At 42.1% G+C, this 72089-nt stretch overlaps 1 protein-coding gene across 2 annotated transcripts; it reads right to left on the minus strand.

The window, feature by feature from the left end:
* Window positions 1-4730: 4730 nt before the first annotated feature.
* On the minus strand, window positions 4731-47651 carry LOC140596057 (doublesex- and mab-3-related transcription factor C2-like). Of its 2 annotated transcripts, XM_072743301.1 has the most exons (7): window positions 46159-47651; window positions 44984-45059; window positions 13529-13747; window positions 13269-13426; window positions 12462-12598; window positions 11151-11295; window positions 4731-10162 (listed from the first exon to the last, which is right to left on the minus strand). In XM_072743301.1, exons 3-7 carry the CDS (start codon window positions 13741-13743, stop codon window positions 10050-10052), a joined length of 768 nt encoding a protein of 255 aa, XP_072599402.1. In that variant the 5' UTR covers window positions 13744-13747; window positions 44984-45059; window positions 46159-47651; the 3' UTR covers window positions 4731-10049. The 2 variants fall into 2 exon arrangements, with proteins under 2 accessions (XP_072599402.1, XP_072599403.1); XM_072743302.1 differs by lacking the exons at window positions 44984-45059; window positions 46159-47651 and adding an exon at window positions 15401-15967 and having other exon boundaries at window positions 9619-10162.
* Between the last annotated feature and the right edge of the window lie 24438 nt (window positions 47652-72089).

The raw sequence follows: 72089 nt of genomic DNA on the forward strand, positions 1-72089 counted from the left end.
GCCTTTGCCAGTGTCCTTCACCAAGACCATTACCCTTGGCGGGCTCTGGACTTTTTTATTTTGCCATCCAAGCCTCATGAGGCTGTAAAAAGCACTGTTCAGCATTCAGCTTTTTATTCTCAATTTGTTAAACACCTAATATCTAATATCAGTCTCATAGCTTTCTGCTTAGATGTTCTCTAGGACCTTGGCTTGGTAACTTTTCACCACCTGGATAGCTATTTGAGCCATCTAGAGTCATGGTGGGTACCAGTTTTCTATACTGTCTCAGTGGGAGGGATATTCTGAATTGCCTAATCCACCATTGCTGGAGGAAGAAGCACAATTCATTATTTTGATTTTGTTTTGTTTGCTTGATTCCCCACCTCCAAAAGCTGAAGATTAAAGCAAACAAACTCCTGGGTTAGTAGCACATTATTGCCTTTGATCTTCCAAGTTCTCTATTTTATTCATTCAACGATTCCCTTTTACTCATACTATCATTCTCCTCTGGTTGATGTGTAACGGTCTCAGAAGTTACCTGTTCAGTTTTCTTTGTATGTGTTCTTGAAAAATGTGCATTGTTGTTTGGAATGTATATATTTTTAATCAACAAAATGTTGTGTTACAAGATGAACCCAAGGAGGTCCACACCAAGATGCATAGTAATTAAAATGGCAAAACGTAATGAGAATGAAAACCTTTCTAAAGCAGCAAGAGAAAACAGTTACAAACAAGGGGAAACTCCGTAGGGATATCAGCCGATCTTTCAGCAGAAACTTTGCAGGCCACGAGAGAGTGGCATGATACACTCAAAGGGCTGAAAGGACAAAACCTACAATGAAGAATGCTCTGCTCGGCAAAGATAGCATTCAGAATTGAGGAGGAGATGAAGAGTTTGCCGGACAAAAGATAAAGGAGTTCACCATCACTAGACCAGCCTTACAAAAAATGTTAAAGGGACTTCTTCAAGTGGAAAGAGAAAGCTATCACCAGCAGTAAGAAAATTATGAAAAATAAAGATAAAAGCAAGCATATAGCAAAGGTAGTAGATTAAACACTCAGAAAGCCAGTATGGAAGTTAAAACACAAAAGTTGCAAAAATCAATTATATCTACCAAAATTAGTCAAGGGATACACAACATACAAAGATACAAAATAATAATATTTCCCAGTGTCAGGACTGGCCTTCACATTTGAGGCACGGGATCCTGGTGTTAAAGAGGATAAAATAACCAGGGGTCAGTACTGGACCTCTGCCTGTACATTGGTCCATAAGCGATGCCATGACTACTTCTCAAAATGATTATAAATAAGATCAGGAGAGCTAGGTACCCAGCCCAAGGTTACAAGGATAGTGAAGGGCTAAAGCCATGGTTTAAAACCTGATCAGCTGACTCCTTTTCCAGTGGCCCTTGTCCTGGTGAGTTTACCAGTATAGGACACCTCTGCTGGGGTCAGAACTGTATTGGCTGAGTCTGAGGAGGAGTCAGTATTTGGAAGCCAAAGGCTCCATTTTCCTGCTGTAAAAGGCCAAAAGAGCAACCTCTCCCCAGATAAGGACTAAGGCGTGTCTGTGCTTTCTAGATACACCTTTAGAATCCATCTTTCTTAAGGGTTGGTTGGAGGTCTCCCTACCTCCAACCGGGTCAGTGAGGGGGCAGGGTCAGGAGGGGTTGGGATGCTGAAGCCTGAGAAGCCTTTCCTAAAGAGCCCCTCTCCATAGCCCTCTGGGGATACCGAGGACCTCCCAGTATAGAGACTCTTTGCCCTTCAGCTCTGAGGGGAAGTCGTCCACAAAGATCGCCATTTCCTCTGCCAAGCTTCTTAGTTCCCAGGGTTCTCCATGCTCCAAACAAGACAGTGATACTTTTATTGTTCAGGAAACTGAGATTACCTTAACAGCAGCTGGATAAAAGGATAGGGTCTCAGAGACATAGAATTCCACTTTCTTTGTTTTCCAGGTGTGGAAACAGAGGCCTGGAAGGGAAGAGACTTGCCCAAGTTAAGGAACAGGGGAAGCATCTCTTCCTAACATGGGGGAACAAAGGTAATTGCAGCAAGACACTGCATGGTCCCTCACTGTGGGACCAGGGCTGGCAAAGGGAGCACATCTCCCCTCTGAGCGGTAAGACGTGCAAAGTGGAGAGGAGGGTGGGTCCAAAGTGTTCATCACAGCAAGGAGAACCTCAGGTGGGTGATGGAAGCCGGAATCCAATGCAAAAGGCCTAGAAACAATGGCCAGCCCAGTAGCAATGAACACAAGTACTGCCCAGACTATGATATCCCAATATCATTTCCCACTGAAAGTAGCCAAGGAAATTTGGGGAGATGATCGATTCCAGGCCCGGGAGAAGAAAAGCACAAGATGAGCCTGGAACACTTTGTTATACCAGTAGGAATAAAGCCACCCAAAACTATCAGGACCATGTCAAAAGGATATATCCACCTAGTCAAAGACGAGCATTGATAAAGATAATAACTCTAATGACCCGAAACACATCTATGTAATAGGCACACCATTACAAAAATAATTGTACCCCAATGAGGAATGCTAGGGAATAAACCCATAATTTTGATAACTGATAAATAACGTAGAAGAGTGGGCATTTGCTTTATCAAACTCTCCTTCAGGATGATCAAAAGATAAAATGATTGTAGAATATGAGAACTACACAACTTCTAAAGAATTTCACAGGTCTAGTCAATGATCACCAACAATTGCAAATATCATAAGAAGAGTGACAACCACGCATCATGGGCCTCTGATGGAGAAATCAATACCATCCAATCATGGCAACTGGAAGGAGGCACACAAGTTCAGTCGGCCTAATGACAGAATTTGTTGATCTGGGAAACTGAGTCGGCAGGCTCTGCTTCATCTGTAAACTGTTTCCCTTCTTTTGCTGAGGGCCCTGATAGGCCAGGAGCACAGAGACAGGGAACTTACCAGACAGTTGGCTGCCTTCTTCACTTACCCCAACAGCTGTCAGATTCCACCAGGCTGCCCTCACCAGGCTCCCTCATCGCTATGCCTTCCATGTTACAGCCCCATCTAGACCCCTTCACCTTGATCATGTGGCTGCATCATCACCATTCAGGACCCAGGGTCCCATGACCACCTGTCCACCCCCTTATCCCAGACCGACAGATCCCTAGATCTATACTTGCATTAGCTCAACCACACCTGGAGGAAAGAGAACACAGTCTGGTTCCACAACCACCTCGACATTTTCTGCTGACACTTAAATTTACTCTGTCACACTCCCATGATCCTCAGTTTTGGTATCCGGTAATTCACAGAAGCAATCCTTAGAAGGAAATTCACAGATGAGGCCATACACACAGCCAGAAAGTATGGAAGTACATTCACCCCCAACTGGTAATGAGGGAAATACCAAACAAAACAATGAGAAACCATCTTCACATGACATAAAATTTGAAAGGTAGAAGGAAAATGAAACTGAAAGGAATTTGAGATGCAAGAAGAATGAAGAAAACAATAAATATTATAGTAACTCCAAATAGATATGACTATGTAAAACTATAACCATAATGTCGTTGGAGGCTTTAAGTATTAATTGAAAGGATGCTGTAAGATGCCATGAAATTAGGGAGGGAAATAAATCAAGACAAAATGTTCTAAGATCTTGTATGGTCCAAGAGGGTGATAAAAGTATGAAGGTCAGACTTTCATAAGTTGAGGAGGCATGTTGTAATTTTTAGGGGGACCACTTTTTAGAGAGAGTGTTCACAATAACAGACAAATAGGCAAGAAAAGTGAAATGTCAAATCAAAACAATAATCAATCCGAAAGAAAGCAAGGATAGGACAGCGACGGGTGGAAACAGGAAGAGCTGGAATAAATGGAAAATAGAAAAATGAGACAGTTAATACACGAAATGTAAAAGGCAGTCAAAAAAGAAAACACAATCAGACTGGACAATAAAAAGGAAATCAAATTGTGTGTACCTCACAGGAGACACACTTTACAACCTAAGCATACGCAGAAAGTTTGCAATTAAAAGGATGCAAAACAATAGACATACCACATGGGTTTAGCTCTACTGATATTGAGCCAAAAGGACTTTAAGGCAAAATGCATTATTATAGAAAAAAAAGGAGACAGTTTGAAATGACATAATTTACCAGGAAGTTAGATAATTGAAGCTGGTACACAATGAAAAGCATAGTCAAAACTATACAATGTACAAATTGACAGAACTTCAAAGAGAAGTCCACAAATCTGCAATCATTGTGGTTGGTTTATCGACACCTCTCTCAGTAACTGATGTAAGAGACAAAAAAAAAAAAAATCAGTGAGAGTATAGAGAACTTAAACAACATGATTAGCAAATGTGAAATGCTGGGCCTTTGTAAAACACCACCCCCACAAAATGCAGGATGCACATCCAGTTCAAACACATACACCCCCCCACCCCCCACCCCCACACACTTAACGTATAGAAAAACTGATCAGCTATTGGGCCACAATCAGACTCCACAAATGTCACAGGAATTGAATCATACAGAGGATGGCCTCTGACCACAATAGGATTATGGTTAAAAGTAATAATGAAAAATGCCTGTTCAGGTCCTTCGTCCATTTTTTATTTGGATCATTTGCTTTTCTACTATTGAGTTGTAGTAGTTCCTTCCGTTTTTTTGATGTTAACTCCTTATCAGATATGTGATTGTGCAAATATTTTCTCACATTCTGTAGGTTGCCTTTTCATTCTGTTCATCATTCATTTTGTTGTGCAGAAGCTCTTTATCATTTTTTATTGTAGAAACTCACTCATTTGTTATATTCATTGTAGAGAATTCTATTAATAGAACATTCAAAAATTGTCGTTATGTATATATAGGATAACTACTCTGACTTATACTATTGTGGACATTCGGGAGATGTAAAAACGAATGAGGTACAGATTTTGTCCCCATGGAGTTTTTAGTGTGTCTACGGAATATGAAACAATTAGAAAGCAATGATTTTCTGTATATTAAAATACCAAATGATTTATATCCATGCATCCTAACTGTCCGTTATTCCTTTGCTTTTGTCTTTTCAATTCGTTTATTTCCTAAGTTTTAAGTACATCTTAGTAACATATATCCACAAACTATACAAATCAAAATGTGTACCTGAATCCACAAAGTGATACACCCATGTATCCACAAACACATTTAGAAGTAGAACTTCGTAGAGCCCCCTGCCTGAGGAGCCATTATTCCAACTTCCACTACCATATACTGACTTTGACAGTCTTAACGATTATGAATTATAGAGTACATATTGTTTCTGTCTTGGCTTTTTCACTCTAATTACGTTTGGGAGAAGAAGCTTTTTATTTTGATGTAGTCCCACTTGTTCATTGTTGCTTTTGTTGCTTGGGCTTTGGGCGTCACATCCATAAAATCATAGCCAAGGCCAATATCAAGGAGGCTTTTCCCTGTGTTCTCTTCCAGGAGTTTTATGGCTTCAGGTCTTATATTTAAGTTTTTATTCCATTTTGAGTTAATTTTTGTAGACGGGGCAAAATAGGGGTCCAATTTCATTCTTTTCCATGTGAAACTCCCCTTTTCCCAGCACCATTTGTTGGGGAGACTGCCTTTTCTTCTTGAGCGTTCTTGACTCTTGTCAAGAGATATATTTGACAAGATATTCTTAGCTGATATATTAGCTGACTATATATGCATGGATTTATATCCAGGCTCCCATATCTGTCCCCTTGGTCTAGGTGTCTGTGTTTAGGCCAGTGCCATATTGTTTTGATTACTATAGTTTTGTAATCTATTTTGAAATAAGGAACTGTGGTATCTCCTGCTTTGTTCTCCTCATTGAAGATTGCTTTGGCTGTTGGTTGCTATGCCACAACCCTTATGAAAGGGAGCGTGACAATAATGAGCAAGATTACATGTATTTTCACCCTTTATTCAGCAATGGTGCATCTAGGGATCAAAGATATATTGATAAATATTGCTAAAGATTATGTCACAATTTTATTCATTGTGGCTGTATTCGTAATAGCCAGAATAGAAACAACCAAAGTTTGCATCAATAGAAGACTAGCTGACTAAATTATGGTACCTTCACACAATGGCATACTCTATAACTGTTGAAAGGAATGGGAGATGTCTCTACATTGCACTATGGAGTGGTCTCATGGATACTGGGTGTTTTTTTTTTTTCAGATTTACTGAGGTATAATTTATACAAAAAAAAAAAAAAAAAAAAACCCCTGCACATAGTAATGTATATGATTTCACGAGTTTGGTCCATCACCTCTAGGAGTCTTTCTGTGTCCCTTCATTATTTTGTTTTGTTTTGTTTTGTTTCTGCTTTCTTGTGATAAGAAAACTTAACATGAGATTTACCCTCTTAACATATTCTTAAGTGGACAATACCTCTTAAAAAAAGCATCGAATACAGTCAAACTTATGGAAACAGACAATAGAATGGTGGTTGCCAGGAGAGGAGGGAAGGGGAATATGGAGAGTTGTTTAATGGATATAAAATTACGGTTATTCAAAATGAGTATGTTCTAGAGATCTGCTGTCTAACATGGTGCCTATACATAACAATGAAGGCTATGTTTTTAAGTGAAAAAAGGCAAAGTGGAGGGGAGAGGGTTGGGAGGACAGAGTAACTGGGTGATGAACATTAAGGAGGGCACATGATGTAATGAGCACTGGGTATTAGATAAGACTGAGGAATCACCGACCTCTACCTCTGAAACCAATAATATATTATATGTTAATTAATTGAATTTAAATAAAATTTTTAAAAGGGCAAAGTGAAAGAGTTTATATAGATGATGCAGCACTTATCTAAGGAGGAGACAGTATATTGAATGTCTCTCTCTCTCTGATGAGAGATACAAATCTGATGGCCGGGAAGTACCAGTTGCTCCATTCCTTCAGACTTCAAAGAATCTGTTGAATATGCTGCTGCATGGGTTTTGCTTATCCTGGTGTCCCCACTTCCCACTTCTACCCAGTGTTGGCTGTCTCTGAAAACACATGTTCACCCACAAATACTTCTGACAATTCATTGTGCTCAATATTTGTTCCAGATCATTCCATTTTTTTCATTAATAATTAATACTTTCCCTACATGTTAAGCTCTTCTTGGCCAGAAACCAGAGGTGTCAGGCCTTGATGGCCCTGCAGGGTTCACGTGACCTACTATTGAAGAGGTGCCTTTCTGGGCAAGGACTGAAAGTGGCAGAATACTGGAGGGGACTCATACTGGAACATAAGAGCCAACTTAATTTTTCAGGAGTTCTGCAAGCCAGCTGTTGAACACAGCTGTTTTAAAGACTAAATTATATAAAGTAGCAATTACAAGACATGCATTATACTGGAAACAAAAAAAAAATACACAAAAAACTCATCAATTTTTAATTATTTTTCCTACACTTTCCTGTTACCTATGTTCTTCAGTTTATGCCCATTTGTTGTACCTGCCCATGTATTGTACCTGGAAATGCATCCCTTCCCAACTCTGCACTAATTGACCTGGCGTCAGTAGCTTGAAATTGGCAAATGCTACAACAAAGGGCATTTCCCCCCAAGCCACCCCCTCCCCCAGAGAGCCTGCTGTTAAACACTTACAGGCATACCCCTGGTTGAAACTGATCCACTGTGCAGATACTCTCATGTGGTGGATATCCTCAGATCCAAACAATGCCGTTGTAGAACACATGAGAGTCGAGGCCTAACTCACACTATTTATTCTACAAAGTGATGTTTTGAATCTGTGAACTGGAGGAGTACATGAAAAAATAGATGGATATTTCCTCATTTATGACAAAGTCCTAAGATGCCCATAATTTGCCACCGTGAAGAGGCTTTTTAAAAAGGCATAGAGCAGTGTACCCACACAAGTGCGCTTGTGTGCATGCATTTATGGGGTGTGGGGAAGTGGGGTGGCAGGGGGGCTGAAGCATCAGTATCAGGCCTAAAAGGTTCTGCATAGAAGGACAGGCGGGACTCAGAAAAAATGAAAGGGTACAGGACAAAGGGGCTCACTCCTTCTCCCAGTCTCCATCACTTTATTTCTCTTTTCCTCCCTCTTCTCATGCCACATCCTTTAACCCCAAATAGAATTTCCCTTTTACCAATTCAGCTGTGAGACTGTGGCGCACCTAGGATGCAGTTGCACAACAGGGCTTTAGTCCTTTTCCATGTGACACAGCTTCCTTCCTCTGTGATTATGTGGGCTTGTTTATCTAATATCTGGGAGAGGAGGGGTTTCAGGGTCACTGATTTAAGTAGCAAATCAGGGAAGGGAGGAAAGCATGAGATGGATGTCAGTCTTCCCCTATGTGCCAAGTGGCTTTGCATGTTTATCTGGCATTAGATAAGGCTGATTAGAAGCCTTACTTCTCAAGGCCTGAAAGCATAAGTTGTCATCACCATCAGTCATCTTGGGTAAATATGAGGGAGGCAAGGAAGGAGGGAGAAAACACGATGGGAAATAGCCACGGGGCATATCCAATTGAGCTTTCTGCCTTTGGGGCAGGGTCGCCAGTTCTTCCTTTGTTTGGAACATCAGCAGAGGACTGAGAAACAAGTGGAGGTAAGATCGGATCCACTACTACATGTTGTTACCTTGAGTACAAAACAAAGAGACTATTTTTGAGACTCTTCTGACTGGATGTCTGCCTCTTCAAACTTTGAACCTTTCATTCAATGGTTTAGATATATAGAATAGATAGATAGATAGATAGATAGATAGATAGATAGATAGATAACTTTTTAGAAGGTAAATTATTAGCTAATTCAGGGCCTGGTAAAGAGAAGGGAGTCCTCTCCCACCCATCTTTGGCTAAAAATTTCCCCCAAAACACTTGTGCAAGTGGGGGGTAATAATGCCTAGCTCAGAGACCTGCTGTCAGGCTATATGTCTTCAGCATACAGGGGGCACAAAATCAAGAAATGATATTGATTCTTCCTCATATTTCATGGGTCCTTCAAAAATAGGCTCTGGGTCTAATTCACCTCCCCTCTTTGATTCTTCTGGCCCTGGTTGGCTTCAGTGTCCCCCACTGTAAAATACACATTGGACTAGAATCAGCCTGGCATTCGCTTGGTCATAGTTGGCCTGAATGGATGTTTTCCTTGGCCCATGTAGAGGTCTTAAAGAGGAAACCAGAGCCAACATTTTAAAATTGAGATATTTTACGTAGATATCTGGAATTCCATTTTCTCTTGAAAAATCAGGAGATGTGGCAATGCAGAGTCTACATTCCTGCATGGCAACAATCGGCTAGAGCCAGGTGCCACCTGGCCCCTTAGGTAGAGCATGCACTGTCAGTTGACCAGAGCCTATCTGGGCTGTTCCACTCATTTATAAGACCTGCTTGACCCTGCAGACAACTCAATTTGGGGCCCTATGGACAGCTGGAAACAGTCTGTGCCAGGCAGAGGGTAGGCACTTACTTGCTCAATGAGTAAAACCCTTAACGCCTTTTTCTTTTCCCCACTACCATTTTCTTCTCTAGTCGTGTTACGAAATCCCAGTTATTGAGTAGGGGACTCTCACTTTGGAAAGCAAATTGAACAAGTCCATCAGAGTCAGGATGGTCTACGTTATACTGTGGTAACAAACAACACCTATATCTCACTGCCTTACAACAACAAGGGTTTACTATTTGTTCACACACATAAACCTAGACACAAAATGAAAACGTCCTTGTATTTTGACAAGCATGGATACGTACATGGGTGCACGGCTATGTTTGTGATCACAAGTCAAATGAAAACTCTGGCATATGAACAAATGACCTTTCACAGAACCCTATTGAGAGAATGATCAGCTTCAGTTGCACAACCTTGTTTTTCTAAGAGACATAAAAAGGCCCCAGAATCCAAGGCAGTAAGGGATGGCGGTACAAGAATATCCACCCTCAGCCAAAAATTGCCCCCTATAATAAAAAGGGCCTGAAAAAGCCTGTAAAAGAACCTGCAGGTTAAAAAAAATACATGTTAAGCATACTGGACATTAAACACTTTGCAAATGCATAAATAAGCAGTACTCTAGTGAGGCCTTCTCTTCTGGGCTTCTAGCTCAAGAGGGAGATGCACCCCAGATGTCCAATAGGCAGAGAAATAGTGGTGGCTGGCCTGGGTCTCAGAGAGGGGCTAGGAGGCTGGAGTCTTGTATCTCCAGCAGGAGCTGCAGATAGAAAGGAAGGCATCAGAGCCAGGTCAGATCCATTTCCTCTCCTGGCTCCCCCCTCTTTTTTGTTCCACCCAATCTAGGCTTTGTCACCTGGACTTACAGACTACAGCACAGAACTCTTCCTCCCCGATTTGCTCATCTCGGGTCTTGCCTCCTCCAGTCCCTCCATCAGAGCCACCACATTTCTTTTTGTCGAGCCCAGGATCTTTGAATATACTCCTCCCTAGCTCACACATTCCCTGCCTCCTCACCACGCACAGTTTCTGGTCTAGCCCCTAAGCCTGGCATTCCAGACCTCTGTGATTGGCAGCCTCTCCGGCTTTGCCCCCTTCTGTTCCAGCAGTTCCTCCTTCACTCAGGTTGCTGCTTCACTCGTGCACCATACCCCATCCAACATTTTGGTCTAGGAATGCCCAGCCTTCCGTCTCAGCCTTCTCAGGCATCTACCTCTCCTCAGACTTCCTCTGTTCCTTCCTCTCCAGGCTCATCAATGAAATTTAGCCACAAAACACAAGGGAAGTGTAAAGGCATCCAGGCTCCACATGGAGACTGGAATCAGAGAGCAGATCACCCTCCAGCCTAGGCTCTCATCACCTATGCATATCCTGCCCACCACAGCAGAACTGTAGGTGTGTGGATAGAAAGCTCTGGGCTGGGAGTGAGGAGACCTGGGTGTTCCACTTGATAGGCTGCATGCCCCAGGGCAAGTTCCTGCCACTCACGGGGTCTCGGTTTCCTTGTTTCTTGATGCTAGGGTGCTAGGGGCATTTGCTGTTGAGCACGGAGCTCGATAAACTGATGATTGAGTGAGCAACCATCAACTGCCATCTCCAGCATCAGACTGAGGAGCTTGGGGTGCCTGGGCCCAAGGAGGTTCAACCCACCAACTCCGACCTCCCAGTTAGGCCCTGCTTACCACAATGCCCTCCCATTTCCCAACCATCCCCACCACTCCACGTTCTCCTTTCAAGGACCGGGCTACCTGCTGCCACGCAGGGCTGTAGCAGGAAGATGGAGCCAGAAGACTCCTGGGTAGAGTCTCTCAGAATCAGCAGAGCCTCGGCTGCTTCCAGCTTCCGCTGCCACTCTGAGGCAGAAACCAAGTCCTGGTCAGAGGCTTCAGGAGCCTGCCAGGGAAAGGGTGTGAGAGAATGGGAACCGAAAACCCACGCCTCCCCACCTCATGTGGCAAGTGCCCCTTCAGTCCCGGGTTCTGCTCAAGGCCCCACCCCCACCCCAAGGCCATCTGCTCTTCCCATGCACTAAGCTTGGCCCCTGCCAGGGTTGTGGACCCTGCTATTTTCCCAGAATCTGTGGCTGCAGTAGGACAGGCCAAGGATGGCACAGAGCTGGAGGACCAGGGCTGAGCATCTAGAAACAAGAAGAGAGGCCAGAGGATTAAACCCTCTGGCAGGCAGACATATACTACCAGTAGAGAGAGACAGGGCCAGGACTTTGCAATATCTGGATGTGGGAGTCTGAATGCCTGCTGGCTATTAGTCGTTGTGGCTCGCACAAGTCCTTTCCTCTGTTTGGTCTGTTTTCCTTTCCTTTCTATGTCCTTCTTCTGTATCTCTCCTGGAACACTAATTCCTGCCAGCATTTCCAAAACTCCCAGGGCCACAGTGACGATTATGGGAAATCACAGGTGTCTGTGTTTTAATCTGCAAGGCACCTGGAGGGATGTGATCGCTGTCCCTTGTGCAGGGACTGGTTCTCACCTCCATATTCCCCAATCCCCATGGACCTTGAAGGACCAGCTTGGCTCATCTAATGGCCAGGAAGCTTTCTCTAATGACCTCTGGACTCCCCACCCCGGCCCTTGTGACCCTCACCATCGTGGCCCTCCTTTTAGCAGGACCTTCTATCCCATCAGTGTGTTTCATGTGGAATAATAGCCTCCATTAGTTGAAGTCCTGCTATGGTGGCACGCCTTGGCTTAGTCCTCTTGTCCGTGCTATAGGTGTAGGATATTGTCCCTATCAGTACACTGCTAGGGAAATGGAGGCGGGGAAATGTAATGTCACTTGTCATAAGTCTCACGAATAGGCAATGGCAAGGCTGGGAGAGCCCTGCCCGTGCCCGCTAGTCCGATATGCTGCCATCTCCACACGCCCCTCCTCCCCCTCCCCCCCGCCCCTTCTTGTCCTGCTCCTCTCCTCCCCCTCCTTCTCCTCCTCATTGGCTGTCTCCTCCACTCCTTCCTTCTCTCTCCCACAACATCAAGCACAAAGGCTGGGCACCCAATAACATAATATACAACTAGCTCCATGTCCCTTCTCACTTTACTCACAGGCTGCGCAGGGCAGGGATCCTGTGGGTCTTCCTCGAAACAGAAATTGTTAGTTGCATCCTCAAGGCTGCTGGAGTCCCAGATGGAGACAAAGGTTTTGGGGCCTGACCAGCCAGCAGAGCTCCTTGGGTGCTTGCCTGCAGGAGCAGAGAGCACAGGGTGGAGTCAGGCACCAGGCCGGCCACGGAGAGGACATATGTATGGGTATGTTCTGGGATGAGGATAGAAGCCCAGAATGTCAGGGCTGAGAAGACCTGGAAGACCAGCCAGTTCCCACTCTTTATTTTCCACCTGGGGAACTGAGGCCCAGAAATAGTATTTTCCCAAGGTCACACGGCAAGCTGCAGTAGGGTTAGGGAGGGAACCCCTGTCTTCAGGACACAGAGAAGAGTCTGGGCAGTGGGTGAGATGGGAACCTCCCCCACAGGCCCCAGACTCTCCTTACCTCCCTGGGGGCTGCAAAGCGGTGGGCCTCAAGCTGGGACATGAGGTTCTCCTTCCCAGCTGTGGGAAGCTGGGGACACTTTAGGTGAGCCTTTCCCCCTGACCCCACCCCACTCTTCCTCACCCCCAGTCTGAGGTCTCATCTCATTTAGATGGACCATTTAGACCACCCCACCCCCCATTCTCTCCTTTGCACCCACACTTGGTAACTAATATTGATGAAGTTTTATAGGTGGGGCAGCTAAAGGACCGAGGAGTAACTTGCCAAGGTGACATCAAAATTGGGTAGTAGGACTGGTGACAGAACTGCTCAATGATCCCTAACTCCAAACTCAGATGTTCTCCCTGGCCAGAGACACTCACTGATGACTCCTGCTTGAATGGTCAACTTTGTGACATGGCCGTGAGCTTTGGGAGGGGAGGCCCCACTCCTTGTCAGTCCTTGAGCCAGATGCCTCTTTAGGTGTGCCCCCTGCTCCTTGTTCAAGGCACTCTCAGCAGGCAAGACACTGCGGTGCTCCCTAAAGTGGGGAATTGCAGGCCTACAGTCAGTCACATTTAGAGGGGGCCCACGCAACCCCCCCCCCCGCACACACACACCCTTTGTCAGACACTATACTCACGAGAAAAAGGCACACTTGTGACAATCGCAGGCCTGGAAGGGGCAGAAGTGCTCCTGGTCCTTGATTTGCTCAGTGAAGCCGTGGTTGTAGCAGCGGACACAGCGACTTACAGCTCTTTTGGGGCCAAGTTCAATCCCCCATGGGGCTCCGGTCTCAAGACCAGTGGGGGAGCCCGAGGGGCAGCAGGGCACAGCAGGCATCTCATTGGGATCCATGGTTCTAGGGCCAGGAGCAGAGGTCAGGATGGCCACATGATCCCCCTACCCTCAACGTACTTCCTCTGCCCTTTGAAAACCCCACCTGACGTGCCTGGATTCTCCTTCACCCAGCTCACCGCTGAAATCAGATCCCATCCACCCTTCTTGCTCACAGAGCCTCCTTCCCAGGAAGCCCCACTCATACATAGTCTCATTCCAAGAAACTCTTGGCATGGTTCCTGTAAACTTTCAATCCAATCATTATTCTCGTTGCTTTCCTTCACTCTACATAGACCCCATGTTCAGGCATACTCATGCACTCTTGTGCCCCCTTCAACAATTATTGCCCTCCCCTTCTCGTGTATCATCCTGTACTCAGCCATACTGCACTATTTTTCCTGGTCTCCACCTCCGCAATTGTCTTCCTGACCTCCTGCATTCATTCACTCCCTACTCATGATTCTAGCCCTAGCCCCCCTTTCCCTCCCTCCCCCCTGAATTCTATTATTAGTCTCATGTATGTCCTACATTCAACTTTCCTCTCACACCTCATTCGGACTCTCTTCTTGCACCCTACCATAATCTTAATTATTTTCTCACACACACCCCCTTTAAGCTGACACCCGCTTTGCGCACCACGAAATTATATTATGATGCTGGATCCCAAGCCCCTCTTTCAATAATTATTTTTATTCATCCCTTCCAGTATTTAGTGACCAGATCCTCCTTGAGCCCCCTATCGAATGTCAGACCCCGATCTAGTCAACAGCCAACTCCTCACTGCACTAATTGCTTTCTTCCGCCAACACACCCTCTTTGCTTTCATGCAAACCCACGTATTCCCTGAACAACCTCTCAGCAATCTTTCACACTCCTCTTTCCTCTTCACACTTCAATGGTCCACCTCCCGGTCCCTCACACATGGGGTGCACCACCGCATCTCAGGCAACCCAATCATTCGCTGCCACTACCACATCAGAATCAAAGGCAGGGACATGAGCTCCACCTCAGGTTCCAGAGGCCAGGGGTCAGGGGGCTGAGGCAAGGGTTTCCTCCCACAGGCATTTGGTGGTTGTTGGTTGGTGAGGGGGGCGGCGGGGGTGGGGCAGAGTGCGAGGTATATCAGGAGCTGGCAGAGGTACCCCACTGAGGTGGAGAAGAAGAGACACAGTTGGTCATCCCAAGCAGGAGGGAGGGAGGAATAGAGGAAAGGACGGCGGGGTGAAAGAAGGTGTGTGGAGAACGAGGGTCGAGGGTCGAGGGTCCGATTCCTAATGCCAGCCTCTGGTTACCTCAGCTTCCCATAGATCAGAATCCAACAGCAGGGACAAGAGGTGGGAAGGAGGACCCAGCTGTCTCTCGCTCTCACTCTCTCTCTCTATCTCTTTCCCGCCCTTCCCACAAAGGCCAATGAGCTTCCAGCGCTGCCTTCCACCTCCGAAGCTGAGGCCAGCGACCAATGAGCTTTGAGTTCCATCGAAGCTCACCCAACAAAGTCCCGCCCCCTCTCCTCTTGCCTTGGTGTGGCGGCTTTACCAAACCAGACTCTAACTCGTGAAGTGAAGTGAAACTTTGTGCTTCCCAGACACAGGCTGGCAGGCTTTTCTCTCTTTGGATATGAAATATTACATATGCGTGCATATTTAACTCATGTCCTTGGTATTCTGTAACTTACCTTTACAAAATTCACCGTGTGTTTTTAAGATTCATCCATATTCCCCTGTCAGGGATTGTCAATGGGCGGCGGGGTCCCGGGTGGTGTGGGGGGATTCTGTACCCCCAGGGTACATTTGGCGGTGCCTGAGTCATTTTGTTCCATCTTTGCGTGTCTCCGTGTCTGAGCTCCCTCTTCTGTTCCACAGATAAATTTGTCTATAACTGTGCCAGTACTACACCATCTTAATTTTTACCTCTTGTTATGACATCCTGATCTATGGTTGGGCAACTCCCCACATCTTATTCGTAATCTTCAAGCATCTCTTCCTTATTCTTCCCTTCCAGTATAAACGTCAGAATCAGCATGCCACTTTCCTTGAAAGCTCATTTGTAACGGTTTGGGGTTGCATTTTCTTTAAATCTGTGGATGAGCTAGGGGAGAATGGACTATCTTCAGGACACCCAGCCCTCCTAGTCACCAACCTGGCATGTCTCTCCATTTAGGTAGGTTTTCCTTAACGTTTTCAGTTTAGTGTTTAGTTTTATCTTTTGTACATTCAGATCTTGTACATACTTTCTTGCATTTATCCCAAGATATTCTAGAGTGTTGTTGCTTCTTGTACTTGATACCTGTTTAAAATGGCATTTTCTGATTGTATCTGACTTATAGGAATCCATTTGACTGTTTAAAAACTATATTGACCTTAAAGTCAGCCACCCTGCTAAACTCTGTGATATCTAATAATTTGTCTTTAGACATTCTGCTGTTTTTCACAAATCTGTGAGTTACAGAAGCAGAGTAATCAATGTATAGGTTTCTCAAGCCTCTACCGGCTGGCTCGGGCCTCCACACAAGGTTGAAGAGACATGACGAAATTGGACCTGAGTTTTCCCTAGTATTAAATAGAACGCTGCCAACATTTCCATAATAAAATATGTTTGCTGTTTCACTGTTTTTTTCTCCCTCCCTTCCTCTCTCCTTTCTTTCTTCTCCTTTCTTCTTCCTTTCTCTCTTTCCTTTCTCCTTCTTTCCTTTCTTTCTCTTTTCTTTTTTCTTTCCCTTTATACAATTAAGGAGCTTCCCTTATATTTCCAGCTTAACGAGTTTGTTTCAAAAATCATGACTAGATTTTGAATTTTACATTTTTGTCTCTATTGAAATGATCAAGGATCTATTTGTCTAGTCTGTTAATACAGTGTCTGTTATTTGTAGATGCTTTTTTTCAAAATCTTTAATGAAACTTCTAATCACAAAATGATAAAAATCATAAGCATGTATCTTAATGAGTTTTCAAAAATTAAACATACACATTCCGTTAGCACCTAGAGCAAGCAACAGAATATGTTGGCAACACATAAATCTCTCTCTTGCCCCCTTCCATCTATAGTTGTTTTTTGTTGTTGTTGTCGTTGTTGTTCTTAATGTGAATCCAGCTTTGCTCTCTTAGGACAAATGTAGCTTTGTTATGGTGGATCATCTTTTGTAGATGCTGGTGGGTTCAGTTTGCTAAAATTTTGCTTAGGATTTTTGTGTTTCCTGCTCATTAGCAAGATCAACTTGAAGTTTGTCTTTCTCATACTATCCTTGCTGCTTCCAACGTCAAGGTTTCTAGTCTCATAGACTGAGTTGGGGGATAGGTTCTCTTTTCTATCCTCTGGAAGTTTTTCGGGATTCTCTGTCTTGAGACTTTATTAAAATATTACCAGTAAATAGCTGTGGGGCCAGTTTTATTCATTTTTTTTCTTAAGTTGTACTGTGGATAATTTCAAGTGTATACAAATAGGGTTTGTACAGAAACTTACAGTCTCCAGGTTCATTACAGTAGTGCTGTTGGTCCTGGACCATTAGTTTGCATCAGAATCCAAATAAGCCAAAGAGCTTGTGAAAACAGATTGCTGAGCTCTACATCTACAGTTTCAGACTAAAAAATCAGAGGTGGGACCCAGAGTTTGCTTTTCTGACAAGTTCCCTGGTGATGCAGATGCTGCTGGAGGGGGAGCCACCCTTTGAGCACACTGTACAAGAGAGAATAGTGAGGGCGCCTCCAAGTATCCATCCCTGGGCTGCAACGATTAACAACTCATAGCCAATTTCATTTCACATATATCTTCTCCCCTCAGTCTCCTCCAGATAATTTTCAAGGAGATACCATAAGCCATCTTATTTTTTTGTGGAACACTTCATCACGTAACTCTAAAATATGAGCGATCCATTTTCCTCAACTATCTATTTGAAAAGAGATTCAAAGCACACAAAGTGGAAGAGTGAACATTCTTTTACCTAGATTTCATACTATCCCATTGCTTTATCTCTCCTTTTTTCTTCTTTTTGCCTAACCACCCAGGTTCCAAACACCCTTGTCTAACCATATTACTATTGTCACATTGAAGAAACTTAAGTGGCATGATAACATTATTAAGTCCATACACACTCCATATTCAAATTTCCCCCACTTGTCCCAATGATGTCCTTTTGAGGGTCAGCAGTTCAATCAAGTATCATACATTGCATTCAGTTGTCATGTCTCTAGTATCTTCTAGTCCCAAACAGTCCCTCAACTTAAATCTTCCATGTCAATGACATTTTCCAAGAGCCTAGGCCTGTTTGCTTCCAACGTGTCCGCAATATGGCCTTGCCTGACATTCTCCTCTCATTTAGATGATTTTGGTTTAACATTTTTGGCAAGGATATTAAATAGGTGATGGCTAGTTACATTACATCACATCTGGAAGCTCCCAAGGTCAGTTTGTCTAGCTGTCAGTGCTGCTATTGGCACTACTCAGTTTGATCACTTATTTATGGTATCATTGGGCAGCTCCGTCCATTGTAAAGATACCTTTGTCCCTCTGTGACTTACAAGCAGTCCATAGCGTGACATTTTGATACCGTGTGGGAATTCTGTTTCCTCCCCACAGAATTTCACCTCTTGGCCTTAGTTTTTGTTGCTGGCTCTTGTCTGATTTGATTCTTACTTTGGTGGTTGGAAAATGATGACTTTCTGTTGCTATCATTCCTTTCTACTTTTTCATTGGCAGACATTTTGCTGTAAAGATGAGCATCCCAGCCCCCAGCCCCCCACCTTGTTGCTGTTGCTGCTGTTGTGTTTGCAACAGCAGAGAATGATGAAAAGTTATTCATTTGTTGTGCTCAAAGAAATATAAAGAGAACAAAGTGGACAATATCAAGAGAAATGTAAACAAATTTAAGATGAATTTGATAAGAAGTTCTCTAACAGTCCAAACATAATGACAAAATCTAGTGCCTGAAATTAGCAACAATAACAGCAACAACGTTTTTAACAATTGTTTTTTTAAATTTCCATTTCCCTGATGAAGTATGATGCTGAGCATTACTCTCTTAATTTCCATCCATTTTATTGGTTTTTATCATGTTTTGGTTATTAGTATTGACATTCCATTGCAAAATAATAATATTATCCACATGGGGTCATTATGGGGGAAAAAAGAGAAAAGAATGGGGTCATTTTAAGTACATGTCTTGGCAGAACATAAAGACTCCGAACTCTGGGAAACGAACTAGGGGTGGTAGAAGGGGAGGAGGGCGGGGGCTGGGGGTGAATGGGTGACGGGCACTGAGGGGGGCACTTGATGGGATGAGCACTGGGTGTTATTCTGTATGTTGGTAAATTGAACACCAATAAAAAATAAATTTATTTTAAAAATTTTAAAAAATAAAATTTGAAGAAAAAAAGTACACGTCTTGGTTTATCCTCTTCATTTCCTTATCTTGCTCAAGTTGGATAAAGCCAAAGCTAGAGGTCACATTGATGGAAAGTTAGTGCCCAGGAATCTTTAAGTTTCATGGTACAGTTGATTTCATATAAGCAATGCCTTGGGAAAGTGGAGAAGGAAACAATCGGCTTTGCCTGGGGAGGCAGAAGAAACGCTATGGTGCTTGGAATACAGTATCTCCTCACCATCAAATGAGGGCATGTTCAAAAAGAAGGACTCTGAAGATAAACTGCTTATAATTGAACCTCAGCTCCCCACTTCACCAGATGTTTGACTTTGCACAAGTTACTCGCCTCTCTGTGTCTTGGTTTTCCCATCTGAAAAATCAGGCTAAGAGCAGCCCAAATCTGGAAACAACCCCAATGACCATGAAAGAATGGATAAACAGACCATGATATATACACACCACACTGTGGAGAGTATTGCTCAGTCATCAACAAGGATGAAGTTTTGAGACATACAATATGGATGAACCTCAAAAACATTGTGCTCCGTAAGTAACCATAAGCAAAAGGTCACACATTGTATGATGCTCTTTATATGCAACATCCAGAGTAGTTAAAGCTATAGAGATCAAAAGAATATTGATAGTCCCCAGGAGGAAGGGGTATGAGGAGGGACCAGTTCACTGGTACAAGGCTTTCTGTTGGGTTGGTGAAAATGTTTTGAGGAAACAAGACAGAAATGGGCATGCACAACATTGCAAATGTACAAAAAGCCACTGAGTTGTATGTTTCTAGATGGCTGATTTTATGTTATGTGAATTTCACCTCAATAAAAATACTCACTGGATATGTTAGATTTGACATAGCTGAGTAGTAAAGTAGTGAAATGGAAACTAGATCTCATTCAATTACCCAGGCTGTAACAGACAGACACAGTATGCAATATTACCATAAATCTATTGGAATGGCCAACATCCAAAGCACTGATAAAACCAAACACTGTAGGATGTGAAGCAACAGGAACTCTCACCTATTGATGGTGGGGATGAAAAATGCTACAGCCACTTTGGAAGACAGTTTGGCAGTTTCTTACAAAACCTACCATGTGACCCAGCAGTTATGTTTTTGGTGTATTCTCAAATGTGATAAAAACTTATGTCGATGCAAAAACCTACCCGTGGATGTTAGTTTCAGCTTAATTCACATTTTCCAACATTTGGAAGCAATTTAGATGTCCTTAAGTAAATGAATGGATAAACTGTGATATATCCATACAATGAAATATTATTCAGCACTAAAAAGAAATGAACTATTAAGTTGTGAAAAAACATGGAAGAACCTTAACCTATATTACTAAGTGAAAAAAAAAAAAGCCAGTTGGAAAAATGCTATATACTGTGATTCCAACTACACTACATTCTGGAAAAGAAGAAACTATGGGGACGGTAAAAAAATCAGTGGTTGCCCAGGGTTCGGGGGGAAAGGAGGGGATGAATAGGCAGGACATTGAGTATTTTTAGAGCAGTGAAAGTATTTTGTATGACACTACACTGGTGGATACATGTCATTATATATTCATCCAAACCCATTAAATGTACAACATCAAGAGTGACCTCTAACGTAAACTATGAATTTGGAGTAATAATGATGTATCAACATAGGTTCATCAATTGTGACAAATGTACCACTCTGGTGGGGGATGTTGACAGCTGGGGAGGCTATGCATGTGTAGGGTCAGAGGGTATATGAGAACTCTCTGTACTTTCTGCTCAGTTTTGCAAAAATTGAACCTAAAATTGCTCTGAAAAATAAAGTCTATTTAAAAAAAATTGTTAAGATGACCTGGGTTATAAATTTAATCACTATAAAATGGCTTAGATCTTTTGTGCATGCACAGGTGCGTGTGTGCACACGCACACGCGTGCACACACATGCAAACATTTTAGATGGACACATGCCAAGAAATATAAATAAAATAACACTATTTCAGTCACAGAACGTATGTTAGAAAACAGTGACACCATATATTATATTTTACAAAACGCAGAAGATCTTCAGCTATGTCTCTATATAATACCTTACCAACAATGTGAAAGAGGAATTGATTCCAAATCTGAAAGAAGTTTCAAATACCTTATTTTTATCATTACACAAGTTGTGAGACATGAGACCTTGACCAATTGATACTTTAGGTACATTTTGTCTCCAAGGACTTTCCAATTTGCAAAGCCATGATTCGTAGCTTAAAAAAAAATTGAACTCGTGGCACAGATAAACAGATACTGTGGAATCTATTCTATCACTTACAAAAGCATTTGAGCTAATTACAGGAGGTATTACAAAAAATAGTTTGTGTCAAGGACAACAATCTAGCTGTTATGCTGAAAATTGAATTTCATTGTTGTTTTAAACCACGAGTCCAGAGATGCCTGTGTGGCTCAGAGGTTGAGCATCTGCCTTTGGCTCAGGGCATGATCCTGGGGTCCCGGGATCGAGTCCTGCATTGGGCTCCCTGCATGGAGCCTGCTTCTCCCTCTGCCTGTGTCTCTGCCTCTCTCTGTGTCTCTCATGAATAAATAAATAAAATCTTTTAAAAAATAAAATAAAAATAAACCAAGAGTCCAATATTTCCCTTACTCTTCTTTCCACTGTGTGATACATAATGAGAGCATGGGTAGTTAGGTTTCTAAAGTAGATCCTATGTCGACTATCGTGGATAGGGCTATTAATGTCCTTCAGTAAATATGTGCAAATGTAGTGAATCATTGTAGGTTAATTTTGTCGGTCTCACTAGAGGTTTCTAAGTTTTATGGATCTTTTCAAGGAACCAGATTTTTGTTTCACTGATTTTCTCTATTGTCTTCTGTTTTATATTTCATTGATTATTGGGCTTTATCTTTAACATTGCCTTCCTTCTGCTCACTTAGGGTTTATTTTGCTCTTCGTCTTCTTCTAGTTTCCCGAAGCTGAGAACTTAGACTATTGATTTGATGGTTTCCTTTTACTTAATGGAAGCCCTTAATGATATGAGTTTGCCTTTCAGCAATGCTTTAGCTTCATCCCACAAATTTTGGTATGTTTTATAAGCATTTCCATGCAGTTCGATTCATTTCTTGATGTGCTGGAACATTTTCCCTTTAGTCCATAGATTGGGTGGCCTCCTTACCAATGAGTGCCATTAAAAGTCCTAAAATCATTTCAGCAGAGATGGGGCAGATCTCCTCCTTACTGCCTGGTGAAGGTATAATTTAATTATACCTCCCGAACTTCCACGTGATTGATTTCCACTAACATAGGAGGGGCAGAATGGCTCCTGTTTCTTCCAGTCAAATGTGGAATTCTAGGCTTCCCATTAGACCTTGCTGGTTTGCATGGGGGCGAGTCCATGGGTTGTTCTGTGGTAGTTGGCTGAAGTGGAACAGTTATTGTCAAAGGGTTTTCCTCCTGTCTTGCTAAGCTGTCACTTTTTTTGACCCTTGTGCTAGAGACGGCAGCCTTTTGTTGCCGCTGTTTTGTTGTTGTTGTTGTTGTTGTTGTTGTTGTCCTTGTTTTCATTGTCATGGTTGTCATCATCACTGGTTTGCTTGTGCCTTTTGTCATTTCTGGGTAGCTGGCTTCCTCAGCTCAAAGTCTGGGATATATGACACGGACAGAAAACCAGGGGAACTCACCATTTTGTCCTTCCTTTGGTTCCGAGACCCCTAGTTGTTCTGCCTACCCCTCTCCACTTTGCAGAGTCCTGTGTTTATTTTATATATGGTACCTAGGGTTTTAGGTTGTAGTTAGTGGGAAGAATAGGGAAATGTACTTCTACTCTATCTTCCCAGAAGCTTCAGAAATCTCTGTATGAATTTAATTATAAGTCCTGATTTTTAGCATGTGTTTGAATTTAAAATTAAATTTAAATTCAATTTTAATCCAACTTAAAATAATTGAATTTTATTTTATTTTTTTAAATAATTGAATTTTAAATGAAAATTAAAATTAAATACAGATTTTGAATTCAATATATTTGTCCTTGACTAGAAACTCTAATTGGAAGAAATAAGCACATCTATTTAATACGCTATTTGAAAAGTATACCCCCAATGCATGTGCTTTGAAGAAACAGAAATTTATATTCAAAAGATGCCCGGATAAATCAGGAATAATTAAAACAATTCTATCATAAGTAAAACCCAAATTTTAGGTTGAAATAATAGTTTGAAAAAAAAAGAAATAATAGTATTTTGGGGGGGAATTTCTCAGTCTGTAACTTTGGATGTTTTCCCCAATTTCTTTTATTTTTATTTTTAAAAAGTTTCCCCCAATTTCTAAGGTATATCTACTTCATTGAAGTTAATATTCAGAAACATACTTCAGCTTCAATAACCAAATATGAGCTTTCCTATAAAAGCTGTTAAAATGACAACTGAGAAATTCAGTAGATGTGTCAAATTTGTCACTTGGTAAATGTATTCATTTTCGGCGAGTTGATTTTGTTGTCACCCAACATCACAAAGCATAACAGGGGGCTCCTGGCCACTGTCCATCTGTGCAAGCACACGGAGGGAGGAACTCATTGTTGGCCAAATGAGGCAAATGGATTCTGAATCTCTTAATTTGGGTCACCATAATAGATTTTGCGGGTTTGTGGCATTTTGGAGGTTTGTCAATAGTAATTAGAGCTAATATTTTGGGGGCATTCGCTATTTGCCAGGTAGTGTGCTAAATGTTCTATAAACATTGTCACATTTAGTACTCACCCCCGTGATTATTCCAAGTTTTGAAAACTGGAAATCTGAGACTAGGAGAAACTAAGTAATTTGCCCAACTAAGAAGTGGTAGAACCTAGTTTCAAATTAAAAATCATCTATCTTAATTGTCACTTGTGGGCTCCTTGACAACTTTACAGACATATTTATCCAAGGTTCCAGAGTTCCTTGAGTAATCAGGCCCTGAACAAACAGGTTGTATGTTAGCAGGCATCTCTTGCAGTTCAAAGGGTTTCACATAAATAGACATTGTATGTAAACTCAGATTTTATAAAGGCTACTGTGGGACTCTTGGGTCAACGGCCAAGTGATATTTGTTGAGTATGCAGAGATTGATTCAAAAGGAGAAAGATGGAGCTATATTTCCATTCTGTGGTGTGAAGAGTAGTCTTTTGGGTCTCTTCTATGTTTTGCTCAGAAGTCTATCAATAACCAGCAGGGTGGTGGGCTGCATCAATATAAAAATAAGCCATTTCAGTGTAAAGTACTAACTTGGTGCTTTGGAATTATGAAAACTGAGACTGGCTGTTCAAATGGATCTCTCTTTCTAACTCTTCATATGGGAGATCTCTGCAGTTCTTCATCTGCCCTCTTATTCACTTGAGGCTCTCAGCTTCCTGAAGGGATTAGGGGTGAAATTAGTTGTGACCAGAGATATTAGTCCAGGCTTGCTGCCAAATATCCTGGTGAAGACCTGGTTATATTTAAGCCATGGAGGCCAAAACTAACTGCCACTGAACTGAATTAAGATATAATTTGGTGACTGGGGTGCCTGAGTGGCTCAGTCAGTTAAGCATCCCGCTCTTGATTTTGGCTCAGGTCATGATCTCAGGGCCATGGGATTGAGTCCTGCCTCAGGCTTCATGGTCAGCAGGAAGTCTGCTTCTCTTCCTCTCCTACTGCCCCTCCCCCTGTGTGCTCACATGGTCTATCTGTCTCTAAATCAATAAATCAACAAATCAATAAATAAAATCTTTTTTTTTTAAAAAGATACAATTTGATGACCACATGCAGACTTGGCAATCATTACGCTTCAAATATTCCAGTTAAATTCATTTCTTTTCAAGAGTGACACCTTTGAGATCAAAGATAGTACCTTATATATCTTTGCTCCCACAGCTCCTATTGTGGTCCCTTTCACGTGGTCAGTGACCAACAAAAGTCATTTCTCAAGAGACATGTAAGTGCAAAGCACAGCAACAAACACCATAATAGACAAGCGCAGTGAAAGGTTGTACTGGAAGCCGGCCAAAACGGCAGAGGAAGAACCTCTGAAAATTCTGTCTTCCCTAAAATCCATGAAAAAACTGGCAGAAAATTTCAGAATCAATGTTTTCAGAACTCTGGAAATTCACCAAAAGCATGCAACAACCTCAGTATGTTTATTCTAGAGACAGATGAATCTCAGTAGGAAGAGTGAGTTTTTGGTGGCATTTTAACTGGTCATATTCCCATGCCCCTCTCTGCAACCCTGTGATAGCCTTGACTCTGGACAGTCTACAGTTGCAGTAAAAGCCAGCAGCTTGGCAGCTGCCAGAGGGAACAGAAAGGAGATGGGCCTCCTGCAAAGTTTCATTCCCAGACAACTGTCATCATTTGATCTGTCTGGTTGTTCCCTGGATGACCCCACTCACACGGCTGTCTGTATTTGGACTGACTCAGAGCTTCCCCATTTGAAGTGCCCATTCCCTGGGGGCATTTGTCAAAAACATTTAGGAGCAATTGTTTAACATTGCAACTGCCTCAGGCAGTAGGTAACACTTGGGGTGAACAATAGGTGAACCTAAATCTTCAAAGGAGAAACTGAGGAATAAGATGTCCGTAGGGACTTTAAAAAGCTATGACATTATCCCTCTGAATCTGGAAGGCCGGAACCATTCCCAAGACTACAGTATGCTCTGGAGAGACCCCAAAAGGCCCCATGCTCTCAACTCTGCTTTATTTTGAGGCTCTGAGAAAGCAGAAATGAAGGCTGACACAGAGTAGACAACTGCCTGGCTGAGTGTTGAAGGCATGCCCAACATACACACAGGGCTCCATGTCAACAACTGAGCATCTTTGCAGTTACAATCATTCAAAGGCATCTCTGCCCAATCATTAGATTGTTGTGCCCAAGATTACGTATCCGAGAAACCACCAAGGAGCTGACACCAATGCAAACGCATGAGGGTTTATTTACAGGCTGGAGCTTGGGTCCAAGTATACTCCACACAGCAGTGCAGGGGCTTGGACCCCGAGGTGGGTTACAGCTGGGTTTTTATGGGCTAGTCTAGGGTATTTTCAGAAGGGGTGGAGGAATTTTTTTCATTCTGATATGGGGGAAAGGGTGGGGGAGTTTCTTAAGAACTGTTTTCCTTCCAACACAGGATTTTCTGTCTCTGTCCAGGGTGTTTTGAGCTCTGTAATCTTTCTGATATGGGATTCCCTGTCAAGGACATTCTGCAGTTTTTCCTGTAAAGTTCAGCTCTTATTCACAGGGGCCTGGGATGGCTGTATTTGTGTTAATGCTAAACTTGAGGTGGAATGGCCTTAATTTTCTCGGCCTCCACAAGATAACCACTAAGCTAGCCAAGCAGTGAATTCAGTGGCCACATGCAACAGAGGATATGGACTTTACAGAAGTAGTTCAGAAAAGTCACTAAGCAGACCAATGACAACAAGGATACCAAAAACGAACAGCAACAATGAAACCTGGAAAGGGGGCAGAATCTGAATTTTAGAGTTGCCATGTTCTATTACTTAGAATAGATGTCCAGCTTTTGACCAATCCTATCTGGCATGCAAAGAAACAGAGAAGTATGGAGCATATGCAGGGATACCCAGACATTGGACTTACTGGACAGAGACTTTAAATCAACTGTTGTAAATATGTTCAACATCTATGGAAGCCACGTCTTATGAATTAATGGAAAGTGTGAGACTGATGATTCATTAAAGAGACACATCAGCAAAGAGATAGAAATCGCTTTAAAAATATCAAACGGAAATTCTGGAGTTGAAAAGTACAATAATTACAACGAAAAATTCACTAGACAGTTCAACAGAAATTGCAATTGGGATTAAAAAGAATCACCAAACTTGGAAGTTAAAGCCAACTGGGGCAGTACAGTCTGAGGAAAAGAAAGAAGATAATGAAGAAAGATGAACACAGCCTCAGAGACCTTGTAGGACATGATTAAGCACCCAGCTTATGCATAATAGAGTTCCTGGAGGAGAGGAGAGGAGAGGAGAGGAGAGGAGAGGAGAGGAGAGGAGAGGAGAAGAGAGGAGAGGAGAGGAGAGAAGAGGAGAGGAGAGGAAGGGGAAGAAATAATATTAGAAAAACAACCAAAGACAGTGAGAGAAGGTTGAAAGCAGAGATACAAAAGCAGCTCATCACATACAAGGGATTCCCTAGTAAGATTAACAGCTGACTTCTCACCAGAAACCATGAGGAACAGAAGGTAGTGGGAAGTCATATTCAAAGCACCGAAAGAAAGACTCAGCCAAGAATTCTCTATCCAGCAAGACTATCCTTCAAAGATGAAGGTGAAATAAACCCATTCTCAGATAAGGAAAAACTGAGTGAATTTATCACTGGCAGGCCTGCCTTACAAGAAATATTAAGAGGAAGTCCCCCAAAGACACCAGAGTGACTCAAATCTACATGAAGAAATAAAGAGCATCAAATACAAGTGCACGAAGCAATAATTATAGAACTATCTGGATAGGCTTAAAAGGCATAAAGGTGTAATTTTTATGACAATAACACTACAAAGGAGCTGGAGAGTCCAGAGCTATACAAGATCAAAGTTTTTACATAATATTGAAATTAAGCTGCTATTAATCTGAGTTAAATTCTTTAAGATTGGAGGAGGGGCAAAATGGCGGAAGAGTAGGGTCTCCAAATCACCTGTCCCCACCAAATTACCTAGATAACCTTCAAATCATCCTGAAAATCTACGAATTCGGCCTGAGATTTAAAGAGAGACCAGCTGGAATGCTACAGTGAGAAGAGCTCGCGCTTCTATCAAGGTAGGAAGACGGGGAAAAAGAAATAAAGAAACAAAAGGCCTCCAAGGGGGAGGGGCCCCACGAGGAGCCGGGCTAAGGCCGGGGCGAGTGTCCCCAGGACAGGAGAGCCCCGTCCCGGAGAAGCAGAAGCTGCACCAACCTTCCCGGGCGGAAAGGGGCTCACAGGCAGTTAGAGCAGGACCCAGGAGGTCGGGGATGCCCTCAGGCTCCCTGGGACACTAACAGGCACCTGCGGCGCGCGCAGGAGAGTGCGCCGAGCTCTCTAAGGGCTGCAGCGCGCACGGAGGGACCCGGAGCAGCTGGGAGGGGCTCGGGCGGCGGCTCCGCAGAGGGGGCTGCGGGGCTCCGGGAGCGCGAATCCAACAGCGCAGGCCCGGAGCACAGGGCGCCGGGACACAGCCCAGGATCGGGCCTCCCCCCAGGACAGGCAGAGACAGAGACCGGGAGGGCCCAGGACAGCAACGACGCTCCTGCCTCGAGCTGAGCAGATCAGCGGCCCCGCCTCGGAGCCTCCAGGCCCTGCAGACGGAGAGCCCCGGAGTTACTGCGGGGGTTGAATCCAGGTTTCCAGAGCTGCCTAACCATTGTGGCTGTTGCTCCTGGGGCCTCACCGGTAAACAACCCCCACTGCGCACTGCACCAGGCAGGGGGCAGAGCAGCTCCCCCAAGTGCTAACACCTGAAAATCAGCACAACAGGCCCCTCCCCCAGAAGACCAGCTAGACGGACCAGTTCCAGAGGAAGTCAAGGGACTTAAAGTATACAGAATCAGAAGATACTCCCCGTGTTTTTTGTTTTTTTGTTTTTTTTCTCTTTCTTTTTGATTTCTGATTGTTTCCCCCACCCCCTTTTTTTCACCTTTCTTTCTTTTTCTTTCCCTTTTTCTTCTTTTTTCCTTTTTTTCTTCTCTTTTTTCTTTTTCTCTTTTCTTTCCTTCTCTCTCTCTCTTTTTCTCCTTTTCACAGTACAACTTGTTTTTGGCCACTCTGCACTGAGCAAAATGACTAGAAGGAAAACCTCACCTCAAAAGAAAGAATCAGAAACAGTCCTCTCTCACACAGAGTTACAAAATCTGGATTACAATTCAATGTCAGAAAGCCAATTCAGAAGCACTATTATACAGCTACTGGTGGCTCTAGAAAAAACCATAAAGGACTCAAGAGACTTCATGACTGCAGAATTTAGATCTAATCAGGCAGAAATTAAAAATCAATTGAATGAGATGCAATCCAAGCTAGAAGTCCTAACGACGAGGGTTAACCAGGTGGAAGAACGAGTGAGTGACCTAGAAGACAAGTTGATGGCAAAGAGGGAAACTGAGGAAAAAAGAGACAGACAATTAAGAGACCATGAAGACAGATTAAGGGAAATAAACGACAGCCTGAGGAAGAAAAACCTACGTTTAATTGGGGTTCCCAAGGGCGCCGAAAGGGACAGAGAGCCAGAATATGTATCTGAACAAATCCTAGCTAAAAACTATCCTAATCTGGGAAGGGAAACAGGCATTCAGATCCAGGAAATAGAGAGATCCCCCCCTAAAATCAATAAAAACCATTCAACACCTCGACATTTAATAGTGAAGCTTGCAAATTCCAAAGATAAGGAGAAGATCCTTAAAGCAGCAAGAGACAAAAAGTCCCTGACTTTTATGGGGAGGAGTATTAGGGTAACAGCAGACCTCTCCACAGAGACCTGGCAGGCCAGAAAGGGCTGGCAGGATATATTCAGGGTCCTAAATGAGAAGAACATGCAACCAAGAATACTTTATCCAGCAAGGCTCTCATTCAAAATGGAAGGAGAGATAAAAAGCTTCCAAGACAGGCAGCAACTGAAAGAATATGTGACCTCCAAACCAGCTCTGCAAGAAATTTTAAGGGGGACTCTTAAAATTCCCCTTTAAGAAGAAGTTCAGTGGAACAATCCACAAAAACAAGGACTGAATAGATATCATGATGACACTAAACTCATATCTGTCAATAGTAACTCTGAACGTGAACGGGCTTAATGACCCCATCAAAAGGCGCAGGGTTTCAGACTGGATAAAAAAGCAGGACCCATCTATTTGCTGTCTACAAGAGACTCATTTTAGACAGAAGGACACCTACAACCTGAAAATAAAAGGTAGGAGAACCATTTACCATTCAAATGGTCCTCAAAAGAAAGCAGGGGTAGCCATCCTAATATAAGATAAACTAAAATTTACCCCGAAGACTATAGTGAGAGATGAAGAGAGACGCTATATCATAGTCAAAGGATCTATCCAACAAGAGGACTTAACAATCCTCAATATATATGTCCCGAATGTGGGAGCTGCCAAATATATCAATCAATTAATAACCAAAGTGAAGAAATACTTTGATAATAATACACTTATACTTGATGACTTCAATCTAGCTCTTTCTACCCTCGATAGGTAGTCTAAGCACAACATCTCCAAAGAAATGAGAGCTTTAAATGATACACTGGACCAGATAGATTTCACAGATATCTACAGAACTTTACATCCAAACTCAACTGAATACACATTCTTCTCAAGTGCACATGGAACTTTCTCCAAAATAGACCACATACTGGGTCACAAATCGGGTCTGAACTGATACCAAAAGATCGGGATAGTCCCTTGTATATTTTCAGACCATAATGCCTTGAAATTAGAACTAAACCACAACAAGAAGTTTGGAAGGACCACAAACACGTGGAGGTTAAGGACCATCCTACTAAAAGATGAAAGGGTCAACCAGGAAATTAAGGAAGAATTAAAAAGATTCATGGAAACTAATGAGAATGAAGATACAACCGTTCAAAATCTTTGGGATGCAGCAAAAGCAGTCCTGAGGGGGAAATACATCGCAATACAAGCATCCATTCAAGAACTGGAAAGAACTCAAATACAAAAGCTCACCTTACACATAAAGGAGCTAGAGAAAAAACAGCAAATGGACTCCATGCCCAGCAGAAGAAGAGAGTTAGTTAAAATTCGAGCAGAACTCAATGAAATCGAGACCAAAAGAACTGTGGAACAGATCAACAGAACCAGGAGTTGGTTCTTTGAAAGAATTAATAAGATAGATAAACCATTAGCCAACCTTATTAAAAAGAAGAGAGAGAAGACTCAAAAAAAAATCATGAATGAGAAAGGAGAGAGCACTACCAACACCAAGGAAATACAAACGATTTTAAAATCATATTATGAACAGCTATACGCCAATAAATTAGGAAATCTAGAAGAAATGGACGCATTCCTGGAAAGCCACAAACTACCAAAACTGGAGCAGGAAGAAATAGAAAACCTGAACAGGCCAATAACCAGGGAGGAAATTGAAGCAGTCATCAAAAACCTCCCAAGACACAAGAGTCCAGGGCCAGATGGCTTCCCAGGGGGAATTCTATCAAACGTTTAAAGAAGAAATCATATCTATTCTACTAAAGCTCTTTGAAAAGATACAAAGAGATGGAGTACTTCCAAATTCGTTCTATGAGGCCAGCATCACCTTAATTCTGAAACCAAAGACCCCACCAAAAAGGAGAATTACAGACCAATATCCCTGATGAACATGGATGCAAAAATTCTCAACAAGATACTAGCCAATAGGATCCAACAACACATTAAGAAAATTATTCACCATGTCCAAGTAGGATTTATCCCCGGGACACAAGGCTGCTTCAACACTCATAAAACTATCAATGTGATTCATCATATCAGCAAGAGAAAAATCAAGAACCATATGATCCTCTCATTAGATGCAGAGAAAGCATTTGACAAAATACAGCATCCATTCCTGATCAAATATCTTCAAAGTGTTGGGATAGAGGGAACTTTCCTCGACATCTTAAAAGCCATGTACGAAAAGCCTACAACAAATATCATTCTCAATGGGGAAGCACTGGGAGCCTTTCCCCTAAGATCAGGAACAAGACAGGGATGTCCACTCTCACCACTGCTGTTCAACATAGTTCTGGAAGTCCTCGCCTCAGCAATCAGACAACAAAAAGACATTAAAGGCATTCAAATTGGCAAAGAAGAAGTCAAACTCTCCCTCTTCGCCGATGACATGATACTCTACATAGAAAACCCAAAAGCCTCCACCCCAAGATTGCTAGAACTCATACAGCAATTTGGTAACGTGGCAGGATACAAAATCAATGCCCGGAAATCAGTGCCATTTCTATACACTTACAATGAGAATGAAGAAAGAGAAATTAAGGTGTCAATCCCATTTACAATTGCACCCAAAAGCATAAGATACCTAGGAATAAACCTAACCAAAGAGGTAAAGGATCTATACCCTAAATACTATAGAACACTTCTGAAAGAAATTGAGGAAGACACAAAGAGATGGAAAAATATTCCATGCTCATGGATTGGCAGAATTAATATTGTGAAAATGTCAATGTTACCCAGGACAATTTACACGTTTAATGCAATCCCTATCAAAATACCATGGACTTTCTTCAGAGAGTTAGAACAAATTATTTTTAGATTTGTGTGGAATCAGAAAAGACCCCGAATAGCAAGGGGAATTTTAAAAAGAAAACCATAGCTGGGGGCATCACAATGCAAGATTTCAGGTTGTACTACAAAGCTGTGGTCATCAAGACAGTGTGGTACTGGCGCAAAAACAGACACATAGATCAATGGAACAGAATAGGGAACCCAGAACTGGACCCTCAACTTTATGGTCAACTAATATTCGACAAAGGAGGAAAGACCATCCACTGGAAGAAAGACAAGTCTCTTCAAAGACGGTGCTGTGAAAATTGGACATCCACTTGCAGAAGCATGAAACTAGACCACTCTCTTTCACCATACACAAAGATAAACTCAAAATGGATGAGAGATCTAAATGTGAGACAAGATTCCATCAAAATTCTAGAGGAGAACAGAGGCAACACCCTTTTTGAACTTGGCCACAGCAACTTCTTGCAAGATACATCCACAAAGGCAAAAGAAACAAAAGCAAAAATGAACTATTGGGACTTCATCAAGATAAGAAGCTTTTGCACAGCAAAGGATACAGTCAACAAAACTAAAAGACAACCTACAGAATGGGAGAAGATACTTGCAAATGACATATCAGATAAAGGGCTAGTTTCCAAAATCTATAAAGAACTTATTAAACTCAACACCAAAGAAACAAAGAATCCGATCATGAAATGGGTAAGAGACATGAAGAGAAATCTCACAGAGGAAGACATGGACATGGCCCACATGCGCATGAGAAAATGCTCTGCATCACTTGCCATCAGGGAAATACAAATCAAAACCACAATGAGATACCACCTCACACCAGTGAGAATGGGGAAAATTAACAAGGCAGGAAACCACAAATGTTGGAGAGGATGTGGAGAAAAGGGAACCGTCTTACACTGTTGGTGGGAATGTGAACTGGTGCAGCCACTCTGGAAAACTGTGTGGAGGTTCCTCAAATAGTTAAAAATAGACCTGCCCTACGACCCAGAAATGGCACTGTTGGGGATTTACCCCAAAGATTCAGATGCAATGAAACACCGGGACACCTGCACCCCGATGTTTCTAGCAGCAATGTCCACAATAGCCAAACTGTGGAAGGAGCCTCGGTGCCCATCCAAAGATGAATGGATAAAGATGATGTGGTTTATGTATACAATGGAATTCTACTCAGCCATTAGAAACGACAAATACCCACCATTTGCTTCAATGTGGATGGAACTGGAAGGTATTATGCTGAGTGAAATAAGTCAATCGGAGAAGTACAAACAGTGTATGTTCTCATTCATGTGGGGAATATAAATAATAGTGAAAGGGAATATAAGGGAAGGGAGAAGAAATGTGTGGGATATATCAGAAAGGGAGACAGAACATAAAGACTCCTAACTCTGGCAAATGAACTAGGGGTGGTGGAAGGGGAGGTGGGCGGGGTTTGGGGGTGAGTGGGTCACGGGCACTGAGGGGGACACTCGACGGGATGAGCACTGTGTGTTATTCTGTATGTTGGTAAATTGAACACCAATAAAAATTAATTTATTTAAAAAAAAACTTGAGGAAAAAATGACAACGGCAGAAATAAATCCTACCTTATCATTAATCACATTACATGTAAATGAAACAAACAGTAAACGTCAAAGGAGCTATTGGCAGAACATCATACAGATAGATAGCAGAATGGTGGCTGCCATGGATTGTGGGGGAGAGAAGGGTAGTGAGGAGTAGTGTTTCATGGGTACAGAGTTTCATTTGGGGTAAATGAAAAGATTCTGGAGATGAAAATGTTGATGGTTGCACAACGACGTGAGTGTACTTAGTGAAACAGAGGTGTATGCTTAAAAATGGTTAAATGTTAAATTTTACATCATGCATATTTTACCACAATTTATAAAAAGGAGGGGGAAAAAGGAAAGCCATCCCCTGCACATTGTTTGGGAAACTAAATATTATTAACCTGGCAATACGCCCCAAACATATGTATAGATACATCGTGATTTCCAACAAAACCCCAGCTGACTTCCTTACAAAAATAAGCTGATCTCAAAACCCTCATGGTAATTCAAGTATTCCAGGATAGCCAAGGCAATCTTTAAAAAGAAGATTAAAGTTGGAGGCCTTGAACTTCCCAATTTCAAATCTTATTAGGAGGTTCCAGCAATCAAGACACTGTGGGCTTAGTGTAAGGATATTTATATAGATTAATGGAAGCAAATTGCAAGTCCATCAAAAAAACTTTCACACTTACAGTCTATTGATTTTCAAACAGGTGGCAAGGTAATTGTATGTGGTAAAAAGGAGTGTTTTCAACAAATGTTACTGGGACAACTGGATATCCACATACAAAAGAATGAAATTGGACCCAATCCTTTTTTCACTCCATATACAAAAATTGATTCAAAATGGATCACAGATCTAAATGTATGAGCTAAAAGTATAGAACTCCTAGAAGAAAGCATAACAGTAATTGTCATGACATTGGTTTAGGCAGTGTTTTCTTAGATATACCACCAAAGGCCAATGAACAAAATGAAAAGATATGCTGGGCTTCATCAGATTTTTAAAAACTTTATTTGCTGCAAATAATACCATCAAGAAAGTGAAAAGAGAACTTGCAGAAGGGGAAAAGTATTTGGAAATCATATAAGCATAAGGGACCTGTACCAAGATGATATAAATTAGTTTTACAAACCAATGATAAAATATATAAACTCCTTGAGAAACGGGGAAATGATGTGAATAGTCGGTTTCCCCAAAAAGATTAGGGAAATGGCCAAGAAGCACTTGAAAAGCAACTTGATGCCATTCATCCTTAGGGAAATGCAAATAAAAACCACACTGAGAATCTATTTTACTTATGCCCACTAGAATAGCTAAAAACAAAAAAGCATGAAATCATAAAAATGATTGTTGTTGACGATGTGGAAAAATTTGAATCCTCAAGCATTATTGATTGGGATGTAAAATGGTGCATATGCTTTGGAAAACAGTCTGCCATTCCCTCAAATATTAAACACAGGGTTATCATATAACCAAGCAATTCCAGTCCTTGGTATAAACCCAAGAAAAATTAAAATATATATCCACATAAAAACTTGCATACCAACGTCCACAGCAGTATTATTTTTAATTATAATGCCCCCAAAGTGGAAACAAAACAAATGGCCATCAACTGATGAATGGATACATAAAATGTGATCTATCCACACAATGAAATGTTATTTGTCTATAGAAACATAGTACTGGAAAACACTCAGGAAGCTGGTGGAGTAGGAAGAAACTGAAGATGACATATATAAGTGGAAAGATGTACCATGCTCTCGGAATGGAAGAATTAATATTGTCTACATGTTCACACTACATAGAGCAATCTACAGATTCAATGCCATCCCTTCATCAGATTTTTAAAAACTTTATTTGCTGCAACAGTATTTTTCACAGAACTAGAGCAAAGGATCCTAAAATTTGTATGGAACCACCAAGGACCTTGGATAGTCAGAGCAATCTTGAGAAAGAAGACGAAAGCCTGAGGTATCAGAATCCCAGATTTCTAACTATACTGCAAAGCTATAGGTCGTCAAAACAGTATGGTACCAGCACAGAAATAGACACACAGATCAATGGAACAGAATAGAGAGCCCAGAAATAAACCCACATATATGTGGTCAATTACTCCATGACAAGGGAGGCAGGAACATACAATGGGCAAAGGCAGCCTCTTCAAAAAATAAAAGCAATCTCTCCAAAAAGGAGTCTTTGGGAAAACTGGACAGCTACATGCAAAAGAAGGAAACTGGACCACTTTCTTACACCATACACAAAAACAAACTTAAAATGGATTATAGACCTAAATGCATGCCTTGAAACCATAAAACTCCTAAAAGAAAACGTGGGTAGTAAACTCATAGACATGGGCTTTAGCAATATTTTTCTGGATATGTCTCTCTAGGCAAGGAAAGCAAAAGCAAAAATAAACAAGTGGGACTATATCAAACTAAAAAGGTCTGACACAGTGAAAGTGAAACAAAGAGACAGCTTACTAAATGGGAGAAGATATTCATAAATGACATATCCAATAAGGGCTTAGTATCCAAAATATATAAAGAACTCAGAAAACTCAATACCAAAAACAAGCAGACAAAGAAACAAAGTAAGAAAAAAAACAAATAAACTGATTTAAAAATTAACAGAGGACCTAAATCGACATTTTTCCAATGGAGGTATACAGATGACCAACAGACACATGAAACGATGCTCAATATAACTAATCATTAGGGGCATGCATATCAAAGCCAGAAGGAGATACGGCCTCACACCAGTCACAATGGCTAGTATAAAATGGGAAGAAATAACAAGTGTTGGTGAGGACGCGGAGAAAAGGGAACACTTGTGTACTGTGGTGGGAATGTAAGTTGGAAATTTCTGAGTTTTCACTCTGGAAAACAGTATGCAAATTCCTCAGAAAATTAAAGATCACCCAATCCAGTAATTCCACTTCTCGATATTTACTCAAAGAGAACAAAACCACTAATTTGAGAGGATTTATGCATGCCCGTGTTCATTATAGCTTCGTTTACAATAGCCACAATATGGAAGTATATGTTAATAGACAAAGGGATAAAGAAGATGTGGTATATATACACAATGAAACTTTATTTGGTCATTAAAAAAAGCAATGAACTCTTGCCATTCGTGACAACATGAAGGGCCCTAGAGGGTATTGTACTAAGTGAAATAAGTCAGACAGTAAAAGACCAATACCATATGATTTCACTTATATGTGCAACCTACAAAGCAAACAAATGAACGAACAACAGCAGAAATAAGATAGAAGCAGACTCATAAACATAGAGAACGAACTTGGTGGTAGTCAGAGGGTAGAAGGTTGGGGGTGGTAAGCAGAGCAGTCAACTACTCTGGGGATGAAGAGGCACAAACTTCCAGTGATGAACTAAATGGGGAGGAAAAGTACAGTGTAGAAAATATAGTCAATAATATCATTATAACTTTGTATAGTGACAGATGATAATCACATTTATTGGAGTGAGCATTTTGTAATGTATGTAATTGTCCAATCACTATGTTGTACACCTGAGATGAATATAATACTATATGTCAACTATACTTCAGTTAAAATAAATGCATAAATAAAAAATTTTAAAAAAGGAATGAAACACTGATACATGATACAACATTGATGAACCTTGAAAACATTATTCTATGTAAAAAAAAAAAAAAGTCACAAAAGACCACAGACATTACGATTTCATTTATATGAAATGTCCAGAAGAGGCACATCTGCAAATTCGGAGAGTAGATTAATCATTGCTTAAAGCTCAGGCGATGCAGTTGTGGAATAAAGGGGAAGTGGCAGGTAATGGACATAGAGTATTTAACATGTGAAGATATTCTAAGTTTATTATAGTGATGGCTGCACAACTCTTGAATTTGCTCAAATAAGTTGAATTGTAGAATTTAAATGAGTTAATTGAATAGTATGTAAATTTTATCTTGACAAACTGTTCTAAAAAATGGGGAATTGAAGCTATTTAAAACAAAATAACATGGATTGGATCATCACAAGCACATCTTTACTAAAAGAAAGGTTAGTTAAAGGGAATTCTGCAGTCATAAGTAAAATGATACCACACAGAAACTTGGATTGGCCAAAAGGAATGAATGAATAAAACACATGTACACATATATAAAAGATATCATTTTCTCATTTAAAAAATGATTGAAGATAATTTGCTACTTATAACCAATTAATATGAAAGGGCGATGGTGTTTACCACATATGTAGAAGTAAAATATATGCAGAGGATGCCAGCAAAATGCCAGAGGAGCAAATGTCACTGTATGTGAAATAGTGTCTATTATTTGAAGGTAGAGTATGATAAGCTAAAGGTGCATATTGTAACCCCAAGAGTAACCATGAGAGTAAAATCAAATAGTGATAGGTAACAAATGAGAGGAACAAAGAACAGAGAACAAATGTGACAAATAGTAAACTACTATCAAGTTTGTGGTTTTAAACAAAATGTATTGATAATTACACTAGATTTAAAGGACCTAGACACTTGAAGAAAAAGATACATTGCCGGATGGAAAAAACTAAAACCACGCTATATGCTTTGTACAACAACTTATAGATAGTATATACAAAGATGCAAATAGATTAGAAATTAATAGGTGAGAGTGTAGAGAATACTAATCATGCAAATACTAATCAACAGATAGCCGAGTGTGTATATGATTATCAGGCACATCATACCAAAGTATATGACCAGAGGCAGAGTTGGATATTACATGAAGACAGACTCTGTGTTGGGTCTTAAAACAAGTCTCAAGAAATGTATAGTGGCTGAAATCATACAAAGCAGATTTTCTGACTGTGACAGCAATAAATGATAAACCAATAACATAAACATAGCAAAAAAATCCCAAATTTCTTGGAATTAAACAGGAAATATTTTCATAACCCATAGGCCAAAGAAGACATCACAAAAGAAATTAGAAAATGTTTTCAATTGAATAGAAATGAAAGCACAGCAGAACAAAATTTGAGGGATGCAGATAAAGCAGTGCTTACAGGAAAATTTATTGCATTAAATGCTTATATTATAAAAGAACAAGGGCCTCAAATCAATAACGTATGGTTCCAAAATACAGTAAAGAAGAAGAGTAAGGTACACGGTGGTGGTGGGGGGGAAGGCCCATTAAAAAGAATATAGGTAGGTAGATATATGATAGCTAGATAGAGATCTCCAGAACCTGTCCCTAAAGAAACACATGCATCAAAATTACTAGATTAAGACTTTAAAAGAACTCTTTTAAATATGTTCAAAGAGCTAAAGGAAAACAGAGACAAAGAGCTAAAGGGAATCATGAAGATGATATAGGAATGAAAGGCTAATAGCAACAAAGACAAATTAGTTTTTAAGGTGCCGAACAAAAACTCTAAGAATGGAAAATACAGTAACTGAAATGATAAATTCACTAGAGGGTTTCAACAGCAGACTCGAACAAGCAGAAGAAATAATCAATGGACTTGAAAAGAGATTATTTGAAATTATTGATTCTGAGGAGCAAAAGGGAAAAAGGAAGAATCAAAGTGAAGAAAGACTAAGAGGCTTCTAGAATTTCATCAGGTGAAACAATATATGCACTATGGGAGTCCCAAAAGAGTAAGGGAACATTGAATAAGAGAGATTATTCAAAGAGATAATGGCTGAAAACTTACCAAATTTGAAGAAAGACATACCTATTCGAATCCAAGAAACTGAAGGATTCAAGCAAGATAAACACAAAGACACCCACCCCAAGACACATTGTAACCAACCTGTCAAAAGCCAAGGACAAAGAGGGAATCCTCAAAAGAGCAAGAGAAAAGTGATTCATTATGTATAAGGGACCCCTAAGAAGACTACTAGCAAATTTCTCAGGAGACTCCTTGACATCCAGAAGATAGTGAGATGATATATTTAAGTGCTGAAAGAAAAATACTGTCAACCAAGAGCACTATATCCAGCAACACTGTCCTTCAAAAACAACAGAGATATTAAGGCACTCCAAAAGAAACAAAAGCTGATGGAGTTCATTACCACTAGGCCTGCCATGCAAGATATGTTAAAGGGAGTCCCTCAAGTTGAAACTAAAGGACTGTAGACAGTAATTTGAAGCCATGTGAATTGTCCTATAAGTTGTCCAGTAAAGGTAAATATATGGACAGATAAAAACATATGTTACTGTAATTTTCATTTGTAACTTTATTTTTGTTTCCTAGAGAATATGAAGTAGAAATGCATAAAAATAATAATAAGCCCATGTTAATGGGTACACAGAATATAAATATAAAAGTTGTGAAATCAATAATATAAAAAGAGAAGCAAAACTGTAAAAGGACTAGAGTTTTTGTAGGCAGTTGAAGTTAAGTTGGGATCAATTTAAGATACATTGTCATACTTCAATAGAATGTTTGATGCAATGCCCATGGTGGCCACAAAGAAGATGTCTACTGAGTACACACACAGAAAGACAAGACGGGAATCTAAATGTGAAACCACAAAAAGCAACTAAACATAAGGAAGAAAGTAATGGAGGAAATGAGGAACAAACAAATTGCAAGGAATACAGAAAACAAATAAAATGAAAAAATGTTTCCCTACCAGCAATTACTTCAAATATATCAAATGCATTAAACTCTTCAATTAAGAGACACAGATTGGCAGAATAGTTTTCTTAAAAAAATGATCCAACTATATGCTATCTACTACAAACTCACTTAAGATCTAAGGACACACAGAAGCTGAAAGTGAAAAGATGGGAGAAGATTCTCCCCCTATAAATAGTAACTAAAAACAAAAACAAAAGAGCTTGAGTGGTGATACTAATATCACACAAAGTAGGATTTAAGAAAAAATACTGTCAAAAGAGACAATATAATGACCTTCATTGTCTCTTTTGACAGTATTTTTTCTTAAATGATAGAGGGGTCGATGAACCAGGAATATATGATAATTATAAACATATTTGCACCAAATATCAGAACTCCAAAATATATGAGGAAAACATTAGCAGAATTGAAGGGAGACATGGTCAGCTCTACAATGATAGGAGGAGACTTCAGTACTCACTTTTAGTGATGAATAGAACTACCACACAGAAGATCAACGAGGAAATACAGGATTTGAACAACCCTATAGAACAATGGTATCTAACAAACATACAGAGCACTCCACCCCCAAACAAAAAAATACACATTTTTCTCTAGAACATTCTCCAGGATCAACCGTATGATAGTCCACAAAACAAGCCCTAATAAATTTGAAGAGATGGAAATCATGCTAAGTACTTGTTTTTCCAATCACAATGGAGTGAAACTAAAATTAGCAGCAGAAGAGAAACTGGAAAATACACAAATATGTGGACATTGAATTTGTAATTCAAGATTTTTTCATAAAGAAAACTTTGGTCCTAGATGGCTTCACTGGTGAACAGTATCACACACTTAAAAGGAAAAAAATACTAACAGTTCTACAGAACTTTTCCAGAAAATCTAGGAGAAACACTGGCCAATTCATTTTATGAGGGCAGCATGACTTTTATACAAAAAAAAAAAAAATAGAAAATGACATTACAAGGGAAAGAAAGCACTACAGACTAATATCCTTGATGAACATTGAGGTAAAACTCGCTAACAAAAGTTTAGAAATTTGAATCCAATGACATGTGAAAAGTATAATCCGTGACCAGGCATAGTTTATCCTAGGAATACAAGGCCATTTTAACATTTAAAAAATACATACTGTATTTTGCCATACTGAGGGAATGAAAGAAAAGAAATGATTATCACAATATACAACAGAACAGTCATTTGATAATATAAAAATCCATTCGTGGTAAAACAAAACAAACAGACAAACAAACACACCCACAGCTGGTAACTTACGAGCATGAGGGAACATCCTCAATCTGATAAAGTAATTCTACCAAAAACCTGTTGCTGGCATCATAATTAATGGTGAAAGACTGAATGCTTCTCCCATAAGATTAAGAATATGGCCAAATGTCCACTCTTACTGTGTCTATTTGATGTTATATTTCAGGTCCTAGTTGATGAGATAAAGCAGGAAAAGAAAATAAAAGGCATGCAGATAGAAAAGGAAGAAGTAAAAAGCTGTCTTTATTTTCACAAATCAGGTTGTCTACAAAGAAAATACTAATCTAGGGGAAAAAAAAACAAGAAATAAAAATCATCTCCCAGATCTAATAAACAATTTAATAAGGTCACAGGATACAAAGTCAATATAAAGGAAAGTTCTTTTTATTTCAATATACTAAGAAAAAATAACTGGAGACGGAAATTTTCTTTTTTTTATAATAAATTTATTTTTTATTGGTGTTCAATTTACCAACATACAGAATAACACCCAGTGCTCATCCCGTCAAGTGCCCCCCTCAGTGCCCGTCACCCATTCACCCTCACCCCCCGCCCTCCTCCCCTTCTACCACCCCTAGTTCGTTTCCCAGAGTTAGGAGTCTTTATGTTCTGTCTCCCTTTCTGATATATCCCACACATTTCTTCTCCCTTCCCTTATATTCCCTTTCACTATTATTTATATTCCCCAAATGAATGAGAATACATAATGTTTGTCCTTCTCCGATTGACTTACTTCACTCAGCATAATACCCTCCAGTTCCATCCACGTTGAAGCAAATGGTGGGTATTGGTCGTTTCTAATGGCTGAGTAATATTCCATTGTATACATAAACCACATCTTCTTTATCCATTCATCTTTCGATGGACACCGAGGCTCTGTCCACAATTTGGCTATTGTGGACATTGCTGCTAGAAACATTGGGGTGCAGGTGTCCCGGTGTTTCATTGCATCTGTATTTTGGGGGTAAATCCCCAACAGTGCAACTGCTGGGTCATAGGGCAGGTCTATTTTTAACTCTTTGAGGAACCTCCACACAGTTTTCCAGAGTGGCTGCACCAGTTCACATTCCCACCAACAGTGTAAGAGGGTTCCCTTTTCTCTGCATCCTCTCCAACATTTGTGGTTTCCTGCCTTGTTAATGTTCCCCATTCTCACTGGTGTGAGGTGGTATCTCATTGTGGTTTTGATTTGTACTTCCCTGATGGCAAGTGATGCAGAGCATTTTCTCATGTGCATGTTTGCAAATGACTTATCAGATAAAGGGCTACTTTCCAAGATTTATAAAGAACTTATTAAACTCAACAGCAAAGAAACAAACAATCCAATCATGAAATGGGCATAAGACATGAAGAGAAATCTCACAGAGGAAGAGATGGAAAGTTTCTTAAATGTCACTTATAATAGCAGCAAAATAATTGGAATATCTATTGAGAATTTTAATGTAATCTGTGCAAGACTTATACACAGATACCTAGAAAATATTGCTGAACAAAATTAAAGACCTAAGTAAATGGAGATGTGCCATGTTCATGGATCAGAAGACTCAAAAAAGTTTTAAGATGCCAATTCTCTGGTAATTCTTCTAGGGGTTCACCATAATCACAATTAAAATGAAAAGCTATCTCAAATAGCTTTTTATGTGGAAATGCGAAGGACATAAAATAACCAAGGCCATTTGGAAAGGAACAAAGATGGAGGACTCACACTACCAAATTCCCTGACTTAATATAAAGGCATGGTATTCATGATAGTGTGGTACTATAAAAATACTGTAAAAATAAATATATGGATCAAAGGATAAAATAGCCCAGAAATGGACCTAGACGTATATGGTAAGTTGGTTTGTGGCAAAGGTTCTAAGGTAATGAAATTAACTAATAATTATCTAGTGGTACTGGGAAAAGTGTATCTCCACATGGAAAAAGAAAGCACAAACAAAACTTCAATACCTCATGCTGTATGCAGAAAATAAACTCAAAATAAATCATAGATCTAAGTGCACATTATAAAATTGAAAATCTACAAGAAAACATAAGAGAAAATTTTTGTGTCACGAAGTTAGGCAAAGATATCTTAGGTAGAACATTCAATCAAAAAAGTATGAATCACAAAGGGAAAATAATCAATGGACTGTTATCAAAATTACAAACAAACACCAACAAAACAAAACAAAACAAAAACCACCCTTTTGCTTCTTAAAAAAACAGAGTTCAGTATCTCTGTGTTGCACCATTTTCTACTCCTGTACTGGAACCTCATGACTGACCTTGACTTCTACTTAATCCCCACAACAGGGTCTGCTTATTTTTCGGTTACAAAAACTCACTTTATTGCCTTGGGTTTCTGCTTGCAAAGCACTCCCCTTTCTCTATTTCCTGGTCAACTTCTTTCCTCACCCATTTCAGGCATGCCTTCTCTGGGAAATCTCCAAGACTCTATTCTAACTCCCAAGGTTGGGTGGCTGTCCCTTCTTGGTCCTCCCAAAGCCATGTAAAGTTCTTTCCATTGCTCTCTACTGTAATCATCCTTTTCTCAGCTTCCCTCGCACAGAGCGGCTTGAAGCAGCAACCAAGCCTCATTCATTCCTATAACCCCAGGCCATGGCCCACTGATAGGCCACCAGAGAAGATTAGCCTTGTATCCTGACAGTTATATAAGAGATGCTTTCTTAAAACACACTATTACTTCAGAAACCAAATAAAAGATTCTGAGGCGACCTACTTCCTCTTTCCCTCCCAGATCCTATTTGCAAGGAAGCGCCCTTAAAGTCAGTGGCCCAGACTCTCATGGTTCTCAGTGGCAAAAAGGGGGCATAAATAGATAGCTTCACTTGAAACCCAAGTGTCAAAGATGAAATTTCATATAGCAGAACTAGGCAACAATGAGCCCTTACCTCACTTGTTTTGCTTTCAACCTAGCCCAGCCCAGACCCTTCCCCTCTGTCCCTTACATTTTCCAAGCTACCCATGAGGCCCCAAACCACCTGTCCACTACCCACTGGATGCTGACTCATAGACATGGCATCTCACATAACCCACTGAGAGAAAAAGCTCTGCTGTTGATTGGACTATGGATGCCATCACCTAGTTCATCCTCTTTGCTTTAATAATTCATTTGGATCCGCACAACCCCCCCACCAGAGTTTTGATGTACATAATCCTATGAATCTAACTGTGGGGAGGGCCCACATGAACACTGCTGTCTATGGCATCCCCATCAAATAACAACTTACCATCTGCCTGAACACGTCTGCTTTTTTGGTCAGCGAACAAAAACCTGGCTTGAGCCTTCTGGGAGGTTCAGAGAAACTAAGAGAAAGAAAGAAAGAAAAAGACACAGGAGGGGTGGGAATAAAAGGCACAGGAACGGGGTGGGGGGATGTCACAGAAAAGAAATGTATCCACTGCTTGGGCACAGTGCACTAAGCTGTAGGAGGGAGAAAAGACAGGGTGGGGCTGGAGGGGCTGGAGGGGTGTGGAGGGGCCAGGCCCTTAGCCTCTTTCCTCTTACCAGAGTGAGGAGCTCTACTGGTCTCTTCAGGGAAGTCCTGTCCATCACTACTGGGACATCACACTCTCCTAGAAGTATGATCTTCATTCCCTTCCTTCCACCTCCTGACCTAGTGAGTCTGCTTTCCCTGTTATCCTGCAGTGTCAGCTGCAAGGGGCTGGGGTTTGGCCTATAGCAGTCCCTGCTGTATCCCTCGCACCTGGAATAGGGCCAGGGATGCACGTAATACTTCTTGAATGAGTTAATGAATTTCAGGGAAGGCAGGGACCACTGGGATGAGGCTATTTACTCTTTGTGTTTGTTTGTTTGTTTGTTTGTTTTCCAGAATGGGAAAGACACCAAGGAATGTGGTTTTCGGTCTGACACCACAGAGAACACATCCAATGGCACAGGCTCACCTAGAGAGCCTGCCAATCCCTAAGGGTCTTGAAGGAGCTGGTTCCAGAGTACCCTGCCATGTTTCACCAGGTCCTTTAGGTGAGAGCTCAGAGCCAGCCTCTGCCTCTCTCACTGCTCACAACCAAGCCAAGCATGCCTCCCCTTCCTACTCAACCCACGAAGCCCCCAGGCCAGGCCTGACTTCCCCAGAGTTCCCAAGGGTACAGTTTGTCACTCTGCTTCGCCTTTGTAGGGAAGGATACCAGACATTCGGAAACTGAGACCACGGGGTCCACAGAGACAGACCCATAAATGGTGATCGAGCCCCTTCTGCTGCCACATGCTCCCTGCTTTCTCCAGTTTCTTGGTCACTGGGCCTGAAATAAATGCTGGCACACTTGACTGTTTCTGCTTCAACTTTTCAACACTGTAATTTGCAACACTGACTCCAGCCTTAGGTGAATTGGGGGTTGTCAGTTGTGGTGGTGGGGTGGCAGAGGGAGGGAGTTAGCATCTTACTTAGCTCAATAGGCTGTACAGCCTCCTTCTTGGGGGCACTGCTGATGGTTCTTCAGTCACGGTTGTGATAGCTTTAGCCAATGAAGAGTGAGTGTTTCCAAGAGGCAGCTCTGACCCTAATGGGGAAATGACTGCAGAAATGACCCAATACCACACAGAGTTTTCATATTTGAAAATAACTGGGCAGTGCTTATATGGAGGGGAAGGGGGAGAAACACGTGCAAAAAGAATCTCTGGAGCCTAAGAAAAACTGGTTGATTCATAAGCGTATAGTCAGCTCCCAAGCACCCGGACTCAGGCACAAGATTGGCAACCTCCTCTCTAAGTACGGATTGTTCATTTTCATGATAAGGGTGTTTTTCCCCCTTCCTGAGGTGACCTTGATGTGTACTGCAACATAATATCAGTAGAGGAGGTCAGTCTATCAGAGTGGTTGGAGCATATTTGTCCCTTTAACCCAACAACGTGTAGAAGCCCTGTTAGATATTGCAACACCCCAAATCACACGCAAAGACATAGGATGTGCTCTTCTTCTTCTTTTTTTTTTTAATTTTTATTTTATTATTTATGATAGTCACAGAGAGAGAGAGAGAGAGAGAGAGAGAGAGAGAGGCAGAGACACAGGCAGAGGGAGAAGCAGGCTCCATGCACCGGGAGCCCGACGTGGGATTCGATCCCAGGTCTCCAGGATCGCGCCCCGGGCCAAAGGCAGGCGCCAAACCGCTGCGCCACCCAGGGATCCCAGGATGTGCTCTTCAATATCAAAGAGCCTAACTAGCACACAGGAACACCAAAATATTATTTCCTCCTAACTCGCATAGTCCCCTACACAAAGCCAGGAGAGGAAAAAGTACTTGTACAGGGCTTGCTGTGTGAATTAATTGTCCTTTAGTTTTTCAGAGGTTCAATATCTTTAAACACTAATGAAGCTCCGGTGGGGTAGGTTTCAGGCACCAAACAACATTTGGGAGGCCCATAGCCCTTTCATAGCCCTTTTCCTATATCCCTGAAGGGCAGCCAAGACCTGAGAGGAACAGAACAGAGGAAGCTGTTAACTTAGTGTGACTGGTTTGCTTTGTGTCTGGTGTTTCTGCAGCCATTCCTGATGGCCTAGGAACCACCTGTCTTCCCACAATGCCTCTGTTGTCCTAACCTGGCCCCTAACTCAGCTCCATATTGCTGCTTCTCCAAAAGGCACTGAGACCTCACACCATGGGTCTCAGCCCTGTCCAAAAGAGGAGAGGAGCTCCAACAATTAGGGCCTGAGGAGACTATTGGGCATTCACTCCTTCATAGCTGCTGTCACAGCAAGTCACCAGACATAACTGGGGGTGTTGGGGAGTGTGTGTGTGTGTGTGTGTGTGTGTGTGTGTGTAGGATATGAATATTTGTGGAAACAAGAAATGATATGGTAAAAACTGGTGGATAAACATGGGGCACAACTCGACAGCCAACCCTGAAACCCAAGCAGCAGAGATGGGAATTAACAAAGCAGGACTTAAGGGATCCCTGGGTGGCTCAGCGGTTTGGCGCCTGCCTTTGGCCCAGGGCATAATCCTGGAGTCCCGGGATCCAGTCCCACATCAAGTCCCGCATCAGACTCCCTACATGGAGCCTGCTTCTCCCTCTGACTGTGCCTCTGCCTCTCTCTCTCTTTCTCTCTCTCTTTCATGAATAAATAAATAAAATCTTAAAAAAACAAAAACAAAGCAGGACTTGGCAATAAGGAGCCCTCACTTCTGTTCTTCGTCCTCGGCACAATCTCACCTTATCTAAGGATTCTCAAATCTTAGAATTTTATTTTCTAAGCTCCTCCTCCCCAGGCCCAGAGCCACCTACCCCTACCCACCAGATGCTGACTGATCACCCACACACAACCCTACACATCATCTCTTGAAAGGAACACCTCTGCTGTTGATGTGAACTCAGGTTGGCATCACCCACTTCGGCCCCTCCTAGCTTTGATGTGCCACATGATCTTCTCTGCCTCCCACTTTGTACAGGCCTTTGAATTCCACAGCCTCAGAGCAAGAGTTACTTTCCTCTGCCAGCCTCAGACTCACAGGATATTCCCCCTTATGCCTTCCTATTAACATCCCTGTTCTCCCTTTCTGGGGGAACCATGATCTTTCTGGCTGACCTTGAGCAAGCCCTTCCCTCTCTGCGGGCTCAGCATTTTTAGAAGTGATTGCCTGCGTTCTCAGTCAGTCATGTTCTCCTAGCTGTGCACATCCTTAAGCCTTCTGATTCTTCTCTGGCTGTGGAAGGCTCAGAATCAGCCAAAACAAAACAAAAGAAAACAAAACAAAACAAAACGCAAAGCCCTCAAATATGCCTCCCCTTACTGTCCCCATGACTGGGAATGAGTGAACTTGTACACTTTAAAAGGGGCCCCATTACCCTTTGAACACTCTAAGCACACAAAGGCCAATTACATGGTGGAAGGGGACAGAGAGGTCAGTAGTAGGGAAGGGTGTTCGTCAGGAATTTTCCAACTTTGTTTCTAAACTATGACTGAACCCGAGTTCTGAGCTCTCCCCCTTTGCTTACATCCCTACCTTCACCCCTAACTGCATCATGTCACAATTCTTGAACCGGAGGGGATGGCTCAGGTAGGTGAAAAGAATGGACAGTTCCTCGGAAGGGGGCATGGGATCAGCAGGATCTCCCGGCTCTTATGGTGAATAGGATGACCATTGGAGTGCGCAAGCAAGCAAATGAGCAAGAGATGAACCATGTTCTTTTTGGCCTCACCTACCCTCATTCTCTCTACTGCTATATCCCAATGAATTCTGGGCAGCCTTAGGAAGGTGACAGTATTTGTCCTCAGCTCTGCCAAACATTACACAGCCTGCTGTGTTATAGGGGTTTCACACATACTTGCTTTATCCTACAGTCATCCAAAAGAAGTGGGGTGGTGTGTGAGCTCCATTCTGGGGTCACATCCCCACGAAGGGATCCAGAACCAGGATATGGTCCCTGGTCAATCCAAGACAAGGGGCCTTCCGTTACAGCAGTGTGGCCTAAGCACCACTGTCCCCGCCTAGGAGCCATGAAATCCTGACCTACTCTGTGTCAGCTCATTATCTTGAGGATGGGTATTCTGTACTTGCAGTCCTACACCCAGCAGAGCTACAACATTTAAGAGTGTTGGGGTTCCCGGGTGACAAGGTCACCTAGAGACAGTTGCCACCACTCACTGGCCAATCTCATCCCATGCCACACCCCACTGGGAAATTATTTCTACTAATGAAATGATGGTGGTAATCCAAGGGGAAAAAGAAGTACATCTGCTCTACCTTTCACCCATTGCTCCCTATGATCCCCTGAGGCAATTCTGCAGACCTCTGGGGAGCTCCCTAGCATGGTGTGAAAATCACTGGTCTCATGCAAAAGATGGAGTCTAATGGTGAGCCTTTCAGGCACAGAATAATGAGTGAGCGAATGTCATAGGGGTCCATATCAAATCACATTCATCTTCCATTTTCTTACTGTACGGGGAAAGCTGCATATCACTGGGACTTCCAGCGTGGGACCCTCAGCTTCCCGGGTTAGGCAACTCAATCTTTTAGCCTTCTCAAGGGAGAGAACACTCCCAAGGACCAGTCCAACTCTTGAGAGACCATCCTCCCTGCACCAGTTATCCTTCCTTCACTCTAACCAGTTATAAGGAGGGACTCGGTATTTCTGTGACTCCAGTGTGAGGAAATGTACTGAGATCTCACTAGTGGGCGGCAAGGTGGGCTTTGCTTGTATCCATGACCCTGTCAGCCAATTTTGTTCATCACTAGCCACCTTCAGAGGCAGGAGGTAGACTTAGAAATCATAACTTTTATGTTCTCTACTTGCCATGAGAACTAAATGGCATAAAACTTGTAGAGGAGTGCCAGGAAAAACCTGGTTCCCAGTAACAGTGACTTGCCACATTTCCCTACAGGACAGAAACCATGATTTGCGGGGTGGTGGTGGTGGTGGTATTTGTAACTCTGCCAGGCATATTCTCAGCAGTGGGCATTCAGTAATGAATAGTGGTAACAGTAACCATTTATCTCATACGGACTGGAAACAGCTCTCGTGTGTGTGTGTGTGTGTGTGTGTGTGTGTGTGTGTGTGTGTTTCTGCAGTTGACTGAATGAGTAATCCATTGGACTTGTATCACGCTCCGTGCTTCTTAATACCTCCCAGTGCTGTTGGATTTGCCTCATTAATCTCCACAGCATTATTGAGGGGTTGAGGACTGATGTTGTTACCCTTTTGGGGGGGGGATGAGTACAGTGATCCATAGGAATAATACCTTCTGCCTCATGGAAGGGCTGTGAGGATTAAGTGGGATGCTCCTTCCACAGAGCAGCAGGTGTTGAACTGGGCCCAGAGCCAACACTCAGCAGTTTCCTTGAGGTCAAGCCCTTTAGGGTAGGCTTTGGATCTGATTTGTTCTTTAGACCTGGGCCAGCAGCCATTTGCATGAAAATCATGAAGACACTAGCAATAGCTGAGAGCTTGCAGTGAGGAGGGCTATGGGTTGCCAAAATGACTGCTGGGGGGAATATCGCATCTTCTTTTTTAGAACTGTTATTTTGATTTTAGAGAGGAATGGTCAAGACAGAGTCAGCTACTTAGCCAAGGTCACAGTCAGTGATGGGTCTGGGGCTGGCCTGCAGATATCCTGACCCTCATTACAGTGTTCTTCTGTCCAGCAGGCCCCATATCATGTCCCATTCTTCTGCAATACCTCGTTGTGGGGGTTTAAAGTAGGCTCATTCTTTGGTGGGTAAAAGGGGGATAGTTTTGCGGTGTACTTTATTACCTCTATGCCTGGGAGGAGACAAGTGTGAAGAGGCCTTAGTGTTAGCTGACAGCCTACCATGGGCCTAACTCATTGCTCAGTTTCTGATTCTTGCACACACAAAGGATAGGATCTCAGATCAGCATCTGGGGGCAAGTCATTGTACCTTCTCAAAGTCTTGTTTTCCCAATTTGAAAATCGGGGCAATTATTACCAACTTTGCATGGCTATGGTGAGGACTAAATAAACCAGCCTATATGTACGTCCCAGATGAAAAGCAGCCATGTGAGAAGACACAAGAAATAAAATGCAAAGATGAACGAGAGGCTGAGGGCAAACATGTTCTTCAATTAGGACAGACTAAGAATCATATTTATGACATGCAGAGAGAATTCTGATGAAACAACTCAAGAAACACACACCCACAAACAAACAACGATAGGAAAGTTAGCAACAAATTGAACAGGCCATGTACAACATTACAAATGGCCAATGCAAAAGGAATAGGAGCTCAACAGCACAAACAATAATGGAGATAAAGTAGCAATGAGGCTACATTTTTCAAATTGCAAATTGACAAACATTTAAAAAAATTAATGATGCCAAATGGGTATCACACACTGATGTTGTGTGAATTGGGGCAGATTCTTTAGAGAGTCGATTTAGCACAGAATAACCAACTGTGATATATTTACCTTACTGCACATCTCCCAAGTCTCCTTCTTTCTGCTGCCACAGACCAAAACTAGAAGCAGGCTGGGACAACTGATGCTTCCCAGCACAGGGCCCAGGGAGCTCAGATGTCATGGCCTTAAGACCCATTGCAGTGTTCTAGAAAATCTGTTTTAAGCCTTGGACAGTCCCCCTGGGCATCCTCAAGGTCAGGACCTCGGGAGGGGTTCCCAGAGCTGAGCCTGAGCCTTGATGGAGCAGCCTGACTCTCAAGAATTACAGACAAAGGTCTTGGGGGTCTCTGAGACACAAGTTTCTAGATCTGTGCTTCCTTCAAATGTCCTACCTTGGCTTTCACTAACACATGGAAGAGTAGCCTGGAGTTTGACTATGCATCCCCAGCAAAGCTGGGGCTCTGCTCATTGCGAATTCAGGGGCAGTTTCAGGAATTTGGCAGAGCCTTCCTATCTACAAACTGAGTTTCTGGATAGGAGGAGGAGGCTGGTGAGGAGAAAGTATAACCAACAGTGACCTGGGTTTGAATTTCATTAGAGCTCAAAATAATGCACAAATCAGACTTCCCTTAAGTCTTTAGGCTTATATGTATTCATAAGTAGAGTAAAGTAAAAATTGGGAGCCGTCACTTTTGATTAGTCACTTAACCATCTATGTTAAAGTAGAGTGGGGAATCTGGAAGCCTGATTGAAGTGGGTTTAAGGGAGAGTGAGGGAGAGGAAAAGGAAACGATGATATTGGTCAATGAGACATTTCAGTAGCTGAAGGAGTGTCAGAGAACACAGTGTACTCATCTGCAGGATGGGATGGTGGAAATCTGGGCCAGGGAGACAGATTGGAGTTTCAAGGAGGGGACAGGCCCTTAACCTCTCTATACCCAGAAGCATAAAGAGCTCTGCTGGCCTCCGACAATAACTCCTTTCACACACGACATGCACATCGCGTTCACAGAAAACATGAACTTCCCTGGCAGTCTGCTGTTGCTGCTGCTGCTGCTGCTGCTGCTGCTGCTGCTGCTGCTGCTTCTGAGTCCCGACCTGGTGAGTCTGGTTTCCCTCCAGCATCACAGATCATCAGGTCCAGGAGGGCTAGGATCTGGGTCTCTAGAGTTCAGTGTCGTATCCCCAGTGCCGAAAACTGTGCTTTGTATGCACGTAGTAGGCAGGCCCTCGACAAACACTTGAAGAAAGAAGAATGAGTGTCAGTACTGGCCAGAATGATCCTTCTCTATTTTCCAGAACAGAACTGACTCAGCTGAAGACACTGTGCCCTTCATGTACTTTGTCAGCATCACGGAAAACTCATTCAAAGGTACAGGCTGGCCTAGGGAGCCTGCTGGTCCCCAAGGGTCTTGAAAGAACTGGCACCAGAGAGCCCTGGCATGTTTCACCAAGCCCTTTGGGTGAGAGCTCAGAGCCAGCCACTGCCTCTCTCACTGCTCACAGCCAAGCCAGCACAACTCTCCTGACTTCCCCAGGATGGCTATGACTTCCAGACCAGGCCTGACTTCCTCGAGGGCTCCCAAGGGCCCAATTGTCACTCTGCTTTGCCCTTATAGGGGAGAATACTCAGAAACTGAGGCCACAGGACCCGCACACACCCATGAACAGTAATCCAGCCCGACCCCCAGTTGCCACATGCCCCAATTTTCCCAGTTTCTCGGTCACTAGGCTTAAAATAAATGTGCCATACTCGATTCCTTTGGCTTCATGATATTTATTGTCCTTTTCCACACCAACATCTGCCTCCCGTGGTTTATGGTTTACCTCTTTTGGTGAGGGCACTGGGGGAGGGTGATGTTGGGGAGAGGGGGTTACCACATCACTTAGCCAGATACATCAGTACTCCTGTGCCTTGGAACAGTACTGCTTGTTTCTCAGCCACTGTTGGGATAGGACTGTGTTGATAGGGAGTAATCGTTCTACTGGTTTCAGACATTTCAGAAAAGATGGCTGTTGGGCCATGACTGAGTGGCAGCCATGGGGGTGGGGACGAGAGTCATGAGTAAAGGGACAGGGAGGTCAGGTCAGAAGGAGTAGAGATATCACCAAACTCAAGGCTTTTAGAGGTATGAGAGCCACTAAGTTCTAATCTGACCACAATGACTCTCACTCCACCCTTGGAAAGAGTTCCTTACAGCACGTGGCCTCATTCATCCATTACCTCAGGTCATTTATTTTGACATCATGTCTCTTTGTAAGCTGCTCTTAGTATGTATTGCAATAAAATGGCAGTAGGGGAAGAGCTGAGTCTGGTGAGTGCTTCTAGGAATTGGGAAAAGCCTGGGATTTTCTGGGAACTGCTCTGCTCCTGCCTAAGGCTCTGCTCAGGGAGTCCAGCCCCCTGTAGTCCATGCCGCCATGGCCTAATGGAACCACTTGGTTCCCGGGAAACTCCTGAGCTCACCAGGCCCTTCAACTTCCTGCATTTGGTTCTGACTCATACCGAGGAAATGTGGGGTACAGGGGCTCTGAGAGTCCATCCTCCTCTTGTATTTTCCACTTTTAGCGTATTGTCTACTATACTATTTCAAACTTGCAGAAAAACAGAGGGCAATTCAGTAGCCACCACCCCTATCTGATAAGACTTTGCCATAAGTGCTTCTGATCCCTCTCTACCTTTGAATTAAATATCATGGACATGTGTATATCGTCCCCAACCCATGCTCACTCATGTCCTCCCTAAAGTACATCCCCCTTCCTAGTGTCTGAATAATCCCAGGTCTTCATGCAGCTTCATAGCAGTTCCTCCTCCTGCATGGGTGACTCCCACACCCCCTTAGAAATGGTTCCCTGATGCCTCCTCATATACATGGGGGATTATACAATGCTGAACCCCAGCCCAGAGGGCAAAAGCAAGAACTCCACCACAGATTTTACAGATAGCCCCAAACCCAACCCTCTCCCACCCCTTAAACTTTTTTCTCTTCTGAGGAGGGCCCCATCTCAGTGTGGGAGCTGAGCTCTTCATCTGTTTTAGTAGGAGAGGCTGGGGACACCATCCTGGGTCCCAGCCCTGCTCAAGTGTTCCATCCCATACAGGTAGCTGGTCTTTTGCCAGATGTTGTCCACAGCCCATGGGCTCCATGACCATCTTAATGGTGGAGATGGAGAAGAAGGCAGGATCAGGCAGATCCGAGTCCTGATGAGACCCATCCAATGGGCCCACTGGAAGCTGGCTGAGATAACCAGATCACACAACACTGTTCAAGGTGACCCACCAACCATTAATTCCATCAAGGTGCCTGATACCAGCAGGGGCTCACTCTACTGAAATGGGTACAGAGAGCAAGTATGGCAGGTTGCCTTCTAAAAGGGTTTCTACAGATCCCCACATCCGGGCACTCATGCCCCAGTAGAGTCCCTTCTCCTTGAGGGTGGGCTGGACCTAGTAACTTGCTCCTAACCAATAGAATTCAGCAAAAGTGATGGCATGCCATGTCTGAATTTAGGCTAGATCAAGACTCTGACTTTCATCTTGCTGGAATTCATTCTTTCTCTCCCTGGCTCTTTTTGTGTTCTTGTCCTGATGGAGAGGACCACATGGCAAGTAACTGATGGCAGTCTCTGACCAACATCCAGAGAGGAACTGAGGCCCTCAGACCAATAACCCATGAGGAACTGCATCCTGTCAATAGCCACATGGGTGAGCTTGGAAGTGGATCTTCCCCCAGTTGAGTCTTTAGATGAGACCACCATTCCTGGGCTGACAGAGACTTGATCACAGCCTTGTGAAGGATGGGAAGTAGAGGATCCAGTTAAGTCATACCGGTGGTGGTTCCTGATCCACAAACCCCTGAGGTAGTAACTGTGTATCCTTTTAAGCTGCCATGTTTGGGGGTAATTTGTTATGCAGTGGTAAATAGTAATTAAAACAGCAGGAATCTTTGGAGGCTAGGGGCAAGAGACAGAGGCCTGGCTCAGGCTGGGAAGCGCTTCCCAGGGGGCCACAGTGGCACAGAATGTGCCCACATCTTAGTCTGACCTGCTGTCTAGTCCCAGCCTTGTCACTAATCGCCTGTGTCGCCTTGGGCACATCACTTGAAATCTCTGGCTCAGTTTGCTCTTCTCTACTATTTGGCGGATTAATTGACTTGCAGGATTGTTGGAAACTAACTGTCAATTTAAAACCCACATGACAGAATGTCTGATAGACACTAGGCCCTCAGTAAATGGCAACCATGAGTATTGACATAGTTGATCTGGGACCCTGCATCTGCCTCACAGGAGCTCCCCAGTGATCCACCAGATTTCCAGGACTCAAAAACAAGCAAACGTACAAACAAACAAACATACACACAGAAACACAACCAAACCCAGGCAAAAATATCTTCCTACCAAGTAGCACCAAGTAGCATTTGTTCTCTAGGAAAGGAGGCATATCAGAGTGGATACTTTGCTAAAAAATTCTGGCGTGAGGGGGGCTGTCCCAGCTGGAAGCTATATCCCTTACACAAAGGCACAAATATTCACATTTCTCTCTCCCTCCCTCCATTGTTGCTCCCTTCTTTGTGTCCCTACCTTCCTCACTCCCTCCTTCTCTTCCTCCATCCCCACAATCCTGCCTCTTCCCACTTGCTTCACACCTACTAAATACCTAGCACTTTCTTATGTTTTCCTTGTTTATTTGAGATAAACTCATATCAGTAGTCTCATTATGTGCTGGTCTCCTGGTCCCCCAGGCCACAGAGGATGGTCCCTGGTTACAGGCTTCAGGGGAACAACTCAAACTTAGGTGGCCCTCTCCATGATTCCCTAGAGGTGGTACATTCAGAAAGACCAGTTTACACAACATAGAAAACTGCACAAGGACAGGAGCTCAGGACACAGTCAAGACCAGGAATGGAGACATCTTTCTGGATCACCCAGATCCAAAATGAGCCTATTCTGTAAGAGACCCTTTCCATCCAGGATTTTGTCTCCAGGACCTTCCTTCAGATTTTGCACCTAAACATTTGGACTCTGTTTCTCTCCTACAGCTCTCTCTCTCTCTCTCTCTCTCCAACATGTCATGTCTAAAATTTGCCTTTTGTCCCCAAAAAAGAACTTTCAGTTCTGCCCTGCCTCAGGGCCTTTGCACTCCTCTGAAACCGCCATTTCCCTATTCGGTCTTCCACTTGTCCTTCTGGTCTCTTGTGTTCCTATTCCTATTTTTTTAAAAAATCATTTCTTGTTATCAGATCTCCCCAGACCTTGGCCACCCGTTTACCCTCTGCTGTGCACACAAACATACTGGGTCCTTTCCCCTCATCACAGCATTTCATATGCTAAACCGTCACCTCTGGAGGGTTAACTTGCATGACTGTCTCACCCAGACTCTCATCTCTGGGGCAGGAACAACCAGTACCCGACACAGGGATTTTACATACAGCAGGAACCCAACAAATGTTTATTGAAAGATTGAGTCAGTGGGCCTGTTTTCCTTAAGCCTTTATTGTGCTTATACCCTCTGATCTGGGACAACTGTGAGCAGTATTCTTTTTATTTCTTCCACCATGAAGTACAGAGCCTCCTGCCCAGCAGAAGCTGGATGTTTCCAAAATCTGGACTGAGAGCAGTCTCCCTGGGAGTGCCAAAGGCCTTTCTGCATTCCTGAAATGAACATTGTCTGGCCAAGTGTAGGTAGGGCAAAAGGTGTGAGAACACGGGGGATATAGAAATAGATGTCAGCCACTGCTGACAGATCCCAGGCTCAAGGGACAAGATTATTAGGCCTCCTCACGCCCTCTTTCATTTCAAGACAGTGCTTGGAGGGAGGATCCTTGGCTGTGATGGTGCCACTCTCCAGCCAATTCAGTGGGTAAACAGGGGTGCATAATTTGGCATCAGCACTACAAACTCAAGTGGCAATGGTGGGGTTTAATGGAGCAAGACTTGGCAGTAAGACTTCACCTGTGTTTCTCAGCAACCCTCCACAACCATACTGACCACCCACCAGAGGGGCTGACTTACATACACACACACACACACACACACACACACAGAGAGAGAGAGAGAGAGAGAGAGAGAGAGAGAGAGAGAGAAAGACAGAGACAGAGACAGAGAGACAGAGAGAGAGAATGAATCACACATTGTACCCTTACAGGAACATCACTGCTGACTAATTTGAATCCTGGCTGTCCTGACCCACCTCAGGCCCTCTTTGCCATCATGACCCATTTGGATCCATCTGCTTCCTTCTTTGCCCAGGCCCTTTGCTTCTGAAATTCCTCAGCTCCAGAGGAAGACATGTTTGATCTATCAATACAAATCACACTGTCCTCAATCACCACCTGACCACAAATACCCCTGTTCTCATTCTGTAAACCCAGGGGAGCTATCAACACCCCTGTTCAGGCTCAGACAAGTCCCTTTCTTCTTCCACTCAGGCCTCAGTTTTCCTGTGTATAACATGAAATCTTGAACAGTTTGGCTCTCACAACCTCTGTTGGTGTGCTGTTTAGAGGATTGGTACATTTGCAGCTGCCTTCTGTGCCAGCCACAAAGACTTGATATAGAATCCCCTTGGGCACTGTTGCACTGGGGGGCTCTTTTTCATGTAGCTTCCCATTGGGTCTTCTCCCTAAGATACTGACTGATACCTCAGGCCCCTCATCCTACCTAAAGCATCCAACTCCACAGGCTGGAGCTGTGGGGTCAATGGCATCTCCTAGCCCAGGTCTCTGGAGGTGAAGGCAGATGTCACTGCCTTAAGCCACACTGAAACTTTTCAGAAGTTCTGGGCAATGCCCTGGATATATTCCGGTGTGTCCTAGAGGGATAGAACTTGGAAGGGTCACTCAAGATTCAGTCTGGTCCCTGAATGAACATCGAGATTTTTAATAACTGAGTTAAAGAGCCTTGGGTCATGCCAGGCCATGATTTTCTAATCCTGCTCTGCCTCCCATGGCTGACCTCGACTTCCACTAATGCACAGAATGGAGAGCTGGATCTGGTTACCTGCAGCTGCACAAACTCACCTTATTGTGTCAGACTTCTTGGGGTACCTATCCTGGCTTACTTCTCGCTTAAGGATCTCCCACCATCAGGAAACCTTCACTGACCCTCAATTTATCACCTAACACAGCATATTCAGCCTGAACTCTCTCAGAGACCCAAAGTATCTTTCCATTCCTCTCTGTTATAATTGTCCCATTTCTTGTCCCCTGTACTCCGGGACCTAAAGCAGTAGCTGAGTTTCATTCATCTCTGTATCCCCAAGGCCTGACCTGTGAAAGGATCCAAGGGAAGACCAGCCGTGTACCCTCACTGTTTATGTAAGGGACACTTTCACCAACACCTCCCCATATTTCAACAATCAAATTTGCAGAATTTTAAAATGTTGACAACATCATATGTGAAGGATGAAGAAAAGTTCATGCCATCCTATGCTATGCCTACGAGTGTGAATTAGTACTGCCTTTTTGGAGAGTCACTTGCTAACGCTTATCAATATCTAAACATATATCTCTTTCTTATTGATATATAATTCACATACAATAAAAATCACCCTCTTAAGGTGTACAATTGAGTGGGTTTTAGTATAGTTGCAGAGCTGTGAAACCATCACCAATCAATTTTAGAACAGTTTCATCATCCCCAGAAGAAATCCCACGTTCATTAACAGTCATTCTCCATTGCCCCCAACCCCCAACCCTACAAAACCATTGGTCTATTTTCTGTCTTGTGGATTTACCTATTCTGGACACCTCATGTAAATGAAATTATACAATATGTGGTCTTTGTGATGGCTTATTTCAGTTAACACAATATTTACAAGGTTCACACATGTTGTGTTATGTATCAGTACTTCATCTTTTTTTTTTTTTTTTGGATGAAAATACTATCTTGTATGGATATACCGCTGATATCTGTTCCTCAGGTGATGGGCATTTGGGTCGTTTACACCTTTTAGCTATTATAAATATTGCCGTTATGACCAATCCTGTAAAAGTTTATGTGCGGGCCTATGTTTTCAGTTGTTTGGGACTATATGCCTAGGAGTGCAATTACTGGGTCATAAGGTTTGTTTAACCACTTGAGAGGAATTGCCATACTGTTTTTCACAGGGGTTGCACCATTTTACGTTCCCACCAGCAATGTAGGAGAGCGCTGCCTTCTCTACAAATTCTCTAGCCTCTGTTACTGTCCGTCTTCTTATTATAGCCATCTTGTTGAGCATGAAATGACATCCCAGTTTAGTTTTGGTTTGTATTTCTTTAATGACTAAGCATCTTTTTGCTTGCTTATTGGCCTTTGGAATATTGCCTTTATTCTATTTTTTTAAAGATTAATTAATTAATTAATTTGTGAGAGAGAGTGTGTGTGTGCGCGCACGCGCGCTCGCCCGCGCACGCGCCCACACATGGGGGGAGGGGCAGAGGGAGAAAGGGGGAGCAGACTCCCTACTGAGTGAGAAGCCCAAAGCTGGGCTTGCTCTCAGGACCCTGAGATCATGACCTGAGCTGAAACCAAGGGCTGGACGCTTAACTGACTGAGCCACCCAAGCGCCCCTGGAATATTGCCTTTGGAGAAACAGCTATTCAGGTCTTTGCCCACATATTTTGTTTCAGCATTTTTTCTAGCTTTATTTGTTTCCATATCAGACATAATGGACATTGAATTAGAAATCAAAAACAAGGGACGCCTGGGTGGCTCAGTGGTTGAGCATCTGCCTTTGGCTCAGGGAGTGCTCCCAGAGTCCGGGGATCGAGTCCCGCATCAGGCTTCCTGCACGGAGCCTGCTTGTGCCTGTGCCTCTGCCTCTCTCTCCATGTCTCTCGTGAATCAATAAATAAAATCTTTTAAAAAAATCAGAAACAAAAAAGAAGAGGAGAGGAAAAGAAAAAAAAAACCCACTAGAGATTTATTATGTTATGACTACGTATCAAAAGTTGTGTATATCGGGATCCCTGGGTGGCGCAGCGGTTTGGCGCCTGCCTTTGGCCCAGGGCGCGATCCTGGAGACCCGGGATCGAGTCCCACGTCGGGCTCCCGGTGCATGGAGCCTGCTTCTCCCTCTGCCTGTGTCTCTGCCTCTCTCTCTATCTCTCTGTGACTATCATAAATAAATAAAAAATTAAAAAAAAAAAAACAGTTGTGTATATCAAAGCTGAATGTATAGGTTCTATACATTCAGTTCTTAGGTGCCAGGTTAGCCAACCTTTTTACCTCTAATTTTATAATTGAGATACAACATTAAGTTCAAAGTATATGATGTGTTGATTTGATAGCTTTATATATTGAGAAATGATCAACACCCTGTGTGCTACCTTACACCTCCATCACCTCACATTATTATTTCCCTTTGCTTTTTTTGCAGTGAGAACTCTTAAGATCTACACTCTTAGCAAATTTCAAGTGTATAATGAGGTATTATTAACTATAGCCACCATGCTGTACATTAGAACCCCCAAATCTATTCAACTTATAACTGAAAGCTTGTACCTTTTGACCAATATCCCTCTATTTCCTCCACCACCACCACCCCACCCCATACGCCTGGTAAGCACCGCTTTACTCGCCATGTCTGAGTTTGTTCTCTTTAGATTCCACATATAAGTGATGTAATGCAGTTTTTACCTTTCTCTGTCTGGCTTGTTTCACTTTGCATAATGTCCTCAAGGTCCACACGTGTTGTTGCAAACAGCAGGATTTCCTTCTTTCTGATGACTGAATAATATGCCATTGTGTATATACAACACCTTCTTTATCCATTCATCTGTGGACACAACTTAGGTTGTTTTCATGTCTTGCCTATTGTGAATAATGCTACAATGAGCATGGAAATGCAGATATCTCCTTGATATCATGACTTCATTCCCTTTGGGTATATACCCAGAAGCAAGATAGCTGGACCACATGGTAGTTCTATTTTTAATTTTTAGAAAAGGCTCCATAGTGGCTTTCATAGTGGCTGTATCAATTTACATTCCCAACAACAGTCTACAAGGGTTCCCTTTTCTCCACCACTGCCTTGCCAACACTTATCTTTTGTCATTTTGATGACAATCATTCCAACAGCTGTGAGATGGTATCTCATGGCAGCTTTGATTTGCATCACCTCGATTATTAATGATGAGCATCTTTTCATAGACATTTGCATGCCTTCTTTGGGGGAAAAATGTCTATTTGAATTGTCTTAGGTTTCTTAGGGATTTTTTGCTATTGATTTGTATGAATTCTTTACATATTTTGGATATTATATGAAATATGTGATTTACAACTAACCCCCGCATTCTGTAGGTTGCCTTTTCATTTTGTTGATTGTTTATTTTGCTGTTCAGAAGCTTTTTAGTGGATGCAGTCCCACATATTAATTTTTTGCCTCTGCTGCTTGTACTTTTGTTGTCATCTCCAAAAAAATGTCATTGCCAAGACCAATGTCAAGAACCTTTTTCACTATGCTTTCTTCTAGGAGATGTTTGGTTTCAGATCTTATGTTTAAGTCTTTAATCCATTTTGACTTAATTTTTGTGAGTGGTGTAAGACAGGGATCCAATTACCTTCTTCTGCATGTGGTTATCCAGTTTTTCCCACCCATAATTATTGAGAAATTATCCTTTCCCCATTGAATATTTTTGGTTCCCTTACCAAATCTTAGTTGACCTTATAGGTGAGGGCTTATTTCTGGGTACTTGATTCTCCTCCATTGGCCTATGTGCCCATTTTTATGCCACTACCACTGTTTTGGTTAAAATAGCTTTGTAGTATGGTTTGAAATTAGGAAGTGTGATGCACCCTGCTTTGCTCTTCTTTCTCAAGATTGCTTTGGCTCATCAGGGACTTTTGTGGTTCCCTAGAAATTTTAGAATTGTTTCTTTCTATTTCTGTGAAAAGATGCTGTAGGAATTTTTATAAGGATTGTATTGAATCTATAATTGGCTTTGGTTAGTATGGGCTTTTTACCAGTGTTCATTCTTCCGATCTATGAACGCAGCTATCTTTCCATTTGTGCCTTCTTCAAGTTCTTTCATAAGAGTCTCGTAGTTTTCAGTGTACAGATCTTTCACCTCCTTGGTTAAACATATTTCTAAGGAAAAATATTTTTAAGTTTATTTCTAAGTATTTTATTGTTTTGGATGCCTTTGTGAGTGGGATTGTTTTCTTCATCTTCTTTTGGTAATTTATTGTTAGCGTATAGAAACAACTGATTTCTGTATGCTGATTTTTTGTCTTGCAACTTTAAGTTAGTTGATTAATTCTAATGTTTAGGTGGACTGTTTAGGATTTTTAAAAAATATTTTATTTATTTATTCATGACAGAGAGAGAGAGAGAGAGAGAGAGAGGCAGAGACACAGGCAGAGGGAGAAGAGGGCCCAACTCCCTCTATGCAGGGAGCCCGACATGGGACTCGATCCCCGGTCTCCAGGATCAGGCCCTGGGCTCAAGGCAGCATTAAACCACTGAGCCACCGGGGTTGCCCTCTTTAGGGTATTTTATATATGAGATTATATTATCTGCAAAAAAAGACAATTTCACTAGTTCTTTTCTGATTTAGATGTCACTTCTTTTTTTTTTTTCTTGCCTGATTGCTCTGATTAGGACTTCCCATACTATGTTACATAGGAACGGGGACAGTGGGCACTCTTGTCTTGTTCCTGATTTTAGAGGAAAAGATTTCAAACTTTCACTGTTGTGTAGGAAGTTAGCTTTGGGCTTGTCATGCAAGACCTTTACAACTTTGAAGTATTTTCCTTTGATATCCAGTGTTTTGAGAGATTTTTTTTTTTTGAGAGATTTTTATAATGAAAAGATGTTGCATTTTGCCAAAAGCTTTTTTCTATAAGTTTTAGCTTCATTTTATTAATGGAGTGTACCCCATTTATTGATTTGTGTATATTGAACCATACTTGCATTTCAGGGATAATTTTCGCTTGATTATGATGTATTATCCTTTCAGTATCTGGTTGAATTTGCTTTGCAGATATTTTGTTGAGAATTTCTGCATCTATGTTCATCAAGGATATTGGACTGTAGTTTTCATTTCTTGCAGTGCTCCTGTCTGACTTTGGTACCAGGCTAATGCTGGACATGTGAGAGGAGTTTGGCCATATTTCCTCTTCAATTATTTGGAAGAGTTTGAGAAGAATTGGAGTTAATCTTCTTTAAATATTTAATACACTTCACCAGTGAAACCATTTGATCTTGGGCTTTACTTGTTGGGAGTTTTTTTTTTTCTTCTTACAGATTTATTTATTTATTTTAGAGTGAGAGCAAGTACAATTTGGGGAGAGGTGCGCAGAGGGAGAGAATCTCAAGCCCAAGCAGATTCCCCACTGAGTGCAGAGCCCGATGCGGGGCTCCATCCCGAAACCCATGAGATCACGACCTGAGCCAAATCAGGAGTCAGAAGCCCAACCAACTAAGCTACCCTGCCCCACTCTGCCCCACCCCCGACTAGGGAAGTTTTTAATTACTAATTCACTCTCCTTACTTAGCAATTGGTTTGATCAGATTTTTTATTTTTTCATGAATCAGTCTTGGTAGGTTGAAAGTTTCCAGAAATTTAACATTTCTTTTAGATTACCCAATTTTTTGGCATATAATTGTTTATAGTAGTTTCTTATGATCCTTTGTCTTTCTGCCAATCAGTTATAATGTCTCCTCTCCCAATTCCGATTCCATTTATTTCAGTCTTCTCCCTTTTTTCTTGTCTTCTAAAGGTTTGTCAAATTTGTGTATCTTTTCTTTTCAAGATTTTATTTATTCATTCATGAGAGACACAGAGAGAGGCAGAGACACAGGCAGAGGGAGAAGCAGGTTCCATGCAGGGAGCCTGATGCGGGACCTGATCCGGGACTCCAGGATCACGCCCTGGGCGGAAGGCAGGCGCTAAACCGCTGAGCCACCCAGGGATCCCCAAATTTGTGTATCTTTTTTGAAAAAAACAGTTCTTAGTTTCACTGATCTTTTTATTGTTTCTCTACCCGCTATTTAATCTACATCTGTTCCGATTTTTGTAACATCACACCTTGTGAATACTTTGGGCTGTTTGTTCTTTTTCTAATTTCAGGTGTAAATTTAGGTTGCTTATATTTGGTCAGTTTTTTTTTTCTAAGGTAAGTGTTCATTGCTATAAAACTTGCCTCTTGGAACTACATTTGTTGCATCCCATACATTTTGGTATGTTGTGATTCCACATTCCTTTCTTTCAACATATTTTTTAGTATCCCCCCACCTTTTTTTAATCCCTTTTGATTTCTTCTTTGGCTCATTAGGTGTTCGGGAGCATGTTGTTTAATTTCCATTTATTTGTGAACTTTCTAGCCTTCCTCCTATTATTGATTACTAATTTCATACCATTGTGGGTAGAAAATACACATGGAATGATCTGAATCTTAAATTTGCTAAGACTTGTCTTATGACCTGCTGTATGGTGTATCGTGTGAAATGTTCTGTTTCAAATTAAGAAGAATGTGTATTCTGCTGTTCTTGTGTTGTATGTTCCGTGTATGTCTGTTAGGTCCTTTTGGTCTAACATATTGTTCAAGTCTAAGGCTTCCTTATTGATTTTATGTCTGGATGATATAGTCACTGTTGTGAGGTATTCAAACACCTTACTATTAATGTTATCTATTTCTTCCTTCAGATATGTAAGTATCTGAAGGGTCTGTCAGATCTGTTTACTTAATATATATTGGTGCTCCAAAGTTGGGTGCGTTTATATTTACAATTGCTATATCTTCTTGATGAATAAAACCTTCGATCATTATATAATGGCCTTTTTTGGTATCTTGTTATAATTTTTGGCTTAATATGTATTTTGTCTTATATAAGTATAGTTACTCTTGTTCTAGTTTGGATACTAATTGCATGGAATATCTCTTTCTGACCCTTCTTTCCTTTGAACCCATTTGTGCCCTTATAGCTCAAGTGAGTCTCTTGTAGATAGCATGTATTGTTTTTGTTTTGTTTTGTTTTGTTTTGTTTTTTTTTTTTAATTTTATTTATTTATGATAGTCATACAGAGAGAGAGAGAGAGAGGCAGAGACACAGGCAGAGGGAGAAGCAGGCTCCATGCACCGGGAGCCCGATGTGGGAATCGATCCCGGGTCTCCAGGATCGCGCCCTGGGCCAAAGGCAGGCGCCAAACCGCTGCGCCACCCAGGGATCCCCTGTTTTGTTTTGTTTTGAAGTATATCCAGGCACTCTATATCTAATGTTTGGACAATTTAATCCATTTGTATTTAGGGTAATTATTGATAGAGAAGGACTTATAAATGCCATCTTATTAATTGTTTTCTGGTTGTTTTCTTCCTCTCTTGCTGCCTTCTTTTGTGAACTTATGATGTTCTGTAGTGGTGTGCTTTTTGTTATTAGATTTTTTTAATCTTTTACTTTTTAAAAATTTCTTTATTTTGAGTACTGTTGACACAAGTATGTTACATTAATGGATTGAAGACTTAAATATGAGACCCAAAGCCATACAGCTCTGGAAGAGAACACAGGCAGTAATTTCTTTGACTTCAGCCCTAACAACATTTTTCTAGATGTGGCCCCTCAAGCAAGGGAAACAAACAAAAGCAAACATAAACTATTGTGACTGCATCAAAATAAAAAGCTTTTGCACAGCAAAGGTAGCCACCAACAAAGCAGAAAGGCAACCGACTGAGTGTAGTGGTACACTTTGATTCCCTTTTCTTAATGTTCTGTGAATCTGCTATAGGCTTTTGCTTTCTGGTTACCATGAGACTTACATAAGACATCTTATAGATATAACAGTCTATGCTATGCTAACAACTTATCTCCAATTGCATACAAAATTCTACCCTTTCTTTTCTCCTTTTGTATTTTGGATGTCATCATTTGCCTCTTTTAAAAAAAACTTTTTTATTTTTTTAAATTTTATTTAACTTCAATTTTCCAGCATATTGTATATTTTTTTAAATTTTTTTATTATTATTTATGATAGTCACAGAGAGAAAGAGAGGCAGAGACATAGGCAGAGGGAGAAGCAGGCTCCATGCACCGGGAGCCCGACGTGGGATTCGATCCCGGGTCTCCAGGATCGCGCCCTGGGCCAAAGGCAGGTGCCAAACCGCTGCGCCACCCAGGGATCCCCATATTGTATATTTTTACATTGTATATTCATTAACAAATTATTGCAGCTGTAGTTATTTTCAATACTCCTGCTTTTTAACTTTTATACTAGGTTTAACTGGTTAACACATCACCACATTACAGTGTTATCCTGAAATTGACTGTATACTTACCTTCACCACTCTTTCCTATGTTTTCATGTTACCAATTTGCATCTTTTCATTTCACCTTAAAGAACTCTTCTCCAAGCCCCGTCCCGGAGGAGCAGGAGCTGCACCAACCTTCCCCGCGGAAAGGCCTCCGGGGAATTGGAGCAGGATCCCCAGAAAGTCGGGGATGCCCTCGGGCTCCCTGGGACAGTAACAGAGGAACTGCGCCCCGGGAGAGTGCGCCGAGCTCCCTAAGGGCTGCAGCGGGCACGGCGGGACCCGGAGCAGCTCGGAGGGGCTCGGGCGGCGGCTCCGTGGAGGGGGCTGCTGGTCGGAAGCGCGAATCTGACAGCGCAGGCCCCGGAACACAGGGAGCCGGGACACAGCCCAGGATCGGGCCTCCCCCCGGGACAGGCAGAGGCCGGGAGGGAACAGGACAGCAAGGACGCTCCTTCCTGGAACTGAGCAGATCAGCGGCCCCGCCCCGGAGCCCCCAGGCCCTGCAGACGGAGAGCCCCGGAGTTACTGCGGGAGTTGACTCCAGGGTCCCAGAGCTCCCCCGCCACTATGGCTTCCTCCCGGGGCCTCACGGTGTAAACACCCCCCACTGAGCCCTGCACCAGGCAGGGGGCAGAGCAGCTCCCCCAAGTGCTAACACCTGAGAATCAGCACAGCAGGCCCCTCCCCCAGAAGACCAGCGAGACGGACCAGTTCCAGGGGAAGTCAAGGGACTTAAAGTATACAGAATCGGAAGATACTCCCCCGTGTTGTTTTTGTTTTTGTTTTGTTTTGTGCTTTTTTTCTTTCTTTATTCTTGATTTCTGATTGCTTCCCCCACCCCAACCCCCCCCTTTTTTTCATTTTTTCTCCTTTCTTTTCTTTCTCTTTTTCTTCTCTTTTTCCCCTTTTTTTTCTTCTTTCTCTTTTTTTCTTTTTCTCTTTTCTTTCCTTCTCTCTCTTTTTCTCCTTTTCCCAATACAACTTGTTTTTGGCCACTCTGCACTGAGCAAAATGACTAGAAGGAAAACCTCACCTCAAAAAAAAGAATCAGAAACAGCCCTCTCTCCCACAGAGTTACAAAATCTGGATTACAATTCAATGTCAGAAAGCCAATTCAGAAGCACTATTATACAGCTACTGGTGGCTCTAGAAAAAACCATAAAGGACTCAAGAGACTTCATGACTGCAGAATTTAGATCCAATCAGACAGAAATTAAAAATCAATTAAGTGAGATGCAATCCAAGCTAGAAGTCCTAACGACGAGGCTTAACGAGGTGGAAGAACGAGAGAGTGACATAGAAGACAAGTTGATGGCAAAGAGGGAAACTGAGGAAAAAAGAGACAGGCAATTAAAAGACCATGAGGATAGATTAAGGGAAATAAATGACAGCCTGAGGAAGAAAAACCTACGTTTAATTGGGGTTCCCGAGGGCGCCGAAAGGGCCAGAGGGCCAGAATATGTATTTGAACAAATCCTAGCTGAAAACTTTCCTAATCTGGGAAGGGAAACAGGCATTCAGATCCAGGAAATAGAGAGATCACCCCCTAAAATCAACAAAAACCGTTCAACACCTCGACATTTAATAGTGAAGCTTGCAAATCCCAAAGATAAAGAGAAGATCCTTAAAGCAGCAAGAGACAAAAAGTCCCTGACTTATATGCGGAGGAATATTAGGGTAACAGCAGACCTCTCCACAGAGACATGGCAGGCCAGAAAGGGATGGCAGGATATATTCAGGGTCCTAAATGAAAAGAACATGCAACCAAGAATACTTTATCCAGCAAGGCTTTCATTCAAAATGTAAGAAGAGATAAAGAGCTTCCAAGACAGGCAGCAACTGAAAGAATATGTGACCTCCAAACCAACTCTGCAAGAAATTTTAAGGGGGACTCTTAAAATTCCCCTTTAAGAAGAAGTTCAGTGGAACAATCCACAAAAACAAGGACTGAATAGATATCATGATGACACTAAACTCATATCTCTCAATAGTAACTCTAAACGTGAACGGGCTTAATGACCCCATCAAAAGGCGCAGGGTTTCAGACTGGATAAAAAAGCAGGACCCATCTATTTGCTGTCTACAAGAGACTCATTTTAGACAGAAGGACACCTACAACCTGAAAATAAAAGGTAGGAGAACCATTTACCATTCAAATGGTCCTCAAAAGAAAGCAGGGGTAGCCATCCTTATATCAGATAAATTAAAATTTACCCCGAAGACTATAGTGAGAGATGAAGAGGGACACTATCTCATCCTTAAAGGATCTGTCCAACAAGAGGACTTAACAATCCTCAATATATATGCACCGAATGTGGGAGCTGCCAAATATTTAAACCAATTAATAACCAAACTGAAGAAATACTTTGATAATAATACACTTATACTTGGTGACTTCAATCTAGCTCTCTCTATACTAGATAGGTCTGCAAAGCACAAGATATCCAAAGAAATGAGAGCTTTAAATGATACACTGGACCAGATGGATTTCACAGATATCTACAGAACTTTACATCCAAACTCAACTGAATACACATTCTTCTCAAGTGCACATGGATCTTTCTCCAGAATAGACCACATACTGGGTCACAAATCGGGTCTGAACCGATACCAAAAGATCGGGAGAGTCCCCTGTATATTCTCAGACAAAATGCCTTGAAATTAGAACTTAATCACAACAAGAAGTTTGGAAGGACCACAAACACGTGGAGGTTAAGGACCCTCCTGCTAAAAGATGAAAAGGTCAACCAGGAAATTAAGGAAGAATTAAAAAGATTCATGGAAACTAATGAGAATGAAGATACAACCGTTCAAAATCTTTGGGATGCAGCAAAAGCAGTCCTGAGGGGGAAATACATCGCAATACAAGCATCCATTCAAAAACTGGAAAGAACTCATATTCAAAAGCTCACCTTACACATAAAGGAGCTAGAGAAAAAGCAACAAATAGACTCCACCCCCAGCAGAAGAAGACAGTTAATTAAAATTCGAGCAGAACTCAATGAAATCGAGACCAAAAGAACTGTGGAACAGATCAACAGAACCAGGAGTTGGTTCTTTGAAAGAATTAATAAGATAGATAAACCATTAGCCAACCTTATTAAAAAGAAGAGAGAGAAGACTCAAATTAATAAAATCATGAATGAGAAAGGAGAGATCACTACCAACACCAAGGAAATACAAACGATTTTAAAAACATATTATGAACAGCTGTACGCCAATAAATTAGGAAATCTAGAAGAAATGGACGCATTCCTGGAAAGCCACAAACTACCAAAACTGGAGCAGGAAGAAATAGAAAACCTGAACAGGCCAATAACCAGGGAGGAAATTGAAGCAGTCATCAAAAACCTCCCAAGACACAAGAGTCCAGGGCCAGATGGCTTCCCAGGGGAATTCTATCAAACGTTTAAAGAAGAAATCACACCTATTCTACTAAAGCTGTTTGGAAAGATAGAAAGAGATGGAGTACTTCCAAATTCGTTCTATGAGGCCAGCATCACCTTAATTCCAAAACCAGACAAACACCCCACCAAAAAGGAGAATTACAGACCAATATCCCTGATGAACATGGATGCAAAAATTCTCAACAAGATACTAGTCAATAGGATCCAACAACACATTAAGAAAATTATTCACCATGACCAAGTAGGATTTATCCCCGGGACACAAGGCTAGTTCAACACTCGTAAAACCATCAATGTGATTCATCATATCAGCAAGAGAAAAACCAAGAACCATATGATACTTTCATTAGATGCAGCGAAAGCATTTGACAAAATACAGCATCCATTCCTGATCAAAGCCCTTCAGAGTGTTGGGATAGAGGGAACTTTCCTCGACATCTTAAAAGCCATTTACGAAAAACCCACAGCAAATATCATTCTCAATGGGGATGCACTGGGAGCCTTTCCCCTAAGATCAGGAACAAGACAGGGATGTCCACTCTCACCACTGCTGTTCAACATAGTTCTGGAAGTCCTCGCCTCAGCAATCAGACAACAAAAAGACATTAAAGGCATTCAAATTGGCAAAGAAGAAGTCAAACTCTCCCTCTTCGCCGATGACATGATACTCTACATAGAAAATCCAAAAGCCTCCACCCCAAGATTGCTAGAACTCATACAGCAATTTGGTAGCGTGGCAGGATACAAAATCAATGCCCAGAAATCAATGGCATTTCTATACACTAACAATGAGACTGAAGAAAGAGAAATTAAGGAGTCAATCCCATTGACAATTGCACCCAAAAGCATAAGATACCTAGGAATAAACCTAACCAAAGAGGTAAAAGATCTATACCCTAAAAACTATAAAACACTTCTGAAAGAAATTGAGGAAGACACAAAGAGATGGAAAAATATTCCATGCTCATGGATTGGCAGAATTAATACTGTAAAAATGTCAATGTTACCCAGGGCAATTTACACGTTTAATGCAATCCCTATCAAAATACCATGGGCTTTCTTCAGAGAGTTAGAACAAATTATTTTAAGATTTGTGTGGAATCAGAAAAGACCCCGAATAGCCAGGGGAATTTTAAAAAAGAAAACCATAGCTGGGGGCATCACAATGCCAGATTTCAGGTTGTACTACAAAGCTGTGATCATCAAGACAGTGTGGTACTGGCACAAAAACAGACGCATAGATCAATGGAACAGAATAGAGAACCCAGAAGTGGACCCCGAACTTTATGGTCAACTAATATTCGACAAAGGAGGAAAGACTCTCCATTGGAAGAAAGACAGTCTCTTCAATAAATGGTGCTGGGAAAATTGGACATCCACATGCAGAAGAATGAAACTGGACCACTCTCTTTCACCATACACAAAATAAACTCAAAATGGATGAAAGATCTAAATGTGAGACAAGATTCCATCAAAATTCTAGAGGAGAACACAGGCAACACCCTCTTTGAACTCGGCCACAGTAACTTCTTGCAAGATACATCCACAAAGGCAAAAGAAACAAAAGCAAAAATGAACTATTGGGACTTCATCAAGATAAGAAGCTTTTGCACAGCAAAGGATACAGTCAACAAAACTAAAAGACAACCTACAGAATGGGAGAAGATATTTGCAAATGACATATCAGATAAAGGGCTAGTTTCCAAAATCTATAAAGAACTTATTAAACTCAACAGCAAAGAAACAAACAATCCGATCATGAAATGGGCAAAAGACATGAAGAGAAATCTCACAGAGGAAGACATGGACATGGCCAACATGCACATGAGAGAATGCTCTGCATCACTTGCCATCAGGGAAATACAAATCAAAACCACAATG

The sequence above is a fragment of the Vulpes vulpes genome, chromosome X, assembly GCF_048418805.1.
Source record: "Vulpes vulpes isolate BD-2025 chromosome X, VulVul3, whole genome shotgun sequence".
Lineage (NCBI taxonomy): Eukaryota > Metazoa > Chordata > Mammalia > Carnivora > Canidae > Vulpes > Vulpes vulpes.

Bases quoted from the DNA above. Each gene is read 5' to 3' on its own strand.
- LOC140596057 (XM_072743301.1), bottom strand. From the start codon at position 13,743: ATGGATCCCAATGAGATGCCTGCTGTGCCCTGCTGCCCCTCGGGCTCC. The intron at 13,427-13,528 runs GTGAGTATAGTG...TCCCCACTTTAG, and splicing joins CACAAGTGTGCCTTTTTCTC to GGAGCACCGCAGTGTCTTGC. The intron at 12,599-13,268 runs GTGAGTGTCTCT...CTGCTCCTGCAG, and splicing joins CATTCAAGCAGGAGTCATCA to GCAAGCACCCAAGGAGCTCT.